The 52,615-nt window shown below is 32.2% G+C and overlaps 4 protein-coding genes across 4 annotated transcripts; all 4 read left to right on the forward strand.

The window, feature by feature from the left end:
• Positions 1-1,759: 1,759 nt before the first annotated feature.
• LOC132757406 (uncharacterized) lies at positions 1,760-15,242 on the forward strand. The gene is made up of 2 exons (XM_060748678.1): positions 1,760-2,081; positions 13,389-15,242. Exons 1-2 carry the CDS (start codon positions 1,808-1,810, stop codon positions 13,790-13,792), a joined length of 678 nt encoding a protein of 225 aa, XP_060604661.1. The 5' UTR covers positions 1,760-1,807; the 3' UTR covers positions 13,793-15,242.
• A 9,333-nt stretch (positions 15,243-24,575) lies between these two features.
• On the forward strand, positions 24,576-32,063 carry LOC132757404 (tRNA wybutosine-synthesizing protein 3 homolog). Its single transcript, XM_060748676.1, has 8 exons — positions 24,576-24,714; positions 25,889-26,070; positions 26,789-26,866; positions 27,846-27,944; positions 28,790-28,861; positions 29,502-29,570; positions 30,047-30,111; positions 31,505-32,063. The coding sequence occupies exons 2-8, from the start codon at positions 25,897-25,899 to the stop codon at positions 31,725-31,727; spliced, it is 780 nt and encodes a 259-aa protein (XP_060604659.1). The 5' UTR covers positions 24,576-24,714; positions 25,889-25,896; the 3' UTR covers positions 31,728-32,063.
• Positions 32,064-35,451: 3,388 nt separating this feature from the next.
• LOC132757405 (uncharacterized) lies at positions 35,452-40,664 on the forward strand. The gene is made up of 4 exons (XM_060748677.1): positions 35,452-35,611; positions 36,853-37,041; positions 37,950-38,262; positions 38,630-40,664. The coding sequence occupies exons 1-4, from the start codon at positions 35,596-35,598 to the stop codon at positions 39,048-39,050; spliced, it is 939 nt and encodes a 312-aa protein (XP_060604660.1). The 5' UTR covers positions 35,452-35,595; the 3' UTR covers positions 39,051-40,664.
• A 636-nt stretch (positions 40,665-41,300) lies between these two features.
• Positions 41,301-50,703, forward strand: LOC132757403 (uncharacterized). Its single transcript, XM_060748674.1, has 8 exons — positions 41,301-43,087; positions 43,675-43,745; positions 44,277-44,347; positions 45,052-45,164; positions 45,819-45,906; positions 46,971-47,072; positions 47,346-47,391; positions 50,103-50,703. The coding sequence occupies exons 1-8, from the start codon at positions 42,217-42,219 to the stop codon at positions 50,202-50,204; spliced, it is 1,464 nt and encodes a 487-aa protein (XP_060604657.1). The 5' UTR covers positions 41,301-42,216; the 3' UTR covers positions 50,205-50,703.
• Positions 50,704-52,615: the final 1,912 nt, after the last annotated feature.

Below are 52,615 nucleotides of genomic sequence, written 5' to 3' on the forward strand. Positions count from 1 at the left end.
TAATTTCCCCGGGTATTTTTTTTAAAATTTTGTGAGTCATCACAATTTTGATAGGTTAATTTGAAGAGGTTTTATCGTTATTTGCGGGTTTAAAATTTTTATATATGATAGTTTTAATGTTTAACTTGTATTTTTAGATTCCCGAACTTAGTTTTATTAATTTCCATGACATGACATGACTGTGAAAGTGTACACAATATATACACATGAATTTAATTGTACTACCTGAAATTAGAGAAAATATCTGACAAAACATTTATTTGTCATCATGGATGAATGCATTTAAAAGACAACATCAAATTCATTCGATATATTACCATCTAAAGCAACTATGAAAATGAAATGATTTTGAACAAACAATTCCTTGATAATTTGGTTACTGGGAATGATCACGTTAAACACAATTTTTGTAGAAATTCTGAGAATCAGTCAAAATTCTGAGAAATCACAGCAAAGCCACACGCAGCGTATAGCTTTGAGATTTTTATCGTTTAATAGTTAAATGTTATCGTAGTTTAAAAAATTATCTCGAAAGGAAGTCAAGTATCCGCTGCTTGTCTGAAATTGATTACTCTGAAGTTTGTGGTTACAACTTTGATACACCTACTTCAAAATAAATGTCAAGGTTCTCTTGCATCCAGTAAATAATGATTTGTTAGATTTTAGACAAATATAAGTATCTTTGTAGTATTAATGAAATATCTAGTCAAACAAAATATATCAAAACTAGCTTTCGTTTATATTTGGAGAGAGAAAAAATAAACATTTGAAGCTAAGAACTCGTCCGAAAGAAATGTTTTATATTTTATAAAATAACACTATTACTATCCTATCTAAAGGTTATAGTTTGTAAAGTTGTTTTGGTTTATTTTTGCAGTGATTAGTTTTGTTTATTTTATTTTATTTTCCCACGAAAATCCATCTTTGCATAGAGTCAGGTTATTTGAAAGTATACTGCAAGACAACATAAAAATGACAAAGACAAATGTATCATACATTTGACGTATGCAATATTCAATGGATATTAGTGTGTTATACAATTTTTTTTTTGTATTCGTTATTTAAAAAGAACTATTTTAGGTTATAACTTGCAAAGTTATCATTTATCATTAGAATACTGAAATAATGAGCCTATCATTGAAAAAGAAATTTTGAATTTAAGAAAATCAGAAAATCTAATACAGTAACTCGTTTATACATTTAGATAAGGAAGAGTGGCTATGAGTTGTAGTTTGAACCACTTGAGTTGAGCTGTAAGGGGAATAGTAATACCAACTTTTCGCAGACAACGAGTTGAATATGATAAAACTACTATATCATTCATACCAGATTTATATCAAATATCAGTGGTATTCTAGTGTTTACGTTGTCTTAAACGTCCTACTTAGGTCATAATTATGTTACCTTATACGACACCAGTACTGGAGCGGACTTGAAAATGTTGAATTTAACTTTGATGAACATGTTTCATAATCGAGCTAAAATGAACATGTGTGAAATAATCTAAGATTAACTGAGATAGAAGCATCTCTAACAACTAATCTTTTTTCCTTCAGAATCGTAAATGCGATCTCAGAATGCTTTTAGGACAGTTATGATGCAGGTGTCTAACTGTTATTAAATTTTAAGAGTAAGCGAAAAAAAGATAGATGAAACAATTTAGGCGTTATCACTCTTTTATTTATTAACAATAACGATATAAAAGCCCTACAAAATAACTGTGAAGATGATAACGAACTTCTGACGTAGCTTATAAAAAGAAACGAATGTCAGTAATAATTGTTTAGTCCCCTGAGGAAGCATAACAATGAATTCGTGCGTATACCTGATTTTAATTTCTTTTTGGACATTCTGTTCAAGTGAACCTGAATGCTCCAAATTTCATTACGAGGAAAGAACTCTTGAAAAAATTATAAAAACTGAATTCATTGTTGAAAGGCTAAAATCAGATGTTTCAGAAAGGGATGGAATCACAAAAGCAGCGTTGGAGAAAAATCAAGAAGACTTGGCGAAAATCAAAAACGACCTTATAGATTTGGAGGATAGGCATGACAAAGAGTGCAAAGCGATAACGGAAAAAGGTTTGATATATTTTATTTGTCGTGAAAATGTTTTAAATTACTAAAATACACTTTTATATTTGAAATTAAATTACCTATGTTTATTTACAAACTGTAAAATGTACTACTATATCTATATATTTTGGCGTCCATGACTATTAAGGGACATCGCAAGACAAAGCGAAGTTTATTCTAGACAATGCGCTACAATGCTAGACAATGCGAATAACAGTCAGCAAAACGAAATGGAAAACTGCACTGTCGTTTGGTGATGTCGCGTTGAAATCGGCTTCATATTGCGGCGTTTTTTTCCAGTTTGTTTTTATTTCGTGTATACGCACGCGAAAAATAAGAGAGCGCGGATGCAATGTTTTTCATGTGACAACTGAGACACAAAGTAACAAAATTTCAGTGTTGTTACTTTTCGATTAGCATGCGCACCCCGTTTAAACATTTGCAATTGGACCCCACTAAAAGCAATTGCCGGGTATAATGTTACTAAATTATCTGTGTGATATAATCATAATCGCGTCATCTTTTTGCGACAAAACAATTTTTTTATCGTCACATCAAAAAACAAATCCATCATTTCGTCTTGTCGTATTTGAATGATTGAAAAATCATTGCGATTTTAAATTAACAAAATATTGTAAAGTCTAAAGTAATTGTCAGTAAAACTGAGGTGCCATGCTTCAGTTCTTCATAACTTTTAGAAAACATACGACTATTTTATCATTATACGTGTACTACTGTTTTTGAACGCTACAAAACTATAGCTGCATCCTGATGTACAAGATTTATGCACAGACGATTGGGGGTCAGATCCTGCCAACCCCAACGTGATATGCCCCTGTAACACAGTCAAAAATATTTCAATATTTAAACACGAATTGGACATTTGTTACAACGATAAATCTGGTTTTCAACATATTTATACAAATTATATGAAAAAATACCGTATCTAGCCCATCAAGTCTCAAAGTTACGACAAAGTAAAGATTTCAGAGTCCAAAATGTAAACAGTTCAACCAATTCGCGACCTGAGCCTAGAGTATGTTTGCGCTTTCGTTTCGTTTTTGAGCCGGGACCCAACACTATAATTCTCTCATGACTAAACTTGTATTAAAATTGTCACTTTCGGGAGACCAAATATGACCGCCAAATTCAAATATTTATATCGTACATTATATAGAATAAAAAAGAGGGAAACAACACACTGTGCATCTTGGTAATAGTTTTATTACAAAGAAAATGTCTTTTCAACGAGCGCTTGCAAACAGCTTACACGCGGGAAATGACGATAGAATGCTCGAGTAGTCGAAAGCAAGTACACCGGGAACTCTTTTCTAATTGCTTAGTTACTTTCGATTTTAATTAAAAGTTGATTTTCATATTAAAATGTGATGTATAAATGTTTATTCTGATTGCACCTAGTAGATAATTCGATATTCTCTTGATTTACACCGAAAAATTCACGATAAGGTTTATTTAATAATGATTTATCACGTTTTATTAGTTTTGGGAATTCGTGTTTACATTTTGGAGTCTGCAATCTTTACTTTATTGAAACTTTATGGTATTCGGTATTTTTTTCATATATGTAAAAATTGTTTGCAAAACAGATTAATCGTTGTAACAGATGTCCAATTCATGTTTAAATAATAAAAAAAAATTTGATAGTGTGTTTACAGGGGCGTATCACGTTGGGGGCAGGATCTGATCCCAAAACGTCTGTGGATTTATGTACAAATGAGTACTCCCCCATTAAAGGGCTATTTTATCAGTATGTTTCAGCAAAATTATCAAAATGTCGCTTCGCATTGTCGAGTGTAGCTACGTATTTATGGGCCTCGCTTATCACTAGCGGCCGTCACTTCGCACTGTCTGGCATCGTATCGCATTGTTGCCTGTCACTTCGCATTGTCGTATTTCGACCCTCAATGCGACGGACGACATTATAACTAGTAACTGTAAATTTTATTTACACAATAATTACGTAACGAGGATTTTTATACTTTTTCCAATTGTCAACCTTATTTGAATCATACATATTTGCTTCAAATTCTTATCTAAACTATTTAAAATTGAATTTCACTTGTTTATTTACAATTTATTCAGTCTATTTTTAAAGTGACATATAAGGGTATAAAGTGAATAAACATGTGAAAGTCAAAATAAGGTTACATTTTGCCATGATTCCTTTCAATTTTATAATACAATCCGCGTTAACGATAAATAACTCCCTTGGTCCAAGGAAATTTCTATAAATATCCATTTACCTTACATATAACGTTTAATTTAAAAAACGACTGGGGTAGTTTTTATATATTTTAGGCAGATTTATATTATATCCTTAGCATTTTTCAATCGCCATTATAGCACTCAATCTTTTGAAATATATAGTAAATTCAGCTAAACTTGATATCAGAATATCACTTTGATTGCAAATAATAAAGTAACGAGGAATTCTTTTCAATTTATTTTGCAATTCTAAATCTTGTGACCAAAGCATATTTGTGTAATGTCATTAATTGAATGTTAATTATGTAACTAAAGCAAGTTAATCAAAAACCCGAACGTGCGGCGTTAGTTCGAAACATTTAGAAAGAGAAAACAAAATAAAGTCAAAAAATGCATACGTGTTTATGATATCATACTTAGGACAACAACATTTAGAATGCATTCAATTTTTATGACTTGTTTTGACAAAACAAACTTCTATTTTGTGTTTTTCAACAAGTGCCCGAATTTTGATTAATAAAATGTCATATTTAATATGCTCTTAACTACAGCGTTCTTCGTATGTACATGCTCTTACATCAATCGATAAAGTAAATTTTTAATGATATTTGATTTGCATGATGTTATTCTAGATTTTAATAATGAAAAACGGGTTATTTTGAATATGAAATTGTAGAAGGGAAATTTAAAGAAAAATCATTTCTGAGTTTCACTTGATTAATTTAAAAGAGGCAGCTATTGTCTCTCAAGGTTCCATTTCCCACAGTAATGCACTTTTGTTCTTATAATCATATGTTATATTCTGCAAGATCTTTTATTTGTATACTATACTATTATGATAATTTCATAACATCATACACTACAGCTTCAGCGGTTGCCCTTTAGAGCCAGTAATTTGAAGAATCTCAAATCCCAGCAACAGGTGAGACATTGATATTTACTACAACGCATTTCGACAAGAACGCCGGGCTATGATAATAGAACAGGTAATCTACACAGCAGCAACTAGAGGGTTATATCTTATTCACGTGTCAATTATGTGTGCATCCCGACAAGAGAGTTTTTAATTAACTTAGTGCAAGGTCGACGATGATAGTAAATAACATGTACACGGATATGGAGGTAAAATGAACGGCGCTTGCCGAAGAATGGTAGATGTTTTGGTACTTGATACAAATGAACAAGTGCGCATAAAAGTCGGCAATTTTTCAGGCAGCACTGTCTTCTGGGAAAATTCGTCTGGTACACAATATTTTTTTCCGGAGTTCTGATTAGTATTAAAACGTACGTGCTGCTGGGAGTGGTGATGTGTTAAAATGCATGTTTTTTCAAAAGACTACAATAATATGATACTTGTGAGAAATATATAGAAAGTACAGGCGGAAAACACGTTTGTTGTTGTTGTTGTTGAGTTGTTGTTGTTGTTTAGGCAGTTATTTTTGTCACAAGCAATTAGTGTTAATTAATCAACCGTCAATCACAGTTAAAAAATTTGTATAAATACGGAAAACTGTGTTCAGATAATACACTAATACCTAAATTTACTCATGAGCTTGTAAGTTTTGTTACATCATACTTATCGTTTGTTTCCTTTTAGTTTTGTTTTAATTTCGTCCTTGTAAATATTGCGTGCGAAACTGAATATTATAAAACTAGATAACTTGAATGTATGTTACACTTTGCATAATGATAGACATAAATTGTAAGTAGAGATAAATCTTAGTTTGAATCTTGTCTTTTCAAACTATTCAATATAAATTGTTTCCCATGTTAGATGTATTGTGTACTTAGATTTGTATAACAATATTATGATCTTATACTTTTGCTAATTGATTTGATACTTTTGTTAATTGATCTGATACTTTTTCTAATTTATATGAAACTTTTGCTAATTGATGTGATACTTTTGCTAATTTATATGAAACTTTTGCTAACTGATTTTGATACTTTTGCTAATTGATCTGATACTTTTTCTTATTTATATGAAACTTTTGATGATTGATTTGATACTTTTTTGCTTATTGATCTGATACTTTTTTCTAATTTATATGAAACTTTGCTAAAGGGTTTGATACTTTTTGCTCATTAATCTGATACTTTTTCTAATTTATATGAAAATTTTGCTAATTGATTTGATACTTTTGCTAATTGATCTAATACTTTTGCTAATAGATCTAAGATGTAATACTTTTGCTAATAGATCTAATACTTCAACTTATTTACTTGTATGCCACCTATTGCGCCACGTAAATATTGACAGTTTTCTTTCTGATTGGCAAGTCAAGACATATTGTATAGTTAGAATTGTACATGGGAATATTTTACACATGGATAAACATGTATTGCATCTGAATTATGTTCATTGGACGATGCAGTATTCTATACAGTGAGTTGACAGAACGCTTAAATGTGTATTAAAAATGTACTACCAAGTAATAATAATAATTTAAAACACTGATTTTAACTTGTTTTCAATTACAAATTCGTTTACTGTTCATTTTCGTTATCAAATGAATATTAAACCTCTTCAACAACACTCTGATATTGATCATATTTGACATATGTACATTATATGTTTAATTTTATTACCTTTATACCTTTATATAAACATGTTACATGTACTAACTTGCAAGTAACTGATATGTTAATATATATTTATATCACTCTTTGTTTAATTGAAAACCTGGTTTTATTTCGGACTGTAGGGCATATATTACGAATAAAACATTGGCATTATAACATTGTTTTGTTGTTTTCTTTAGCTTACACTTTGTATGTCTGGAAATTAAAATCTTTTGATTTCTAGAAAAGGGGAAATTAAAACAAAATGAGAAAGGTTACAATGAACAGTCTTGGTTTGAGAAAGATAATGTAATGTGCAACATCTCTCATGCCCTCTAGCACCGATTTGTGCAGCATTATTTTATCTCCATTGATGGAATCAATGCTCAAGTACGAGAAAAATACAACAACACTTATATTAAGAATGAGGTAAGCTACAGCATTTTTTCACCTGCTTTTGTGAGTATAAAAATCTGAATAAAGAGAGATAAAACAAAATTTAAGAACGTGAAACTTGTAGTCTCGGTTTGAATGAGTTTATTCAGCAAAGAGTGTGCAACACATTGAAGTAAACACGAAACTCAATGGTTGGCCAGTGGATATATACCTTAAAATGTACTTTTTTTACGTATCCCTGATTCAAAAGCTGATATAATATATTCTTTAAAGTTTAAAACTTGAATTCAAAACTGGCATTTAATTTTGTTTGGTTAGAAATGAGAAAGAAATACGTGGTAAATTAAATATGGTTAATGCACGTTTCTCGTGAGTCTGTAGGTAGCATTTAATTTCTGAGCCTGCATAGTATCGCTTTACATCGCATTATGACGATTTTACAGATCTTTTTAAACCAAATAATTTTCATGTAAAGTACATAGACATTTTATGTCTATCTTAATTGCTTTACCTGTACCATTACAAAGCAATGTCAAACGAGCAATTACAGTGCTGTTAAATGCATTGTTGGTCGCAATTATGCCTGTGAAATTGCCTATAGTCGCGTTTACCCGCCCCATTTCATATACCAGCAATACGGAGATTATCTTCTACATTATCGTTTCAAACCCAATAGATTATTCGTTAATCCTTAATACACAGTATCAGACAGATCTGTAGTTATATCATACCATGATCGGTATTCTAAAGTTTATCGATTAAGCGGATTACAATTTAGATAATCAATAAATTGTAAATAAGAATACTACGTTATAAAAATGGAAGTACTGATCCTTAATACATTTTTACAAAGCTAATTGATGAAAGAAACCTAATGGTGATCATCTTGGTTTTTATTTAAACATAACGAGGTCAAATAAGATGCTTAAGCAAAATCATTATGACATTTAAGGTGTAATTTTATATGATGCTGTTTAATGTAATCATATTGTTTTAACTTTGCATGGTGTCCATCATAGAACAGCATCAGTGACCTGGTGGATGACCGCCTACAGTTATGGTCTACCGTACAAGGAGACACAAAAGGATCATACAAACGGTTGTTTATATGCCCGAAAGAATTTCGGGCATATTATGTTATACCCCCTGGTGTCCGTCTGTCCGTCCGCCCGTACAAACCAGAGCTACATTATGGGATTTGGTCTATTGTTCTCATAACAATAGATGTCTTTGATATCATTCATTCCGTTTCTCTTGTGGGATTATTTTCTGCATTGTGGGGTTAAAAAGAACAAAAGAAAAAACAAAAGAAAACCCCATAACGTAGCTCTGGTAAGAACATCCGTCCGTCCGTTAGCAATTTGGTTTCCGGAGCATAACTTAAGTTCCATTTGGCCCACAGTATTCAAACTTTAAAGGATGATTGCACATATTGGATAGAAGACCCCTATTGATTTTGGGGTCACAAGGTCAAAGGTCAAGGTCACTGTTACCCTAAAACTGAAAATGGTTCCCGGAGCATAACTTAAGTTCCATTTGGTCACAGTATTCAAACTTCATAGGATGATTGTCCATATCGGGTAGAAGGCCCCTATTGATTGTGGGGTCACAAGGTCAAAGGTCAAGGTCACTATTACCGTTAAACTGAAAATGGTTTCCGGAGCATAACTTAAGTTTCATTTGGCCCACAGTATTCAAACTTCATAGGATAATAGCCCATATTGGGTAGAAGACCCTTATGGTTTTTTGGGGTCACAAGGTCAAAAGTCAAGGTCACTATTAGCCTGATACTGAAAATGGTTTCGGGAGCATAAGTTAAATTCTATTTGGCCCACAGTATTCAAACTTTATAGGATGATGGTCCATATTAGGTAGAATACCCCTACTGATTTTGGGGTCACAAGGTCAAAGATCAAGGTAAATATCACCTTTAAACTGGAAACAGTTGTCTTTCAATAACTCAAGTATTAATCAACCTGCAGCTGTAACATTTTATAGGATTAACAGCTTTATACCCCTGACGTCTTTTCGTCCATCTTTTGTAGCATTTTTACTTACAAGATAACAACTTGATGGTGGTGCTTTGAAAACAGCAACTGTATATATACATAAATGTTGTTCAGCTATAAAGGAGGATTGCTTTTTGAAGGAGGTAATATTGTATTTAATTCCCATGTCTTACAAATGCTTCATCCTTGCGAAAAGAAAAAGTACTTTCGGGCATATAATGTTCCGCCCAGCGGTGCTCTTGTTGTAAATGGTGCTTGTAGCTTTTCGCATGTTCAGCATGAATACGACAGTTTCAGATTTCATCAGACTCCGGTTAATAGTTTGATTTTACAGGGTGATGTTTCGTGTAATACTTTCCTAAAGCTGTATTAGGTTGTACAATGCGCTCCAACGTGTCACCTACATACTTTAAATGATCATAAGGTAGACGCAAAACACATACGTACGTACATAAAGTCTGTCATCGTATGGATCTGAAGCATAGGTAACGCAGCATTATTTTCGATGTTTAAAAATGTGATAAACAAGATCAACATAGAAAGGCGCGTGGATGAATGCATTCAATAAACAACATCAAATTCATTCGATATATCACCATCTAAAGCAACTATGAAAATGAAATGATTTTGAACAAACAATTCCTTGATAATTTGGTTACTGGGAATGATCACGTTAAACACAATTTTTGTCGAAATTCTGAGAATCAGTCAAAATTCTGAGAATCACAGCAAAGCCACACGCAGCGTATAGTTTTGAGATTTTTATCGTTTAATAGTTTAATATTATCGTAGTTCAAAATTGTGTACCTAGGCCCTATCTCGACAGGAAGTCATGTACCTGGTGCTTGTCTGAAATTGATTACTCTGAAGTTTGTGGTTATTACTTTGATACACCTACTTGTTCCGTGAGATAGTGATCGTTATTGTCGGAATAAAATGTCAAGGTTCTCTTGCATACAGTAAATAATGATTTGTTAGATTTTAGACAAATATAAGTATCTTTGTAGTATTAATGAAATATCTAGTCAAACAAAATATATCAACACTAGCTTTCGTTTGTTATACTTGGAGAGAGAAAAAATAAACATTTGAAGCTAAGAACTCGTCCGAAAGAAATTTTGTATATTTTATAAAATCACACTTTAACTATCCTATCTAAAGTTTATAAAGTTGTTTTGGTTTATTTTTGCAGGTTATTAGAAAGTATACTGCAAGACAACATAAAAATGACAAAAACAAATGTATCATACATTTGACATATACACTATTCAATGGATATTAGTGTGTTATACTTTTTTTTGTATTCGTTATTTAAAAAGAACTATTTTTAGGGTATAACTTGCAAAGTTATCATTTATCATTAGGATTACTGAAATAATAAGCCTATCATTGAAAAAGAAATTTTGAATTTAAGAAAATCAGAAAATCTAATACTCGTTTATACATTAAGATAAGGAAGAGTTGCTATGAGTTGTAGGTTGAACCACTTGCGTTGACCTGTAAGGTGAGTAGTAATACCAACTTTTCGCAGACAACGAGTTCAATATGATAAAACTACTATATCATTCATACCAGATTTATATTAAATATAAGTGGTATTCTAGTGTTTAAGATATCTTAAACCAGAGGGTTTTGTCCTACTTGGGTCATAATTATGTTACCTTATACGACACCAGTACTGGAGCGGACTCGAAAATGTTGAATTTAACTTTGAAGAACATGTTTCTTAATAGAGCTAAAATGAACATGTTTGAAATAATCTAAGATTAACTGAGATAGAAGCATCTCGAACAACAAATCTTTTCTTTCTTTAGGCTCGTAAATGCGATCTCAGAATGTTTTAAGACAGTTATGATGCAGGTGTCTAACTGTTATTAAATTTTAAGAGTAAGCCAATAAAGATAGATGAAGCAATTAAGGCGTTATCGCTCTTTTATTTATTGAGAATAATGATATCATAAATCAAATAAAAGCCCTACAAAATAACTGTGAAGATGATAACGAACTTCTGACGTAGCTTATAAAAAGAAATGGATGTCAGTAATAATTGTTTAGTCCCGTGAGGAAGCATAACAGTGAATTCGTGCATATACTTGATTCTAATTTCTTTTTGGACATTCTGTTCAAGTGAACCTGAATGCTCCAGATTTCATTACGAGGAAAGAACTCTTGAAAAAATTATCAAAACTGAATTCATTGTTGAAAGGCTAAAATCCGAGCTTTCAGAAAGGGATGGAATCACAAAAGCAGCGTTGGAGAAAAATCAAGAAGACTTGGAGAAAATCAAAAACGACCTTAAAGATTTGGAGGAAAGGCATGAAAAAGAGTGCAAAGCGAAATCGGAGAAAGGTTTGATATATTTTATTTGTTGTGAATAACTTTTAAATTACTAAAATACACTTTTATATTTAAAATTAAATTACCTATGTTTATTTACAAACTGTTTTGTAAGATGTACTACTTTAGCTATATATTTTTGTGGTCAACGACTATTAAAGGCCATCACAAGACAATGCTAGACAATGCGAATGGCAGTCGACAAAACCAAACGGAAAACCGTACTGTCGTTTGGTGATGTCGCGTTAGAATGGGCTCCATATTGCCGCATTCTTTTATTCAGTTTGTTTTTATTTCGTGTATACGCACGCGAAAAATGAGAGAGCGCGGATGCAATGTTTTTCATGTGACAACTGAGACACAAAGTCACAAAATTTCAGTGCAGTTACTTTTTCAATAAGCATGCACAGACTGTTTAAACATTTGCAATTGGACGCCACTAAAAGCAATTGCCGGGTATAATGTTACTAAATTATCTGTGTTATATAATCTTATTCGCGTCATCATTGTGCGACCAAACAAAAGTTTTACCGGCACATCAAAAAAAACCATCATTTCGTCTTGTCTTATTTAAGTAATTGTAAGTAAAACTGAAGTGTTATGCTTCAGTTCTTCATAACTTTTAGAAAACACGACTATTTTATTACTATACGTGTACTACTGTTTTTTGAACGATACAAAATTAGCTGCATCCTGATGTACAAGATTTATGCACAGACGATTGGGGGTCAGATCCTGCCAACCCCAACGTGATATGCCCCTGTAACACAGTCAAAAATATTTCAATATTTAAACACGAATTGGACATTTGTTACAACGATAAATCTGGTTTTCAACATATTTATACAAATTATATGAAAAAATACCGTATACCATCAAGTCTCAAAGTTACGACAAAGTAAAGATTTCAGAGTCCAAAATGTAAACAGTTCAACCAATTCGCGACCTGAGCCTAGAGTATGTTTGCGCTTTCGTTTCGTTTTTGAGCCGGGACCCAACACTATAATTCTCTCATGACTAAACTTGTATTAAAATTGTCACTTTCGGGAGACCAAATATGACCGCCAAATCTTTTGAAATATATAGTAAATTCAGCTAAACTTGATATCAGAATATCACTTTGATTGCAAATAATAAAGTAACGAGGAATTCTTTTCAATTTATTTTGCAATTCTAAATATTGTGACCAAAGCATATTTGTGTAATGTCATTAATTGAATGTTAATTATGTAACTAAAGCAAGTTAATCAAACCCCGAACGTGCGGCGTTAGTTCGAAACATAGAAAGAGAAAACAAAAAAAAGTCAAAAATGCATACGTGTTTATGATATCATACTTAGGACGACAACATTTAGAATGCTTCAATTTTTATGACTTGTTTGACAAAACAAACTTCTATTTTGTGTTTTTCAACAAGTGCCCGAATTTTGATTTATAAAATGTCATATTTAATATGCTCTTAACTACAGCGCTCTTCGTATGTACATGCTCTTACATCAATCGATAAAGTAAATTTTTAATGATATTTGATTTGGCATGATGTATTCTAGATTTTAATAATGAAACCGGGTTATTTGAATATGAATTGTAAAAGGAAATGCAAAGAAAATCATTTCTGAGTTTCACTTGATTAATTAAAAGAGGCAGCTATTGTCTCAAGGTTCCCATTTCCCACAGTATGCACTTTTGTTCTTATAATCATATGCTATATTCTGCAAGAACTTTTATTTGTATACTATACTATTATGATAATTTCATAATTTCATAACATCATACACTACAGCTTCAGCGGTTGCCTTCAAAGCCAGTAATTTGAAGAATCTCAATCCCAGCACAGGTGAGACATTGATATTTACTACAACGCATTTCGACAACAACACCGGCTATGATAATACAACAGGCATCTATACAGCAGCAACTAGAGGGTTATATCTATTCACGTGTCAATTATGTGTGTATCAGAACAAGAGAGTTCAAATTCAATTAGTGCAAGGTCAAACGACCGTAAACAGCATGTATACGGATGGTGGTAAAATGAGCGGCGCTTGCCGAAGAATGGTAGATGTTTTGGTACTTAATACAAATGAACAAGTGCGCATTAAAGTCGGCTATTTTTCAGGCAGCACTGTCTTCTGGGAAAATTCTTCTGGTACAAATATTTTTTCCGGAGTTCTGATTAGTATTTAAAAACGTACGTGCTGCTGGGAGGGGTGATGTGTTAAAATGCATGTTTTTTCAAAAGACTACAATAATATGATACTTGTGAGAAATACATGTATATAGAAAGTACAGGCGGAAAACACGTTTGTTGTTGTTGTTGTTGTTGTTGTTTAGGCAGTTATTTTTGTCACAAGCAATTAGTGTTAATCAACCGTCAATCACAGTTAGAAATTTGTATATACGGAAAACTGTGTTCAGATAATAGACTAATACCTAAATTTACTCATGAGCTTGTAAGTTTGTTACATCATACTTATGGTTTGTTTCCTTTTAGTTTTGTTTTAATTTCGTCCTTGTAAATATTGCGTGCGAAACTGAATATTATAAAACTAGATAACTTGATGTATGTTACACTTTGCATAATGATAGACATAAATTGTAAGTAGAGGTAAATCAACTTAGTTTGAATCTTGTCTTTTCAAACTATTCAATATAAATTGTTTGCCATGTTAGATGTATTGTGTACTTAGATTTGTATAACAATATTATGATCTTATACTTTTGCTAATTGATTTGATACTTTTGTTAATTGATCTGATACTTTTTCTAATTTATATGAAACTTTTGCTAATTGATTTGATACTTTTGCTAATTTATATGAAACTTTTGCTAACTGATTTGATACTTTTGCTAATTGATCTGATACTTTTTCTTATTTATATGAAACTTTTGATGATTGATTTGATACTTTTTGCTTATTGATCTGATACTTTTTTCTAATTTATATGAAACTTTTGCTAAAGGGTTTGATACTTTTTGCTCATTAATCTGATACTTTTTCTAATTTATATGAAAATTTTGCTAATTGATTTGATACTTTTGCTAATTGATCTAATACTTTTGCTAATAGATCTAAGATGTAATACTTTTGCTAATAGATCTAATACTTCAACTTATTTACTAATATGCCACCTATTGCGCCACGCAAATATTGACAGTTTTCTTTCTGATTGGCAAGTCAAGACATATTGTATATTTAGAATTGTACATGGGAATATTTTACACATGGATAAACATGTATTGCATCTGAATTATGTTCATTGGACGATGCAGTATTCTATACAGTGAGTTGACAGAACGCTTAAATGTGTATTAAAAATGTACTACAAGTAATATTAATAATTTTAAACACTGATTTTAACTTGTTATATTTCAATTACAAATTCGTTTATTGTTCATTTTCGTTATCAAATGAATATTAACCTCTTCAACACTCTGATATTGATCATATTTGACATATGTACATTATATGTTTAATTTTATTACCTTTTAAACCTTTATATAAACATATTACATGTACTTACTTGCAAGTAACTGATATGTTAATATATATTTATATCACTCTTTGTTTAATTGAAAACCTGGTTTTATTTCGGACTGTAGGGCATATATTACGAATAAAATATTGGCATTATAACATTGTTTATGTTGTTTTCTTTAGCTTACATTTTATATTTTTGGAAATTTAAATCTTTTGATTTCTAAAAAAGGGAAAATCCCTCAAGACTAATAAAAACAAAATGAAAAGGGTTAAAATGAACAGACTTGGTTTGATTGAGTTTTCTCAAGACAGATAATGTAATGTGCAACATCTTTCATGTCCTCTAGCACCGATTTGTGCATTATTTGTAGTCTCGGTTTGAATGAGTTTATTCAGCAGAGAGTGTGCAACACATTGAAGTAAACACGAAACTCAATGGTTGGCCAATGGATATATACCTTAAAACGTACTTATTCTACGTATCCCTGATTCAAAAGCTAATATAATATATTCTTTTAAGTTTAAAACTTGAATTCAAAACTGGCATTTAATTTTGTTTAGTTAGAAATGACGAAGAAACACGTGGTAAATTAAATATGGTTAATGCACGTTTCTCGTGAGTCTGTAGGTAGCATTTAATTTCTGAGCCCGCATAATATCGCTTTACATCGCATTATGACAATTTTACAGATCTTTTTTAAACCAAATAATTTTCATGTAAAGTACATAGACATTTTATGTCTATCTTAATTGCTTTACCTGTACCATTACAAAGCAATGTCAAACGAGCAATTACAGTGCTGTTAAATGCATTGTTGGTCGCAATTATGTCTGTAAAATTGCCTATAGTCGCGTTTACCCGCCCCATTTCATATACCAGCAATACGGAGATTATCTTCTACATTATCGTTTCAAACCCAATAGATTATTCGTTAATCCTCAATACACAGTATCAGACAGATCTGTAGTTATGTCATACCATGATCGGTATTCTAAAGTTTATCGATTAAGCGGATTACAATTTAGATAATCAATAAATTGTAAATAAGAATACTACGTTATAAAAATGGAAGTACTGATCCTTAATACAATATAACAAAGCTAATTGACAAAAGAAAGCTAATGGTGATCATCTTGCAATTGGTTTTTATTTAAACATAACGAGGTCAACTAAGATGCTTAAGCAAAATCATTATGACATTTAAGATGTAATTTTATATAATGCTGTTTAATGTAATCATATTGCTTTAATTCTGCATGGTGTCCAGCCTCTAACAGCATCAGTGACTTGGTGGATGACCGCCTACAGTTATAGTCTACTGCCTTAATAATCTACAAGGAGACACAAAGGGTCATACTAACGGCTTTTGTAAATGGTACTTGTAGCTTTTCCGCATGTAATATTTCCCTAAAGCTGTATTAGGTTGGAAATGCGCTCCAACGTGTCACCTACATACTTTAAATGGTCATAAGGTAGACGCAAAACACATACGTACGTACATAAAGACTGTCATTGTGTGAATCTGCAGCACAGGTAACGCAGCTTGATTTTCGAGGTTTTAAAACACAATATACCAATTTCTAAAGCTACCTAAGCACAGAAGAGAAATCGACATTAATTTTGTTGTTAGCAAAACTCTGTGCACAACTGGATCCTAAACAAAAGTGAATTAAATATGGTTCAACAGGAAAGATAAAAGTAATTATAAATACTTCAATCAAATATTTTATTTGCTGGTTTCCTTCAGATTAATTTGCTTTTTACTTCTGAAATCATTTTGATGTGAAATGCGAAGATCTTTTTTTAAAAGCCCTAAAAGACGTACAAAACTGCAAAATTGAGAACATTGCGTGCTTAATTTGATAGAGCCTGTTCTTAGACTGCTATAAAATCTTCAAACACTAAGAAATCACAAATTTGTCATGAAAATTAATTAAAATGACTTAAAATGACTTAAAAAAGTAAACTTTTTAAAGATTTATGAATGGTATTATGTACCTATGCTTTAAAAGGAAAGATTCGAATGTTAAATTGGTTAAAAGTTAGTTGGTTTTTTTTTTGTTTGTTTTTTTGTTTTTTTGAAGATAAAGCGAATTGGCCTTAAAGTCAAAGGAAATACAATATGGTTGTTTGGACAATATATAAGCAAAAGAAAACTTTGAAATAAACATGAAATATCAATTGTATAATAGTTTTATAATTTAAAAAATCTTTGTCATTTGCAATCAAAAATTGTAATAATAAGAAAACAATTCATTATAACCCCAAAATTAAGAAAAACAGTCCTAAAATAACTACAGTTAGCATTTTATACCTCCAACAGCAACGCGTATAAACAAATATCAACTTACCCTACGCAAAATTATGGAAAGGCTAGCTGATAAGCCATGCCAAATACAACAATTGAATAACTTGATCACTTAATTGGACTAGCACATAGCCTATTTATTTCTTTACTTGAATGAAATAAGCTTTAAATCTTTAATCCATTTTAGTGAATGAACTTTCAATTACATGACATAAAAATGATCCGGGGTACATGCATGATTAGTGTGATTTATCCATTTGTCATGTTTTAAAGATATTGAATCTAACGCTTTTAAAGATTCTATAAACTATAAAATGCTGCAGATTGGTTTTTAAAATCATCTATTTATGTTAGAGGTCATGAAAAGTAAAACAAAGAGTAGATTTGCTTTTCATATAATTTTTTTGTCAAAGACCTTAATGTACAATGACAGCAGACAGTGGAGGGCATACACGTACATAAACAAGAACTTGTAATGGTTTTATGTATCCGATGCTATAAAAAGAAGGCGGTAGTTTTGTTTCTGGGTAAATAAAACATATTAACTGTGAATTTAAATATCAACTATAACGCCAAGCTCTATTTGCACATACGAACATCTTTCATTATGTTCTCAGCATTCTTTATTTACTCCGAATCAATTATATTATCTGTGTTCGTTCTATGAATCCTAATAATGTAATGTTGAATGGGAAGAACAGACATATCTTTATATATAAATGTATGTAGTATTTCACAACAAAATTTAAAATGAAATCAGTATGTTTCAAAATTAAAGGTAACTTTTGTTCTATCGCTGGTTTTTAGTTATTCCCTTGATGTATTTATACTGTCAGAAACACAAACAACAACACTTTAATATCTTTGGTATTATACATGTATTAAAAACTGAGATATCAACAAACTCTTGTCCGCGTTTTCCTGTGCCAATTCATTCATAACACAATATTTGCAGTAAAATCCCGATATATTTTTGTGTGTACGAAGTGTTATGTCCCCTATTGATTTGCAATGGGGTCAGACCCCTTCTCCCACCTTTTTAATAATTAAAATGTTGAAGTGTTCAAAATGATCATTGAGTTTATCATGCCATCTCGGTATATTTCAGCATATTTTTGTATTGAAATGTTATTGAAACCTAATACTGAACATAATTATCTTTTCGCTATTTTAATCTTTCCTTCCCGTTACTGCTATTTAGATTCAGCATCCTTATATGGAACAGCCAATCTATGATCGGCTTATACCTATTTGTTCAGCATTATCCAATAGAAATATTTGTTCTTAATTTTACCTTTCTGACAATTTCTCAAATAATTTACACAGAAAATATTTTTACCATAATTAGTTCAGATAATAGGAATTTAATGAAGCTACACTCTACATAAACGTTTTCGTTCTTCATTAGTTAAGAGATAACTGTGTCAAGACTTGGCTAAATAAATGGCAGACCAAATGATCATTATGCTCCTAAAATAGCAAATACTAATTAATTATTAAATGACATGGATTGAAATAAAAGCATTAAGATAATGGTTTTAGAAGTGTAAGAGTCTTTATACAACATTCAAGTTAGAGTAGGACACAAACCCGCGGCTGTAAAGTTAATGTTTTTTGTCTTTTTACAGGATGAGAGCTTCGTTTAAGTTATGAGTTAAAATGATTTAAAACTTTAGATTATCCTTGTCATGTGTCGATAATCCAAACAAAAGACCCTTACAGGAGCCATTATTCAAAAAGGAAGCGCCTATTCACATTGATCGATCACGTGATTTTACCGGTGTAATGACAAAGCGTTTTTTAAAAACGGCTATGATACAAGCATGAAATTGATTTGTTGATTATTTTTTTTATTTGCTTGATCTGGGACAGAAAGTTTATCTTCTGTCCCAGGCTTAATTTTCAATTTTATTAAACTCCATCCTTTTATATCATAACTGGTATTTATTTTATCAAAAATATCTTCCTGATTAAATTTTGACAAAATAATGAAAATATCTTGAATCTAATATCAAAATTATTTTAACGTTCCGATATGTATTCTTTATTTGGTTGTTGGCAAGTATCTGTAATTTATTTTTCAATGTAATATATTTGTAAATATAGGTCTAGGCCATTAATTCATATACACTTCAATAAACAGTATCGAATGTTGAATATTTGTAGGCCTATGTAAAATATTCCCATATAGTTTAAGAAATGTTAATCATTTTGACTGATCACTTTTGCAGATATTTTCACAAACTATTTGAAAAATCAAGATACTGACTTTATTATCGAATCAATAAATACTAAAACTGTGTGTATCAATGTGGTGCTCGACGTTCTTTTTTATGGTAGATAGAACTCATTAAATGTCATTGCTACATTATATATGTTGTATTTACAAGTTATCAGTAAGACGTGAATCTGGTCATTATATTGTTTGAATAATATGAAAAAAGATTTTTAGCATTTGAAATAGAAGAGTTTCTAATCGACTCCATGTTCAAGAATGCCATATATTCTCTCAAAATATTACTGTTGACACAATGCCTCTCTTTGTGTTGTTTGTCAGTATGCTACATGTATATAGTACCTTCACAAAAACCGACATACCAAGACTTTTAGATAGGTAGACAGAAAGTACAAATGTCTTAATCCAGATTAATTCCTTAATATATATGAAAGTTGAAATGAAATGTTATAATCCTTAAAGCATAGATTGCTTTCCGATTATCTTATGTGTTGTACTAATCTTATACAAGGTGATAGTCACTTGACCTTTTGTTAAATGGATAGCATAAAACATACGTAGATCAGTTGGGCAGCCAGTAGTTATTTTAATGGCCAGACTGCTCAGATGTACCTACTAAAGTTAAGTTGTACACTAGTGATAAATGCTTTGCATTGTCGCAACAAAGGTTGTGGTACATTATACATGTCATGCGCTGATTCGGAGAAGGGGGTTGGGGTTTATGACATTCTGGGGCTTTGGTAGTTTGCTGAACTCTTACTTCCTTCGTTTTAGCCAAAATCATGCAAAAATTTTACTCACGACCCCTTCTGGAATATATATGACCCATCGTCTCCTCGGACCCGTACCTGCATGTTTTAGTTAATTTACATTTTGAAACAAAAGAGAAACTAAGTATTATTACAAAATACAAATGATTTACAGAATTTGTTTTATAATTTAATGTAATGCATATATTTGAGGTACAATGGCATGACTTAAGGTCATTGTGTACTTAAAGCAGCATGCCTCCAGATTCATGCAAATTTTCACGAAAATTTTAAAAAAAAGTTTTAATAAATAAAATATTTTCAAGTGAACAAAGAAAGTAAAACAGCACTTTCAATCCATGTAAAATATAAAAATAAATGTCAAGAATAAAAGACAAAATATGTATAAAAAATCGCTTACTACGTTATAGTTACACAATACAAATATGATGATAAATACAGTAAAATTAGTCTTTCATGTAACATGAAAATTATTACTTGATTTTTTATAAATATTTTTTTTACTTTTCTTAAAATCTTAGTTCAATTATCTTAAGGTTGATTTTTTTGAAATTGTTTGGCTCATCTGGAGACATGCAGCTTTAAAATCATGAAAACATAGAGGCATAATTTTCAAATTCGCTTAAAAAATTATATATTCGGGAGGAACATTTTAATGCATGTATATTATCAAATAATTTTCATAAAAAATATATATAGGATACTGAGATTTACACTTAAATCTTAACATTTTTTTTTTACTTATTTCCCCTTACTAACTATCGTTAGTTAAAATAGAAATTTTTTACCAAAGAATTTGACTCATTTTTCAAAGCAAAATATATCAGAAATCCTATCATGAACTGAAATAAATTGTGCATATACATCCTATGTTTCATTTTGTATTTATTACAATGAGGTTAAATATCTTTATATAAAAAGAACTCACCTATGTGATTGCTATCATATATTTAAACTTTATGTTTAAACCTTATTTTAATTTTATCATTTTCGTTTACATAACATGAACAATTATGAGTCAAGCATCTTAGGTAATAGAAATTAAATAAGCATTTAACGAACTTTTTCACAAGTTCATGTCCGCAAATCCCACATGTGTACGAGCTCTCGGTTCCCGAACGAAATCTAGCGAGTCAGTAAGTTCTCGTCGGTGTAAAGTTTTTGGTCTACCATGAAGCACGGCACTAAAATCGGCACTAGTTTTTGGAAACGACACTTGTCGAGCACTATGTTTTGGACGTTGCACTGTAAATAAATCACTTTGAATATCGCCGTTTACGTCGGCATTTCCATTTGCGATGAACGTGACATCGTTTTCTTCACTTTTAAAACTGTTTGAGTATAAATCAGCCTTATGGTCAGAGACATTAGCTGTCGCCGTTTTTCGTACGGATAAAAACCCATCCGAATCGATGGGTACAGACTTTATCGTTGCAGCTGACGATTTTCCAGACCAGCTTTGTGTTCGTCCAGGATTAGATAAAAAAGAATCGTTGGCTTTACACACGGGTCCCCTAGCAATTCGAAGATTTCTAAACCCTTTGCCGGAGTGACTTGTAGATCCTCCGAAACTATAAGTAGATGAATGGACCGACCTTGGTGTTTGAGTCCGAGGTCTTTCTCTAGCACTATCGAATGGTGTAATACTTAAATTTAAATTATCTTCCACCGATTGTGACGGCTTAGGAAAATATCTGCCAGGGACACGGATATTCCTCTGAAATGCCGGTCGAACAGGTAACGCATCACGTTTTAATTGTTTTGCTCCTTTGGCAAGGGTTTCATTTTTGTCTTCCGATGATGTATTCAAAATCCCTTGTCCTGGAAAATTTAGAGTGTTAGTAATTGCAATCTCCCCTTGATGCATTTCCGGCACTTTCTCATTCGAAACCTGCGGAAACAAATTCGTGTCTATGTCATTTGTATTCCTCCTGGTTATCACAAAAGTGTTAAACACTTTTTGAGATCCGAAAAGTTTTAAGAGCAAAGAAAAGGGAAGAGGTTTAATTCCACGTTCTACCTTCGTTGCCGACACGCGATTGTAATTGTCGCGGAATTTTCTCCAATCTAAATGGTTCTTTCTGAATCCGTCCGCGTCTAAATCAATATTAAACCCTTCTGTCATAATAGTTTTCACCAACTACCCGGCTTAATGTTATAATGGGTTTTAAAAAAAATGGTAGTGATATACACAAGAGTGATTTATACATTCATTTCATTCAGCTTAACAATAACCGCTGTAAAGTTAAAGCAAGTGTGTAATACACATAGTCTAATACTTGACGTATCTTTTGAAATCAAACAAAACGAACGGCAGAAAAATTTATTAATTTAATGGAATTTGTTAGCAAGCTCACAAATGTATCCAATTATTGTTTTCACAAACTTTCTATCCAACGTACCGATGTTGTTTGTCCCGTTCAATTTCGTTAACCGAGAAAACTAACACAGCAAAACAATATTGTGAATAAGAATCGATGGGTTAATTTGTATTTTATGTGCAGTCCCTATAAATAATACAAGATTCCTACGTTTAAGACAGGGAAAAAGATACGGGTTAATGAATTTTTGAATGCTTTGCAAATACTTTATTAGTTATAAACTTAACATTACATAAAGGCTATATACTTGGTATTGATCTTGTTAATAGATCTATATACTTAACATCAAGTTTATCAAACAGTTTGATCTAGTCCGCGCCGTTCTACAGTTGTTAACTTCGATGTATTAAACGCCTAACGCAGATGTGTGTATTAAATATAGTCGGAATTTTATAATTCACGGCGATTATCGATATTCCAATGCCAAATTAGCAGATATACGCATTCACAATCACAATCTATCTTATTTCACATGTCAATACGTTTGTTAATAAAGGTTACAGTTGAAATGATCTCGGATAAAATTACACTTTTATTTGAGAAAATGAAACGGTTTTGTATTAAAAGAATAATTTACTGAAGTTTTTGCTACATTATTCAGTAGCTTAGAGAGTCCTTTATCCGAAAATATTTTGGTCTACTTTGTTAAAATTGAGTTTCATGTTGAGCCTCTGTAGTTTATTAACCAACTGTAGAATAAATGTCTGAAATTATTGAGACGTACTACAATGTACGTACGGTAAAAGATACATGCTACCTTAATGTTAGAATAAACAGTTTGAATTATGACAGATAATTAAAATCATAGTACTTAATTTGTTTTCCATTATAGAAAAGTAACAGGTCCACATGGTTAGGATCAGCTGGCTTTGAATCTATAAGTTAAATTTCACATGCCTTGTTTTATCCCATTTGTTCTATTACATCAGAGCTTAGTATTGATTACCTGCCCTTTGAATACACAAAGAATTGAATACCTTCCGTTTACAACCAGACTACGAAGACTTATATTACACATCCTAGCTAATGATTAGCTAAGGCCTGAAAATATCTGAGAAACAAATCTGATATACTACGATAAAATTAATGAAGAAAACATTTAATTGATAGCAATTTTCAAACATTTCAAAATAAAAACAGGATCATATTTTTTTCTTCAAATCACATTTTTCTTCTTTTCTTTTTCTTTCTTCTTCTTCTTTCCTTCTTCTTACTTCTTCTACTACTTCTTCTTCTTCTTCTTAATTAACATGTAACTTGCAACAGCTACTGCCTTTGAAAATAAAATAGGCCTACAAGTTAACATTTAACATGTTTATTTTTTGAACCATGGAATATGTATTCTGATGGAAATTTGAAAATATAACGGGAAATTATCCGATTTGATACCGGAACAATGCATCATCAAGTTTGGTCCTTGACGTTTGTCAGGGTTTGAAATGCCGGATGTAAAGGTCACGCTTTTGTCGCAGTTTTTTGCAATTAACTGGTGCATTACAATCCTTCCTCACGAAACTGCAGACGACAGAAGGCGCGTTTTTTATGCGCCGTCTGTCGTTTTTTTAACTTAATTTAAATCACGGATGTAATATAAATCCGTGTTTAAATGAAGATAAATGGAGATACATCTATGTTAGTAATCACTTGCCCCCGCAATCTGTTTTAAATTAGGCTACCTTTATCTGCAAGGCTTGATGTAAAAAATAACATTTCACTTTTGATTAAAAAGTAAATAAAAACGGAAGTTTTTGTACGGTATTATATAGGTAACGGGTTTTAGCAAAACTGAACTTTTAATATTTGTTACTTCCCCTTTATACAAAATCTCCATTTGTAGTCGTATTAAACAAAAAACAAAACTTGGCAAAAGTTGTTTAATTTGCTGCCTAAAATTAAACAATAAGACGTCTCACAAAGTTTCCGTTCAGGCAGGTTTGTGACATAATCCGGAATTAAGGACAAAGTTTTTACAATAGAGACATTATAGTGTTACTTTTTTTTAGACTTTCCACATGGGATTTTTTTTTGTTCAACTTGAAAATGGTTTTACTTTACTTTTACTTTATCCAGCGTAGGGTTGCGAGATCAGAAATCTCTTTTAACCCCCTCAAGGACTGACACCCAATAATTATTTTCCGGAATGACAGTATATAATTTGTTTCTTATAACTTTCTCTAGTCTGTTTTTAACGAATTCAGCGTTGGTGAACATACCACAGTATCTGGTAATCTATTCGGTCACTCATGTTAAAAGGGGCACTCTGATTGGCTAACAATATTGTACTTAATCACTAATTGAAAAAGTCAAGCAACAAGTGCATGGGATTTAAAGTTTTTGACAATGACTTCTTTGTGTCAATTTAAAGTTTGCTCGTGATGGGCCTTGCATCTGTAATTGTCAAAAAAAATCTTATTGTTCAACCAAATATTGACCCCATACACTGACAAATTAAGTAGCATCACAGAAAACACATGCTATGAAACTCATTGCATCATAAGTAAAATAAGGAAGTCAAAAATGCAAGAAATGCACTCATGGGAAATACTGATATTTTGTTGGGAATGATTTGAGTAATTTTTACTTAGAGAATTTCAGGAGATTGCCACTAATTTCCTTCACACCAATATTAGGTGACACAGCTAAGTTGTGATTCTTTCTCTTAGAATAGTCTCTTACCACCAGCAGCATGACTAACACCAGCTTGAAACATGGGAATTAGAGTGATTATATGTCACATGTCACTTTTACTTTTGATAGTCCTTTTCAGAAATTGCTCAAAATGGTTCTGGTCTGTTGTTGATAGAGCTAAAAAAAGAAATTAGCTTTCAATGACTGCTTGGTAGACTTTGATAAACCTGTACAAGAGTGATTCTCTGTAGTCTTACAAGAGTGATTTCATGATTGTACACTGTCTATAAATAGTTTTGTCATTAATATCTTGCATAAAACACCTTTGTTTGAAAATGGTTTATGAAATTAAATGATACACACTGTAAATGCTTTGTTTTTTGGCATCTAACAAACTAATGATTTTAAAACTTGCAGATAAGAAAACTATAAAACAAGCAAAGCTGAATAAAGGGATAATATATGCTTATAATTTCAGTTGGTTACATGATGAGCAAGGATTTGTTTGATGCACAAAAGACAAATTGCCTGTCAGCAGTAGATTTAAGTAGGAAAGGCTCAATAGATGCTCCCATCATTGACCTGGTGGCATTTATAAATAACCAGTCAAACTATTTTACCACCAGTTCATGCTCTGGAAGAATCATTGTGGTTGACAATGTAAGTTTTAACAACAGTTAAAATATAGCATGAATACATGTTTTGAGATTCTGGTTGTTAGAGGTTTAACATTAATATTAACAACTATTATTTTTTTTTAAAAACTTTATTAAAAAAAATGATAAGGGCTCATGTGTTTAAGGTCACTGAATTTTATTTACTTAACTCTTTGTGCTAATAGGCACAAATGTTGCTATTGACATAAAAATACATCACTAAGGGACCTAGTGGTAAAAGTGGCTGCCTCTTAATCGAAAAATTGTGTGATGAAGGGCAACTGTAGTCAAAATATCTTTCTTCTAAAAAAACAATGTTAAGGTTACAGCAATGAAGAAATCTTGTCAGTGATTCAAATTTTCCTAAATCTTGCCTTGTATCTTTCATTTAGCTTCAAGCTGTAAGAAATGTTTTTATTCTTAATCTGCTGGATTTGTGTTATGAATTTTCCATTTTCAAAGTTGGACCAGTTCAATTTTGCAGAGATATCAGCATCAAGATACAAAAATATTGAGCTACAAACAGCCCTCTGGCTCTGTTAAGGGGACAAAGGCTAATCACATGGTTGCAACAAGTACAATTTGAATATATCTATTTTGAAAACAGATTAGTAAAACTGACATGGAAAGTAAAAAAGTACATGCTTAGATGTAAGATATTTTCCTGTATTAGCTTTCTTGTTATTTTGTGCAATGAACTGTTTTATGGACTAAATTTTCAGGATGTTGATGGAAGCATCAAGAAACAGGGATGCAAATGGGTTCTAACATCTCATGATACCATAACATGGCAGGAACTTGTGAGTTAATATCTTTATTGACAAGTTGACTTCATATCTAGTGTCAAATATGAATGTGATTGATGAAAATGAAAATTAAGGTTACTGAAAATTAAATAATATTTGAATATTGAAATTTTATTTGATTTGTTTGCCTATAAGAGACTGGTATTATTACAATTTATTATTTACCAGTTTTTTTTATGAAAATATAATCTGACAGTTATAATGAATAACTTTATATATGTATAAGTCGCTCAGTTCTTTTGTGCATTTTCAATTACTTTTCATAAATGTTAAAGAGGTATTCTTTTGAGTTTTGTTCTTTAAACTATTTACAGGAAGTGAAGAATATTAAATAACAACTTGAATGAATGATGATACCATTTGGTTGTTGCTGAAAAAGCAATTGTACCAGAAATTCCTTAGGTCTTTTAGAACAAGATTAGCAATAGTTTCTTATTTTAGCAATATAAAGTTGAATTTGGAGTAAGAAGAGAGGTAACTCTGTAAGTTGTATTGGAAATCTCTTGCAAAGTTGCCTCCCTTCCATTAGATTATTTTTTTATAGTCTCTTGTAATTCTAATTAGAATGGCAGTACACAAACAACTTTTATTTTGTATATTATGTAACTGAATTGTTTTATGTTATTTAGTATGGATGAGACTCAAATATATACAACATCATTGTAGGATAACGCTTCCGATAAAAAATATATATACTGAAAAATATCATGATTTGGAGATTCTACACTGTGTTGGGAATAGGGAGAGTCTACACTCTGGCTGAATATACCAGAATTTGGAAATCATGTATAATTCTTAAACAGGTGTATGCCATGTTAAATAGAATCTGTAATTACTAATGAGAACTAGTTATATCAGTATTTATTTATTTCTAGCAAGACAAACTTAAAATTATTAGTTATATCAGTATTTATTTATTTCTAGCAAGACAAACTTAAAACTATTAGTTATATCAGTATTTATTTATTTCTAGCAAGACAAACTTAAAACTATTGAAGGAAATGCTGTATTCAAGTTTGAACCATTTGTTATGCATGTACAATGTAGGACTTTGGAGGATGCTCAATTGATGGTGAGTGCTTTATCATTAACCATTAATCTGCTAACTAACAAACAATGTTTAAAGGGACTCCACTGAGGTTTTTTGACATGTCAGGACTGAATTATTTTTTTTTCAAGATTAATATTCCATTTGATGTAGGTCTAGACCAATAACTTATGTGCAAAATTTCAGATCATGTGCTCACTCTGTTTTTCCAGAATAGTGAAAAATGACCAGAACTTAAAAAAGCATTGCTTAAATCTGACTAAAAATAGCACAAGAATACAAATTTCAATTTATTTAAATATATTTTTAAGGATCTTATATCTTTTGGTTTTAATTGCCCCATCAGATCTATGTTAGAAATTTAAATTTTAGTTTTTAGGCTTTCGGACCTCAGTGGAGTTCCTTTAAAGGATTACAAAAAACAACTTAAAAGGAAGTAAGTCAGTTATTTTGTTACCCTGTCTGAATTTTACTAGTTTTCGCCATTTTCCTTGCACAAATATAATTCTGGATCAGTTTTACTTGTGCTGCCATACTAACTAGGTATTAAAGCAATTATAAAACATTCTCATTTTTGTGTAGATTTAAAATTATAGAGGGAGTTGTTGAGGTTGACATACCTCCCTCCGAAATCCAGGCTTGTGCTGAAGGTTCTATTGCTGTGACATCAGCCCTTCCTTACATGACACTGATTGTAAAACATAGTAGTCCAGCAAATACAAATTGAGTGTTGTTCAGCTCTGTTTGCATGTTTAGTCCCAATAAAGATAAAGTAAATCAGATTTTAACCAGAGGTTTGAAGTGTTTTTTTATGTGTTCTTTTCTTATGAGGTGTAAGAAAATAAATTGTAATGGATTTTTTTTTTCAGTTGAGTACAGCTGTTGGGTCGGGATATAGAAATTCTGGTATCAGTGTTGGTAATAAAGGGAAGTTTATTACAGTAAGTTTTTCTTCTTCTTTTTTTCATCTTCAAGCACTAATGATCAAATTGGAAGTACAAAAATGAAAATTTAGAACAAAAACTATTTTGCCTCTTTATAGCAAATTTACAAACATTTATATGTTCATGCATTCATTTTCTTTAAGTGAGTTGTGTCACGACAAAACCAACATAGTGGGTTTGCGACCAGCATGGATCCAGACCAGCCTGGGCATCCGCGCAGTCTGATCAGGATCCATGCTGTTCGCTATCAGTTTCTGTACTTGTAATAGGGTTGGTAAGCGAACAGCATGGATCCTGATCAGACTGCGCGGATGCGCAGGCTGGTCTGGATCCATGCTGGTCGCAAACCCACTACGTTGGTTTTGTCATGACACGGCTCAAGTAAATCATGCTTGAATATTTGATATTCATGACCAATGTTGAAGCAAGGAAGTTATTCATTAGATTCCAAATGAAATATAGTTTGAACTAATACTCTTTGAAAACTAACTGAAGTTTGCAGGAAATCCAAAAGTAATTTTTAGCTATCCTCAACAGAAGAAGTAGTTTTGATTTGTAACAGCCCATAGAATATTATATCAGTGTAAATAAAGATAGTACTTTTAATGAAATTTTTATTTTTACATTCATATTTTAGGGTATACGAAGCACACATTCCATGGAAGTGCCGTTATCGTGCAATGGTCAGTTGTTAGTCTCAGTCCAGGTAATTTGGTTTCTTAACACAACTTAACTATTATCATTGTGTGATATACAGAAGTTTAGGATGCAATGTTTTATTTTACTTTTTATCTTTACTTCCATTCTTAGAATACTTTGTTATGAATTTTCTAGTACACATATAGGTTTGAAAATTATTCTGTGACATCAGAAAAACTGTTGCTGAGTGATAAAGATTGTTGACTTCAAACCGCTTGCTCCTCACCACTGTGTGTTCAAATCTTACCAGGCTTTGGGTTCCTTTGTGTCAGGAAGATATCCAGATAGCCTACAGCATGTGGGTCATTCTACTGGGTTGCCTATACCTGAAATAATGCACAAAGGGGTAACTGAGGCCTTTTTCAGCCTGTAAAGCTTGAAAATTTCCATATTTTGACTCAAAAGCATAAAGTTTTTCCAAATGTTATCAAGGACACTGATTTCACTCTGTTTAATGGGTTTTATCTGTGGTTTTTTTTTCAGTACCTCGAGTTCATTGTGGGGATTGCCAACGGTAAAATGAAAGACAATTTTGAGAAAATCAACAGGTATGTATGTTGTCATTCATTTATTAAACTGCCAATAATTTGACAGTCTCTTATTAAATTGATAAAACTTAAAACTGATATGAGCCACGCCATGACACAACCAACATAATGCATCTGCAACCAGCATGGATCCAGACCAGCCTGTGCATCCGCGCAGTCTGATCAGGATCACTGCTGTTCTCTTACAAACCCTATGCTGGTCGCAAACACATTATGTTGGTTTTGTCATGGCACGGCTCATATAATATCCTTGATTGAATACATGTCAAGGCGATATTAGTTAGTAGTTTTTTCAATTGACCAATTATACTTATGAAGTATTGTTGTGTGTCACCCTTTCTCTTGCTATAAAGGTGTAATAGAACAGTGTAATGGATGTTCTTATTAAATATTCAGTTCAATGAATAGAGTATGAAGGCTAATGAAATATTATAATTTTCCAATTTTAGCTCATCTTTTCAAAGAATAATGAGAGTTACGGTACTCATCAAGGCATCGGTATTGATGTCAGTGTAGCGTTTGGCTAAGATTTTGCATGCAAGTTGCTATCTCCAAAACTATATTTACTGATTATCAGGAAATGGGTTGATATTTCAGACGCTTGTTCTTTATAATTATCTAACATGATTGCCACAAGTCCTATAAATTGAATTTGCTTATTTACACACATTTGTATTTATGCCAATTTTTCGATTGTGTGAGCTGGTATCTCAATAACTACTAAAGGGAATGGATTGAAACTACACATACTTATTTTAGAGAATAAAAGGAGTTCAATATACAAGGTTCATAACTCTAACATTGATTTTAATAGAGTTATGGCCCTTTTTGAAAGTAAAGAATTCTACATTGTCCAGGCTATTTGTCCTGGAAAATGATAATGAAGGCAAATATATATAGGACCCTTAAACTTGAAAATTGTTAAACATTATATAACTTTTAATTTCCCCTTTATCCTGGACTAAATGAAGAATAGAATGAAGGATATTTGTTTGTCTTTAGTGTATATACACTAGGTCTCACTGTGGGCTAAGCATGCATGAAAAATATGAATAATAAAATAACCATTTTTTTTTTCATCTTAGGTTGCATTCTTTAGTTTTGACATTAAAGTCTTAAGACTTTACCAAATTTGATTTCCATGATGATATCTGTGATGTAATGGTAATGCTCTAATGCGCTTTTCCATTTCTATCAATGTAGAGAACGGGAACCAAATGAATTCAATCAGTTTCAAAACATTATATGAGTTATATCTCACTTAAAGTTTTCATTATCTCGTAGGTAAAAAAAGATAAGTTAAACATTAGATAAGCAGATAATATTAAAACTGATTTAAAAAAAAAAGCCTACTCCGGTCATTTGCATAATTTTATCTTGATTCATTTTGCAGGTTTTTCAAAACATTGAAGTCATCAATTGAGCAGTCTGCCTCAGATATACACAAACAGAAGAGTAAAGGAAAACAGGATCATTGCAAAAAGTTGGCACAAAAACTTAATACGTCTGATGATAAAACTGTTCCTGCAAGCCAAAAAGATGTGGTTTTAGAAAGAAATGATTCTTTGGAAGACTTGTCACAGTGTGCTTTATTTTTATGTGAACTTGACACTTGAATGTGACCTTGACTCCTGAATGTGACCTTGACACAAGAATGTGACCTTGACCTCCATATTTGGCCAGAGAATCCATTGAACTATGTTGTGTTACAGCGTTCTTGTGATAATATGATAATAAGGGAAAAGATCTTGGTTTTGAGTGCATTGAATAATATTGCACAGTATGGAATTCATTTTGGCAGTAATATATTCGCTAAGGCTGTAGGAGGGGAATTTTGTGTAGGTAATGGTGGAGTTGATAGTAACGGTTAAAAAAGCTGTTCATATCTGCAAGTAAAAACTGTCAATATTCCTCTTTGTGCAAATATTCTGAGAATAGAATTTTTAAAAATGTTTATAAAGCTGTTTTTTGTGTGTACAATTGTACATGTATATTTATGTATCCAAATTCTTCAACTTATTTTAGTGTTTAACCCTTAAAATTAATGTTTGAGTCTGGCACAAAATTTGCAAGCAGCTCAATTTTGTTTGTTGATGTCATGTGCTTTTTTAGAGGCCATGACTTTAAAAGATTGATGCAAAATAACCATCCAACACAGCATCTCCAAATTCTACAGACATAATGCCTAATTGTCAGGCTAAACGTTTGTGTTCATGCCAAATTTGCTTTAAAGCAGCACGCCGCCAGATTCTTGTTAATTTTTATAAAAATTTTGGAAATGTATTTAAAAGTAAAATAATTTGAGGTGAACAAATATTGTAATTTACATATTGTAATCGGCACTTACAATCCAAGAAAAATTACCAAAATGTTGTCAACATATGCAAAAACAGCCCTTACTGCGTTAGTAACGCAGTAGAAATATGGTCATAGAATATTGCAAAATCAGTGTTAAACCACACATAACATGTAAAATATAACTTGGATCTTGAAGGTTTTTACCTTTTCACAAGTTTATTGCATTTTTCTCAATATCTATTTCCTTGAAATATTTTGGCTCAACCTGAGCCGTGCTGCTTTAAATTTGAATGCGCAATAGCATGTTAAACATATTCAGAATACTTTATTAAATAATAACTTGCTTCAAGTCACCAAACACTGGTTGCTATGGATACCATTTATTTTTCTTAACTATTAAATATCCATTCACTTACCTGAAATTACAAGTAAATGTGTAAGATTTTAATGTAATTTGATGAAGAAAAAGTTTATTGATAGTTTAACTCTGTGAATTTATCACTTGTATTTAGTAATAACATTAAAAAAATCTTCATTGAAGTATCAAAGGCTAGAGCTTAGATATTTGGCATGAAATATTATTGATGTACTTTTCTTAAATCTGCAATAGCTTAGATATTTGGCATTAAATATCCTCTTATCATCTAAAAGATATCTACTATGTTAAAAGTATGATCCTGAGATCAAAACTGCTCCTGCTCCTTATATGTACATGTATATAATGAAAGCTTCAAACATGATTTTTTGTGAAAGCTTAAGTGCTAGAGCTTAGATATTTGACCGGAAACATCATAATGTGAACATCTCCCAATGATGCTGAAATTATGGCACTAGGGTCAAAATAGCACAGCGGCGAAGAACATTATATACAATGAGACTTTCCAAAATCTTCTTTAAAAGCCTTTAGGCTAATGCTGATGTATTTTGCATTTGACATTGTCTAGTAGAGCTATACCATGATTGTTCAAATTATTGTTCTTGTGTCAAAAAGGCCCTGTGCCAGTCCTAAGTGTGGGTGTGAAGGTTAGTCATGACAAGAAAATGCCATGTTTCACAAAACTATAGAGAAAGTTGAACCATTCTGATCTCAGGTGATCGTTTTGGTGCCAATGTCACCCCACCACAACCCTTTGTGGATAGAAACATATTCAACAGGTCAGTGCATCGTAGAAGAAGAAGGGAGCCCCCAATCCCCAAATACTCCATGCCTGAGGTGTGCTCGTTTATAAGGTGCGATCATTATGTACGTGTGTGCTTTAAAGTGCAGTGATCATTATAAAATTGTAATCAGTAGTGAAGTGGTCATTTTGTAAGAGTGATAACTTTTAAGTTTGTTTGTTTGTTTGTTTAATCGGGTTTTTACATCACTTCGACACAGTATAGGTTTGTAAAGTATAGTATTGCGACGTTCCAGCTTTACTGGTAGAGGAAGACCTCAGATGCCCTTCCGTGCATTATTTCAGGTACGAACGGGCACCTGAGTAGAACCACCGACGATCTGTTTGCTAGCTGGATAGCTTCCTCACATGAAAGAATCCAGGAAAGATGGCCCCTGGCGGGATTCGAACCCACACCAGTCAGGGGCAAGTGGTTTGAAGTCATCCTTTTAAATTTGGACCAATAATCTTCATTGAAATTAAGTAGGAAATAGAGTGTTTTTGTTCTGCGCCCCGCCATTTTAAATAAAAAATTCATTAAACTTAGTTTCGCGTCCCCGCTAATAAGCGTGTTTTCGCTCCGCGTCCTCGCCGTTTTTTGTTTTTTTTTGAATCCGCCCCGTGCCCTGTGGGGTAACGTTTTATTTATTAAACTTTGCCCCGCACCTCCGCTAATCAGTGTGCTTTGCTCCGCGCCCTCGCCGTTTTATTTCCTAAATCTCGTTCCGCGGCCCCTCTAGGCGCCTTTTTATTTATTAAATTGCGACCCGCTAATAAGCGTCTGGCATTTATCAATATAGTCATAAAATATATTTTATATGGCATTTATAGAAAACACGCTAAATAGCTTGGCGATGCGAGATTTTAACTACTAAAACGGCGGGCCCGCGACAAAAACACGATAATTAGCAGTGGTGCGTAGCGAAAAGTCTAGTTCTGGCTTATATAAACGGGTACGCTGAAGACCTTAAGCTACGAAAAGTCGACCTTGATAAGAATAATTCGGCGGGGCGCTCATTAGCGCCCTATTACAATAAATATTTTGCATGCGGCCCCGTCGTATAACAATTTAATCTCGACTTTTGGTCCCTTCTAAAGCGTGTTTTCGATCAGCATCCGCTATTTTAACATGTTGATACTCAGCCACCATATTCGTATATGTCACTGATAGCTATTTATAACCGGCAGTGACGTTTGTTTCTAAAGTCGATTGCGGGTTTCCTATTTAAGCATCAGCAAATTTCGTTTTCCCTCTTATTTCTTTTGATTTGACAGTTATTTGAAACGATTTATTAAAAAACAAAACAAAAACAAAACAAAAATTGTATTGTATAACATAGTATTTTAACTTTACAAAATTAGTAAGTCTAGCTACTATGAGTACCCCCGCCCACACACACCCAAACCCCGACTCAATTTGTTGATTTAAAAAGAAAAGAAAGTGCCCGAACTGCTATAGCCATTACGTTAGTCAAATATGCCTGTAATTTGTGCTAACATTGTCTTCAAATTACTGTTTAAGGTCATTTCAAGTGATTAAGTGACATGCCCTATTTCCGAAAGTACATTTTAAAAACAACTTTACTTATACATGCACATACATTCAATAACACATGTTACCACAACAAATGATGTAGTTACAAATACTTTGTGTACAGTATGTTCTGCAAAATGATATCCACATAGAGGATCGTTTAATTTATTCATTTGTTTATTCATTTGTTTATCTGTTTATTTATTTATTTGCTAGCTGCATACCAATGCGCTACCTGCAATGTATGCCAAACAAGTTTGTATGAATAAGTTTATTTTTATCCTGTTTATAAATGTTTTACTTAATTGAATGTGATCCTGTTTAAGCTATATTTCTCGCGTGATTTAAACATTTTTACCAATGCAGTAAACAATAATCTTTGTCATGCATGAACGCCTTTTATACTTCCTTGTCAAATTTCAGTAAACATTTCAGACCGCCATTTTGAAAGGATTGGATAATATTATGATTCAAGTTTTATAAATCAGTGTAAAGATGGATATTTATACTGGTAAAGTTTAATAATTTAATTTAGATAATTAAATGTTTCATCGCTTTTATTTTAAATATGCTTGGTAGGTTTAAATATATAGTTTCAAATATCATAGCATTTTCATATGATTATATAAACAAAAGAACATTGCCGTTTATTTTCACCATATAAGGGTCAGTGTAGTTGTATACGTTTTTAACCCTCGCCACCCAAAATGTCTTAAAATGACTTGGCCATATTTTAATCTGGACAAAACCATTCCATATTTCAAGGGATATTTTTCACAATATAAACTGATTTAAAAAAAACGAACCGTCGGTATGGATAATTGTCTGCACTGTCACGTGATAATAGTCTGCACTGTCACGTGATAACTGTCTGCACTGTCACGTGATACTTGTCGTCTGCACTGTCACATTGTTGGAATCTTCAGCCGCTAGCAGCCTTTTTGTTAAATCTTCCATTGCTATATATTTATGTTTTAACGATTATAAGTATGTACAATTATTTGAAATTTACAATGTCATAAACTACTTTAAAATAAAGGACATATGAACATGCATGCATATACAAATGCATATAATACAAATGTACCTTTAATGATATGTTAAGTTTAAGCAAAACAGGATGTAGGAATGACTTTCTTTTCCGTGTACCTTTCATGGGTTAAACTACACTATTTAAATAGAAATATTGTTACATTTAGTAGGTTTTCGTTTCCGACACGTTTAGTTAAGATAGTGAGTAACCACTTAATAAATATTTGATGTTTACCTAATTGTTATCTTTTGACACAGGTTGTAAATAAATCTCAAGAATTTGTGTAAACTTTTCACTTATTTGTTAAAATCTTAAAGTGACATGTTTAAAAATAATGTAGGATATATAATCAAAAAACGTTATTCTCTTCCAAGCCATTTAGAAATGTACAATGACACAAAGGTGACATGTGTTTTAATTTATCTCGTGCACACGAGATATGTACTATGTCGTGGCCACAAGTTACTTAGTCGACTTAGTTACTCGTGGCCACGACAAAGTATCTCATGCGCACCACTTAGTAACTCGTGGCCACGACATACTATCTCGTGCGCACGAAATAAATAAAAACCCACACAGATGTCACCTTTCTGTCACCGTAATTCTCCGTGATTTGGAGGTTGATTATTTTTATTACAGTTTTTTTTATTAATTACAATCAATATATAATTTTTCCAAAATGATCCATAGCTTAATATGACAACATATAAAAATTGTAGCTCGACCAAAGATGCGTTGTCGCAACCTGCCTCATGGAATGGTTTTGGATTCTGGTAATTGCCAAAGAGATTGTACATATTTATGTTTCCAACCATACAAACATGCAGACATGATAAGACATGTAAATTGTGATGTCATTTCCGGTCAATGGGTGACAACAACTGGCAAAACTCCGTGCATAAAGCCAGGTAAAATTCAGATACTAGTAGTCAGCTGATTGTAAAAATAAAACAATTCGTCGAGCATCTAGTCTTATATATATATCATTTTTTTTAACTTTGAAAACTACGTTGTATATGGTTTATGTATTAACTATTAAAGGCCCAATATGCCTCAGAAATGCTATCTTTTTTATTTCTTAAAAAAAGTTATTTTTATTATCTCTTATATTTTATTTAAAGATTAAAGCCATACGAGTACTATATATGATCAGATCCCTGTACGAACTGATTTCTATTATTCTGCTTTTATTTTACAAAGGACAGAAATGAAAAGAAAGTGTTTTGGCAATGATTCAAATAAAATGTATCATTTATATATTAATAAGGTAAAATAACTTTAAAATGTATAAAGTGTTGATTCTATTGCGGCCCTTGGCTTCATGTTGAAAAATAATTTATATTCCTGACAAATCCATCGTTGTTGCTCTATTTATATGAGCCGCGCCATGACAAAACCAACAATAGGTTTGAGACCAGCATGGATCCAGACCAGCCTGCGCTGTTCGCTAACAGTTTCTCTACTTGTCATAGAGTATGTAAGCGAACAAAATGGATCCTGATCCGGATGCGCAGTCTGATCAGGATCCATGCTGTTCGCTATCAGTTTCTCTACTTGTTATAGAGTTGGTGAGCGAACAGCATGGATCCTGATGAGACTGCGCGGATGCGCAGGCTGGTCTGGATCCATGCTGGTCGCAAACACATTATGTTGGTTTTGTCGTGACGCGGCTCAAATGATTGTTAAACGATTGCTAAGGCAATAAAAATTATATATGTTTGATTTGAATTGCAGACTTCACTGGAATCTCTAGACTTATTTATTGACATTCTATTTGTCTCGAAAATTTTGATTTTTAATATGAATCTATTTTTAGATATTGTATCAACTACAAAGAAATATGTTGGCATAGATCCTAATTTTCGTTGGAACTACGATGATATTTACAAAACCATGCCTACATTCAAGCCTATAGACTTCGATATTCCTAACGTCGATGTACCGACGACATTCAAGCCTATAGACTTCGATATTCCTAACGTCGAAGTACCGACGTTAAAACCTTTCAACTATGACGATTTCAGTGACAATAGCAGCAGCTCAACTTTTGACAGCACCAATTCTGCCGCCATTCCAGGTCTTGTCGTGGCTGGAGTATTTGTTTTGACTATAATCTCAGTATTTATAAGGTATACAAATGTTTTTTCTTTTCTAAATAAAGCATCATGGTGAATACCCTAAGTTCCTACGGCAGGGTCTTACAAGTTCATGCCTTTGGTGAATAGGAATTTATTTTGATACATACATTGTACATAAAAAAAGATGAATTCAATTGATCCCGCCAAGTAAACTAAATAATAATATATGTCAAAAGCGGATCTTATATTTATATTGCATTTTTGTGTCTTAACTGCTGTATAAAAAGCCCTCGTACTGAACATTTTAATGTTTGTACAAGGGAGATATGCAACCCCATATGTAAATTAAGTTACGAGATCCATTTAGGACATTTTTGTTAATTTTGTATAAAAATGAATATGGATACTTCTTTTAAAGGTATTTTGCTGCTCGCTCCAGCTACAGAGTACGCCACCAAAGAATCCGGCGGCTGTCGGAACATGTGACTCCTACGACTCGAACAAGGGCGGCTGGTGAACAACGCATGCCTGTGACCCCTTCCCAGACTCGCACCGAAGAATCTCGTAATGAATCAGAAAACGACACTACAGGTGTATTCATAATTGTCCGTCGGATCTTCAGAATTCACCAATTAAGAAATCCGTACAGTGCTCTTGAGAACCCACCGGAACCTCCACCTTATGATGCCGAAAGTGTTCCACCCCCTTCATATGAAGAAACTGAGGGGACGAACCGCCCTGCGTCTGACTCGACGAACGAAGCATCAACCGATGTTAGGTTTTCTGAAAGTTCAGAAACGCCCGTTGGTTCTCCACCACCATACACTGAAAACATATAAACAATATATGATTCCAACTCATTATACTTTATGTGACTTAAATTTCCACTCGGTCTGCTGCTGCAGGACTATCACAAATGGATATGTTTTTTCCTGTTTACCAGTTTTGATGAAATTATAGTTGGCAAATTTGTTGAAATAACAATTAACACTTTACATGTTTGTCATGGTTGCGATAAATGTAATATTTCTGAAGTAATTTTTGTCAAGATTATCACATTATGTATTAATGCTATTTTTATAAAAGATACAATGCAAATAATAAACTTAAGTATGAGCATGTTGCTATTAATGATACAATGCCAAAGATATAACTTAGTGAAATGAAGTAACTATGTAGCTATTTATGCTATGATGCCATCGATTATAACTTAGTGAAATACGTTGCTATTAATGACATAATGCCAATGTTAACTTAAGTGTAATTTAGTTACTATGTTGCTTTAAATGACGTAATGTGAACGGTAAAACTTAGTGCACTGTAGTAATAACGTTGCTATTAATGACATAATGCCAACCATATAACTTAGTGAAATGTGGTCACTATAAGTTGCTATTAATGACAGAATGCCAACCATATAACTTAGTGAAATGTGGCCACTATAAGTTGCTATTAATGACACATTTGCCAACGATAAACTATATGTAATGCAATGGTTTGTGTAAAATGGTATAGGTCCAATTTGAAATTTTATATTATGTTATTTAACGACATTTTACTTTTTAATTTCTTTGTTGTGTTGATGTTGTAAATAATGACATAATACCAATATTACTTTCATGTTATATGGCTTAAATCTTGTGATTATGTGACGGTCTATGTAGTCCCGTAAAAGATTATTCAAAAGATCATTAAACTAACTCCACTAAGGTCAAAAGCCTTTAACATAAAATTTGATTTTTTTACATTGATCAAGTCTAGCTCCTAACAATCATGTACGTAGTAATTTAGGATGTTACAACACTTAAGTGAAATTTTAGATATGTATATAATTATTCTTCTAAAACAATTTCCAAACATCCAAGAATATGTTCAATATGTACTGCAAATGTTTATGCACATTGTAAGCAATCATTAAAATGTATGCATTCATTTCTTATTGAAACATTTGGCTTAGACTTTATCGGAAATAAATTTCTAATTACCTCCCTTTATTCACATGAAATGTAAATTCAGTAACAAATTCTTTGCAAATAACGCTTTTGGAACTTACAAAATCGATAAATCTTCATTTGAGCATCACATTTATGATATCAAACCATAAAATATATTGAGTTACAGGATTTTTAAAATAGAAAAATCTGCAATGGATGATAAAAAAATGTACTCAAAATTAAATTGAAATTATGCTGATACAAATTGTGATACAAACAAGGAATGCATTAAATCTTATTTTACGGTACAGTTTCACTTCTGCGTACTGTAAACTTATACATTGATTTCGGTATCATCGTCCAAGAGTATTTTGTAATTATCATTTTGTCGATGTACCAGAACATATGTATGTTATACATGTATATGTTATTCATAATTCCACATCAAAGGATGACAAGTATGATAACGTAAATGTTGTATTTCTTTTGCTCATATTATTAAATAAACGTTAATATTTATGCAGAGTTTATATTATATTTTAAGAAGTCAGCGATTTGAATTCTATGATAGAGAAATACATGAGAAGAGTATAAGAGTTTGAAGTTCTAAGTAATCAACTGCTTCAACATACAAAAAAAATCCCACTATATGCTGTTATAGTTAAAACTTCCTGCAACTGTCATGGAGTATCAACACACTGCATTGCTCTTTATTAAGAGGGAACTGATTCGTGGGATCATGCTATTTCGAAATACAGAAATGCATTTACTTAATCAGGAAAATAAAATTGTGCGAATAACTATGAAACATTGCATAGGACAATAACTCTAGAATAATGGGAAAAAACATACGATTCTCGGGCGCCTGCATTTTCTTTAGGATGAATCAACCTACGAAGTTTCCTGTTAAATCCTTTGAGTTATGCTCCGGACAAAAGTCAGATTAAAAGAACAAAACAAAGAGCAATAACTCCAAATTTATGGGAAAGAAAGCTATAGTTATTGGGCACTGCATGAACATCAGTAAGATCTATAAAGCCGCATATTTATACTTCCTACGTCTTCAATCTAAGCTCTAGGCCGTTTTCTATTGTCTATAAAAGTACGACCATAACAGGATGGTACAGTGAATTCTAAAATATTGACAAAAAAAGACAATTCCTCTGTGTGAATACAACTTTTCCGCTAGACAAGATTGCAACGATACTAACTTCCAGATTAGAATCACAAGTATTCTTATAATAACACAAATGGCAGGCACGGATCAAGTATTTAATAAACAGGAGGGGAAATGGGGTTAAAGGAGAGGAGAAATGCAAATTCCATAGAGGGTTTTAGCATATTGCTAGTTTTCCAGGGGGTGGGGGTATGATTCAAAGTTAGCGTGAATTGCCGTGAATCGCCGTAAACAGTATTAATCAAATTTTTAATCAGATAAAATTATATAAGGTCTATAGTTTGAGGATACTTTAAAACAGAAATGCTAAAAAATCATTGTTGTTACTTTTTTATTGTATTTTAAAAATAAGAATGGCATGTAGGTTATGGGAGGTTTGTCTTGTTTGAAAAAAAACATCTTTTAAGATGCATCCAAAGTGATGTAATCAGCAGATTGTGTTTTCCTCAAAACTATCATGCTGCCTATTTTGCATACATTAACAGATAAGTCGACCTACTCTTTAAACAATTTATACTTTAAACAACTTAAGCCTGCCGGTTGAAGCAAATTCTACTTATGCGACAGTCAGCTGTAGATATTTCAAACATATTCCTGGGAATGATAAATGGTTATTGCTCAGATTAAAAGACGAACATGTCAAGTTTTGATATGCCTCAGTCATTCTGTTGATATCGGTTATAAGTTAAAAAGCAACTATATACACATCCTTTCCATATGTTTGCAATAGATTTCCCCTTGTGATTACGATGTTCACGCTTTGGTGATATTGTTAAATATACAACAGTCAACCATCGGATGGAGTAGTTTATATTTTTGGAGATAACTCGATATTTACTACTAGACTGGTTTGTAAAGCGTAAAAATAATATATAGTTAAACAACACTTTAAATATGGAGGTACCAGGAAAAAAGGATCTTGATAAACATTACGGGTTTTCTTGTAAACCTTGTGAAGCAAGAAAAATATGTTCTCAACCTAATGGATATTGCACTGACTGTGAAGAGTATATGTGTACTCGTTGTTTTGAAACACACACAATGTATAAGCTAAATCGTGGTCATACTCTGGCTTATTTTAACGAGGTACCTACAAAGCGGGTTCAAAGGGGTGATTTAGAAAAATGTGATACACACTTAAATGAGGTAGTAAAGTTTTATTGCGTTAAACACGAGCAAGTTGGTTGTGGGGATTGCATGATTCTTGAGCACAAAACTTGCAATGTTGAGTACATTGAGGACAAGGCTAAAGCGTTTAAAGACAGTAGCGAATGTCAAGCCTTTATCAAAGGACCTGCAATGTGTCAAAAGGAAGCAAAACAACTAATGGCATCAATCGAGAATAACAAAATTCAAGCCGATGATATAAATGAACAATTTTTACAAGATGTTAACGTTTTTAGAGAAGAAATAATTTCTCATGTCAATAAAATGTCGAAGTTTTTAATTGAGAAAAGCGACACCATTAAGGCAACGGACATTTTGAGAATGGACAATTTAGCAGTTGAAACGAAAAGTCTTATTGGTGAATTAAATTGCCTATCTGAGTTAATTGAGCCAAAGATGAAGGAGCCTAACCAGCTTTTTGTTTGTTCGGTGTTGCAGAAACATAAGCTTGACCGCTTGAAGGAGCAACTAGGTGACATCAAACATAGAAATAAAATTGAGGTTTATGAGCTAATAAAGAATAATGACCTTATGAGCTTTACAAAAGGTATCGGACAACTTGGTTGGATAAAGAATAAGACGCAGGAAAATAAAACAGGTGAGAAATTTATCAAAAAGGAGAGGATGGTGTTTGATATCATGTTATATATATTAGATATCCCTACTTGTCGAATCGTACAATTTTGTTAATGATTTCAATGCTGTGGTCCTGTAGCAGATAATGTCTCAAAAGAGTAGAACCTTATATAAAAAAAACTGTAGGACACCAGTGTTAAAAACATTTTGTCAGCAATTTATACTGTATCATATCTACATATAAGTTAATGTGTATCATAAATATTCACATTGTATTGTAATTTCTCGACATTTTCTTCTTATGGCGCTGTTACAGTTTCGGGTTTATATCTTTATAACAGTCTTTTGAATATTCTATAATTTCAAAGATCTCTTTTCAAAATTGTTGGGCATGTGTAAGCTTTGCGTTACATGTACTCACTCTAAACACCATTGCAAAAAAGAATGCAGCCGGAAGAAATTAGGAGCAAAACGACTGGGTTTGAGCAACATTTACCACTCGTCACAAATCACCATCATGTTTATTTCATGAATGATAAAAAAATTCTGTTTAACCATTCGCAAAGAAAGCAAATGGATTTCTTCATTCATTATCTTATATTTTTAAAGAAGACAAGATTTCCAAAGACGAACAAATAGAAGAAACTTTTAAATCATCAGATTCACTTCCACAAGCTAAGGTAACTTTAAGAAATGTTTCCAATTATACACAATATATTGGCAATATCATAATTATTTAGATATCCAGTAGTAGATAGTGGTGTCACGATATTGTTAAAATGTTGTTTTCTTTCTTCATATCCCGTTGATTGAATGTTTTACTTTTTGATAACGATACATAGAAGGTCTAAATGAATATTGATGCTAGATAAAAGTTTGTTGACAATTACATAAGCTATTTTACATAGGCATTTTAATTATGAATAGAAGGGGCGCCCGTGGCCAAGCGGTAGATATCGTTGACATAAAACCACTTACTCCACACCAATGTAGGTTCAAATCCCGCTGTGGATTCTTTCATGTGAGACAGCTATCCAGCCCGCTAACAGAACGTCGGTGGTTTATACTCGGGTGCCCTTTCATGCAAGTAAAGGTGTTAAGTCACCCTACGACATTTAGTCATACGGTTTTACGTACCCAAAATATGAAAATAATTAGTAAAAAGTAAACAATCTTAAACTATATCTTCTGCTTTTTATATCGGTTTTCAGCCGAAAACACAACTTTTACAAGAAAGACAATTGATTTGCAGAAATATTACCGTGGAAGAAGATTGTTTGACGTACGTTAATACAACTTAATTAATCATTTTCTCAATGGACATTATAAAGTTAATGGCAACCAAGTCATATTGTAATGTCACATCTAAAAGTATTTGCATCTATAAGCACACAGAGATTCCCAGAATATAATCCATTTACTGAAATATTTATTAAGTATAATTTATTTCTGTCAAAAACAAGATTATATTGTCATTCATTACACCAAAAGTTCTTGATATAAGACATGTTCATATTTAAAGTGACAACGTCGAAAAATATCTTTATAACAATTAGTTAGTAAGAAAGAAAAAAATGGAACACTTTAAAATTTGAAAAAAAATTATAATGAATAAGAAAATATTCAACTGTAACAGTAAATCTTAAGTATATTGATCATGGAAGATTTTAAAGAAAATATGTATACATGTATTTTATAGAATCACTTGTATTTCAAATCAAGGGTCATGTTAAATGACATGTAAATCACAATAATAATGAGATCAATGATCAAATAAAGATGTTAAAGATTAAAGCAGTAGTAATGAACTGGAAGAAGACTGATAAACTATAAATTTTGCTAACTAGATCTAATTATTGAACATCATATTAAACATATAACGATACTTAAATACACAATAAATGTTTTCCTGTATCTTAATAACTTTAAGTTTTCTTCTAAATTACAGTCATAATATAATTATAATGTTATTGATATTCGTTGCAGGTATTGTGACGATGGAAGGGGCGATGTTGGCTTGTTTGTTGATAAAATTGCTCTTTACAGAGCCAGCTCCTTTGAAATTGAGATAGTGAGTTTGGGACAGCGTGGTACAATTGGTATATAAATGTGTTCAACTATTTTTGCCGTAAATTAAGAAAAAAATGCATTTTTATTAAACAAGGAAACAAAAAGAGAATGTTATTTAGACTTTAAATATTATATGACATATACTTATGATTTTTTAACTAGTAACATATCAACACTCAAACTTACGGGTTTTTGTTAATTGTGATATTTTTGTATTAAAGATGTTATATTTTATTCGATGTTCATCAGTCGAATGATATCTGACTTGTTTTGTATACAGTACAGTACAGTGCAAATATGTTCACCATGAATACTCCTTTAACCAATATATATGTACCATATGAATTATCTGAAATGTGGATTATAAGAAAAGATATGATGTTAAGGGTTATTTATATTAAAAAATCACAGTCAACTCTTGAAAGCAATCGAACACAAAACAACCGTTTGCATTATTAGTAAATTTGTAACTGAAAAATGAACATTGAAAACTCTAATTTAGAACCTTTTGAAAAGATATCAATATTTTGCAATCAAATTGTCAAACTATTCCAGTGTTTCTTCTAAATTTGATAATAGATTTCCACTGCATCGTGGAGCTCATGACTAACATGTAAATTGTATATTGAAATATACATGTATATACGATTCGATACAGATAATTGCTTGCCTTTATTTCATAGTTGTAGGTGTAGTGCCGAAACATTATACAGAAAATCAGCAGCCAGGATGTGGGGAATATTCTGCAGGATATAATACTAATGACGGATTGTAAGACATTTAAACAAAATTGAATCAACGTTCGAATACTCGCCAGGTTTTATCGTTACTATTAGCATATTTGCAAAAGTATCTGTTACATCATACATTGGACGTAGGAAAACGTCACAATTATGTAATGTGCGTTAATCATCTTATAAAAAAGCCCCTCCATACATTATTTCAGACACAAGCAGGCACCTGAGTGAAACCACCTGCGTTTCCTTGGCTAGACCGACCCTAACCACTCGGTCACGGGAGCCCCGTGTAATTTTATATTTTAGATCGCATTTTAGTTTAAACGTATATACTCGCACATCTTACATTTTCCAAATGTTGTTTTTCTTCATAATTTGGCAGATGCCTTTAATTAAAATAATGAAATACATCTATGTCCTTTTAATTACTCAAAAGATGCAAAATTATGTAAATTTGTTTTGTATATGTATTTTCTTACAATGTTAGCATGTGTTTAACAATATCGCATGAGTAGAATAGAATGCCTTTGTCTGAGCGACTTAATATGCAAGTATCTGATAGTGATTATTACGTACATTTGCGAGCTTTTGCATTCCAACAATTCACTGTGATTTTGTACTGATGTCTATTCAATTGCAATATGAGTATATTTATGTATTATTATATGAAACGTGGACTATAAGTACATACTATGATCATAATGTCCAAGTATAAATTTGTATGCTTAAGTACGTTGACATGTATCGTTATCATTTGAAAGAGTAATAGTGATTCGATATGAGCCATTAAGATTTGATGTCAATTGAATGATATGAGCCGCGTCACGACAAAACCAACATAATGGGTTTGCGACCAGCATGGATCTAGACCAGCCTGCGCATCCGCGCAGTCTGATCAGGATCCATGCTGTTCGCTTACAAACCCTATAACACGTAGAGAAACTGATAGCGAACAACATGGATCCTGATCAGATTGCGCAGATGCGCAGGCTGGTCTGGATCCATGCTGGTCGCAAACCCATTATGTTCCCTAAATGTATCTAAACGAATTTGATATGCAGATATAACCTACGACTTTTGAATTGTATGATTTTACAGATTATATCAAGGAAGTGACGTCGGAGACAGATTTGGCCCTAAATGCATTGTGGGTGACAGAATAGGGTTCAAATTAACGTCATTAAGCATCTGCAAAGTGGGGTTTGTTTAAATTACTATGACATATCTTTTTTAAAATGATTTCCGCCAGTTTATCATACAAAATCAATTCCACTTACTATCAATCATATTTATTAGTCTTAAACTTTATAAAGAAAATAATGTACACACATGTTAATGTTAACGTTACATTTTTGCAAATAAATGAAATTTTAAGATACGAAATGAAGGTTTTAATGCAGTTTGTAATAAAAATACGCGTCAATGATATTGACTTTGTAATGAAGTATCTGTTAAAATTTTATTGTTTTTCAGAATGTTGAGGACATATATAATTCAATTTACAAGAAATGGGAGAAAGGTAAATATCGATATTTACATAAATGATAAATCATGGCATTAACTACAGTATAATAAATGAATTAAAAGTCAGTCATTTTATATTGCATTTTAGTTTGGAGATAATGTAACGGGTCACGCAACACTGCCGGTCTAATTAAAGCTAGGCGTCTAATTGGCAGCCGCTCGGTCGATATACATAGTTTTTACACTTTATTGATACAATTTCAAAACATCATGTAAGGATTATTAAAATCTTGCTTTTGTTGGCTAATATTTCTCTTATCTTACATCGTTTTTAATCGGGACAAAGTACTCTTCATGACGGAGGATACGGAGGATAACATGGCACTTATCTCCAGTTGCATGTCCCTCTTTTTTTATGTCCCAGATGATACATATAGCTAATTTCTGATATTCTAGATTATCATGAATATATTGTGTGTTGTCAATTTGTAAATATTTCTAATAATCGAAATCTAACAACTACATAAGTTATAAAAATATGTTCTTCGTAGCTTGTCTATATTGCAATTTGGCAATTATGTCTAGTTGTGAAAGTAACTGTTTTTAAGTTAATTAAGTAGATAACTAGCAATCAGAGCATAAAGTGATGACAATAAATAATATAGTAAAAAGTATTTATAGAAAACATAATCCAACAAATATCTGGAAAACAGTGATCCCTCTGAAGTATTAAAAACAGTAAAATTAAATGAAAATTACAGACTCGGTTTGATTGAGTCTGTACACGAGGGATATTTAAGTGCTACATCCTCCACGCCCCATAGCACCGGCTTGAGTGGTACTCAGTTCTCAACACTTCAAAGTGCTGGACACAATGATCCCGAGGGACCTGAAAAATATTTATAACAATGTATGTGTCTTAATTTTAATTAGTATGATATACTCAAAACGATCGTGTGTTTATCTATCTGTTTGAAATAGTTTAAAGTGTACTGTTTTCCTCAAATATGTTAAAATGATAAGAAATTAATCAGTGTTTGTGTTCAAAGTCTTTTGAGATATAACATTTAGATTTATTTATTTGCAACAACTTTATTAGAAATCGTAACTTAAGTTAGTATACGAAATCTTTAAGATAAGTAAATGTAAATAATATACATACTCTTACATTGTATGTTTATAGAAATTGTTATTAAAGTGTACTTATCAATAAAGAGACATCTGATTATATTATGTCGGTAAAAATGTACTTTTTAAAGTTCAAAATTTTATGTTTTCCTACTTAAAATCAAATTTAAGGTTATTTATCGTATTTGTTTGTATCATGTTACATGATCTATAATATTTTATGCCCACATAAAAGATTTTATGTCATTGGACCCTATTTGTGACGTCCGGAACTTAGCGATGTTAATCAGAATTTAGCTAGACGCATAAATTATGCTATTACCCAATCAGATGTTTACATTTAAACACGTGATCTTTCTAAGCCAATAGATATACAGATAAGCCATATCTTTGTTCATTTTAGCGTACATTGGTTTGTTACCAAATTTTTAAAGAAAAAATAAAACCACCTCCTCCAACTCCACCACCTCTTTCAAATGTTGCCAAGATTAGGGTCCATGAAAATATGATGCATGCTTTTTTACTTATTCTTGCTCTAAAATTGATCTAGTCTCTTTTGTTTTCTTGTTAATACATCAGGTCTTATGTTATTACATCTTGATTCTTTGTAAGGGCGGTTTTTGCCTCCCAGTTAGTTCCTTTCGGGAATCTTTTATTAAACTATGTTATAAAATCTATTTGTGTATTTAGTATAAATAATGCTGATTTATGGCATTTTAAATAAATGCCCGATTTTCATTCAAATCATGTGTTGTTTTCCCTTTGTTCCCTAACGAGTTCGACCTATCCTGTGATTGTAACCCTGATCTTGGACAATACATAAATAAATGCAAGGGTTTAAGAATGCGTGAAATCATTTTCAAAGGTAGAGTAAGAGTAATGTTTACTCCACCTTACTAATTTTTAAACTATTTCGATGAGATATTACTCTACCTGTCTTCAGTCATAAGACTGGTTCATGCTTTTATGATCAATGTTGATGTCATTTCCTGTGTTTATATAACAAATCGGTGACTATGAGCTTGTGTGGTTTTGGATATAGTACACATAGTACAATAAACTTTAGTATTCCTGTCTGGAAAAGGGGAGATACTTCGAGAACAATTGAAACAAAGTTTAAAACTAGAAATTGCAGGCTCGTTTTGAGTGCGTCTGTTATTGAGACATGGAAAGTGCAACATTTCTCATCCTCAACACACTGGCACCGTTTTTATCATCAAATGTTTTACTTGTGATATTTCTTATTTATTCGGTCGTTGTTATGTACATGACAAAACACTATGGATGCGTTACTTATTTAATAATATGATTCGTGACTATATAACCACAGACCTAACGTGTTGTTTTTATTAGCTGGCTAAGGTTTGTTGTTGTTATTGTTTTTGTTGTTGTTATATCATGTGAGGTTATTGATGCAAAAGATATGTGTAATCCTTTTTCACTAAGATATCAACTGAAACAATCAGTTGTCATAATTATATCTTTACATGAGAAGAAAGCTTGTTAAAGTAATCAATTGCCTCACTTCCTCTGTTGGAATATTGTTTTTGCCATATTGCACATGTACATCCTTGTAAAGATGGGTTTTGCATTATGTGTTTGTAGTCACATTGATTGTTGCTCGTTTTTCAATTTCAGATCGGCCATGCAGAAGTAGAGACATATGGAGGGGTGTATGCTGCTGTTGGAATGCATTCTCCTGGAGAAAAAGTAAAAATCCTTGAATTGCCCGAGAAGTGAAATGTCAACGGTTATTGGCCACGTGCATGACATTTTTAATGAATTCAATTATCTGGATATTAGGTGTTCACAAATGTAACTCAAATAATTTGTTTTAAATTGTATTATATATCTTGCAGTATTTATAAACAGGATACGAAACAAATTTGAGCTACAATTTCAGCCTCATTGATAAAGATTAATTACTGTTGTGAATTTTGAAACTAGTCCTGTCCATTTCTGACCTGGTTAAAATGTTTTTGCTACCTTTAACACATATTTGTTGTGAAACAATTGAGTCATAAATAGTCTAGGCCAATGGTACAGCTCAGTTCCTTTTAGGTATATCATACCTCTTTCCAAATTTGGTAAGGTCGCGGTTTGCCAAACGATTTGTTTTAGGTTTCATCGACTGGAAGTGTTTTGTTATAAGTATGTTTCAATGTAAAAGAATAGAAATACGTACATTAAGTAATATCTGCTCATGATAAAAGGTATGATAATAAAAAAGATAAGAAAACACATGTTACTAGTTCGAAAACATTACCAAATACATTGTAATTGCGTTCGCGAATTCATATGACAAAATTTTGTCGTCTGCATTATTTTTTTTTTTTTTTTTTTTTTTGAAATATTGAAAATATGTCTCACACAAAGACGTATGAGTTTTGCCTTGCCAGAATATACTTGTTTCTATTACTTCGACAACTCCATTTTCTGCACAAATGTGACGGAAATTTAGATTCAACTGGCTGTGAAACAATAGTCACAGTGACTGTTATATACTGTTTCATTTTATGAAATAAGAGCCCCGTTAGATAAACAGGGAATTGTTTCTAGAAAAAGTCCAGTATATACACCTACGTCCTTTGGTACCGGTGATATATAAATGTAAGAGATATTACAGCATTACGGTTACCGGTGGTCATTTCTTCACAGAAAGTAAGTCCCTTAAAACGTGCTGCTGATTTGTCATATCGAAAGACATTTTGCTGAAGATCGAAATAGAATCAGAGCGCAGCAGATAGTGACTTTTGTATCAGCGTCATTAGCCTTTTTATTAAGATATCGACTGTTAAAGGGACGTAATCGCCATTTACGTTAGGTTCTATATGACCGTGGTCAACGGGAGATAAGCTAATTTGTTTCCACTTTCTTTCTAACTTGTAATTCTTGTGTGAATGTATAAAACTTGGCAAATGTTCAACGTTGATTCCTTTGAATCAGTGAATAAAATGTCTATTTTTATAGTATTGATTATGACACGTTATGGGGATGAATCATATGTACTATGATGATGATGATGACGATGATGATGATAATGACTATGATGATGATGATGATTAATTCACACAACTTATCATATGTTATCTCTGCTAATGATAAAAGGTATGATAATAAAACAGATAAGAAAACACATGTTACTAGTTCGAAAACATTACCATATACATTGTAATTGCGTTCGCGAATTCATATGACAAAATTTTGTCGTCTGCATTTTTGTTTTTTGTTTTTTTTGTTTTTGAAATATTGAAAATATGTCTCACACAAAGACATATGAGTGTTGCCTTGCCAGAATATACTTGTTTCTATTACTTCGACAACTCCATTTTCTGCACAAATGTGACGGAAATTTAGATTCAACTGGTTGTGAAACAATAGTCACAGTGACGGCAATAATTCAGCGATTATTATATAACAAGTCTTGTTAGAAAGTTAATACCCCTGCGTTAAGAATATATGCGATTGATTGCAATCGAGAGAAAATAAATGTCACAAAGTGTATCTTATAAATGTTCGCGTTTTCGTGTGTATTTCAAGGTAAATTTAGATGCGAACATTTTTGCAAGGAACGGCTTCTAATGGTTCTGAAACAATGATCACTGTAGCAGAAATGGTGCGCCGAAAATTATATGTTTTGTTTTGCATAACAGCTAAGGTCTTCTGCTTTAACCCATTACCAGATACACAAGCCTTTTAACGCCTTTTTCACCCCAACCCCCTTTTTGCTGTCTCAATTGGTGGAAATCTGACCACTATTTAGGCCCCCACTACTTGTTGTGTTTGAGAAAAAAGTGACCACTTTTTTGGCGCCGCCCCTTATTTTAAAGAAACTGCAGGGGGTTGCCAGAAGGGGGATGTGCCCCCTTCTGTTTGGGGGGTTTGAAGGGGGGCGGTAGTCCCCCTCATCGCCAAGAAAATTTTTGGACTTGTTAGAGGCTTAAAATGACCCCTGGTCGATCATAAGGTAACGTATAACCAACGCTGAAAAGCCTTTGACTCCATATCAATCCATTGAGAAATTGCAGCACATTGAAATCAATTTTGATGGAAAAAATCAACGCAAAATAGCGATTTTTGCCAATTTTTGGAATGTCCCTGTAAGAATTATAGTTCTTAGTTGTAAATTTATTAATTATAATCACATAATT

Source organism: Ruditapes philippinarum, unplaced genomic scaffold, assembly GCF_026571515.1.
Source record: "Ruditapes philippinarum isolate M1 unplaced genomic scaffold, ASM2657151v2 ctg6085_1_1_1_1, whole genome shotgun sequence".
Lineage (NCBI taxonomy): Eukaryota > Metazoa > Mollusca > Bivalvia > Venerida > Veneridae > Ruditapes > Ruditapes philippinarum.

Bases quoted from the DNA above. Each gene is read 5' to 3' on its own strand.
- LOC132757405 (XM_060748677.1), top strand. The intron at 37,042-37,949 runs GTAAAATTCAGA...ATCTATTTTTAG, and splicing joins AACTCCGTGCATAAAGCCAG to ATATTGTATCAACTACAAAG. The intron at 38,263-38,629 runs GTATACAAATGT...CTTCTTTTAAAG, and splicing joins ATAATCTCAGTATTTATAAG to GTATTTTGCTGCTCGCTCCA.
- LOC132757404 (XM_060748676.1), top strand. From the start codon at position 25,897: ATGATGAGCAAGGATTTGTTTGATGCACAAAAGACAAATTGCCTGTCA. The intron at 26,071-26,788 runs GTAAGTTTTAAC...CTAAATTTTCAG, and splicing joins GAATCATTGTGGTTGACAAT to GATGTTGATGGAAGCATCAA. The intron at 26,867-27,845 runs GTGAGTTAATAT...ATTTATTTCTAG, and splicing joins CCATAACATGGCAGGAACTT to CAAGACAAACTTAAAACTAT.
- LOC132757403 (XM_060748674.1), top strand. From the start codon at position 42,217: ATGGAGGTACCAGGAAAAAAGGATCTTGATAAACATTACGGGTTTTCT. The intron at 44,348-45,051 runs GTACGTTAATAC...TATTCGTTGCAG, and splicing joins GTGGAAGAAGATTGTTTGAC to GTATTGTGACGATGGAAGGG. The intron at 47,073-47,345 runs GTTTGTTTAAAT...ATTGTTTTTCAG, and splicing joins TTAAGCATCTGCAAAGTGGG to AATGTTGAGGACATATATAA.
- LOC132757406 (XM_060748678.1), top strand. From the start codon at position 1,808: ATGAATTCGTGCGTATACCTGATTTTAATTTCTTTTTGGACATTCTGT. The intron at 2,082-13,388 runs GTTTGATATATT...CATACACTACAG, and splicing joins CAAAGCGATAACGGAAAAAG to CTTCAGCGGTTGCCTTCAAA.